The 71,826-nt window shown below is 39.8% G+C and overlaps 4 protein-coding genes and 2 long non-coding RNA genes across 6 annotated transcripts; 4 read left to right on the forward strand and 2 right to left on the reverse strand.

The window, feature by feature from the left end:
- Positions 1 to 3,264: 3,264 nt before the first annotated feature.
- Positions 3,265 to 4,959, reverse strand: srek1ip1 (SREK1-interacting protein 1). Its single transcript, XM_037250283.1, has 5 exons — positions 4,815 to 4,959; positions 4,606 to 4,653; positions 4,360 to 4,494; positions 3,935 to 4,004; positions 3,265 to 3,844 (listed from the first exon to the last, which is right to left on the reverse strand). Exons 1-5 carry the CDS (start codon positions 4,825 to 4,827, stop codon positions 3,619 to 3,621), a joined length of 492 nt encoding a protein of 163 aa, XP_037106178.1. The 5' UTR covers positions 4,828 to 4,959; the 3' UTR covers positions 3,265 to 3,618.
- Positions 4,960 to 10,675: 5,716 nt separating this feature from the next.
- On the forward strand, positions 10,676 to 21,181 carry alpi.1 (alkaline phosphatase, intestinal, tandem duplicate 1). Its single transcript, XM_037250281.1, has 11 exons — positions 10,676 to 11,002; positions 11,387 to 11,512; positions 13,716 to 13,831; positions 14,948 to 15,122; positions 16,060 to 16,232; positions 17,367 to 17,501; positions 17,606 to 17,681; positions 18,623 to 18,757; positions 18,941 to 19,132; positions 19,224 to 19,340; positions 20,221 to 21,181. The coding sequence occupies exons 1-11, from the start codon at positions 10,909 to 10,911 to the stop codon at positions 20,490 to 20,492; spliced, it is 1,611 nt and encodes a 536-aa protein (XP_037106176.1). The 5' UTR covers positions 10,676 to 10,908; the 3' UTR covers positions 20,493 to 21,181.
- A 629-nt stretch (positions 21,182 to 21,810) lies between these two features.
- LOC119122165 (alkaline phosphatase-like) lies at positions 21,811 to 27,504 on the forward strand. The gene is made up of 11 exons (XM_037250374.1): positions 21,811 to 21,891; positions 22,075 to 22,191; positions 22,933 to 23,048; positions 23,168 to 23,342; positions 24,712 to 24,884; positions 24,997 to 25,122; positions 25,267 to 25,336; positions 25,447 to 25,581; positions 25,917 to 26,108; positions 26,181 to 26,297; positions 26,776 to 27,504. Exons 1-11 carry the CDS (start codon positions 21,816 to 21,818, stop codon positions 27,045 to 27,047), a joined length of 1,569 nt encoding a protein of 522 aa, XP_037106269.1. The 5' UTR covers positions 21,811 to 21,815; the 3' UTR covers positions 27,048 to 27,504.
- A 177-nt stretch (positions 27,505 to 27,681) lies between these two features.
- Positions 27,682 to 34,383, forward strand: ankle1 (ankyrin repeat and LEM domain containing 1). Its single transcript, XM_037249093.1, has 9 exons — positions 27,682 to 28,039; positions 28,488 to 28,640; positions 29,010 to 29,115; positions 29,192 to 29,315; positions 29,719 to 32,037; positions 32,151 to 32,322; positions 32,466 to 32,628; positions 32,746 to 32,878; positions 33,080 to 34,383. Exons 1-9 carry the CDS (start codon positions 27,975 to 27,977, stop codon positions 33,244 to 33,246), a joined length of 3,402 nt encoding a protein of 1,133 aa, XP_037104988.1. The 5' UTR covers positions 27,682 to 27,974; the 3' UTR covers positions 33,247 to 34,383.
- Positions 34,384 to 34,659: 276 nt separating this feature from the next.
- Positions 34,660 to 56,921, reverse strand: LOC119121501. Its single transcript, XR_005097691.1, has 4 exons — positions 56,516 to 56,921; positions 45,823 to 45,953; positions 39,525 to 39,609; positions 34,660 to 37,649 (listed from the first exon to the last, which is right to left on the reverse strand). It is a non-coding gene; the product is annotated as an uncharacterized LOC119121501 (long non-coding RNA).
- On the forward strand, positions 39,231 to 43,472 carry LOC119121502. Its single transcript, XR_005097692.1, has 3 exons — positions 39,231 to 39,313; positions 40,315 to 40,322; positions 43,459 to 43,472. It is a non-coding gene; the product is annotated as an uncharacterized LOC119121502 (long non-coding RNA).
- Positions 56,922 to 71,826: the final 14,905 nt, after the last annotated feature.

Genomic DNA, 71,826 nt, shown 5'->3' on the forward strand with positions numbered 1-71,826 from the left:
TAAAATAGTGGTTGAAGTCCTTGAAGCTGAAGATAAAATATTTGCCTTCTGTATAAGAAACAAGGTTCTAACCAAAACTACTCTTTGTTGTTTTCCATAGACAAAAAGTGACTCGCCTAGAATTTCTTCATTAAATGACAGAACATTAACAGCATTGAAGTTCACAATTAAAAACCAAGCTTGCCGGAGTGATTGACTAATTTATCTTAAGGTGTACAACAATGCACTAAATGCACAGCGACGCATTACTCCTACTCCCTAATAGGCTTTGCTTTTTTCCCCCTGGTTCTTTATGCTTGTAAATCCATTTCATGTATAAAAATGTGTTCTCAAAAGAAAAGAGGATGCGGTGTTAAATGCTGTGTTTGCTTGTCACTGAAAAAAAAAATTGAATTAAATAGAATTCTGATGTGCTCTAATTGTGCTGTGGTTATTAAAATGTTACGACACGAGTAATATGTTCTAACAATATTATTACAGGAAGTATTGAGTACTGATGGATCTGATAATAACCAGCTTCAAACTGTCATGTGCCATTTGATGGTTTGTACAAGGACAAGAAACGTCTTATCGAACAGAATTACACAACAATACATGTATGAAGTGGAAAGCGCGTTCAAGAAAAAATAAATCACAAGAAGGGATCATGACACCATTTGTCCTCAAAGTTTTCATCATCTCCACTATACTACACTTACCATGATGCAAAACATGGGGGGGAAAAAATTAGAATAGTCAGCACAGGTTAGATTCAGTGGTCATACAGAATTTGATCCAATGCGACCCTATGTAAAGCCCCGAATGTCAGCCACCCAGTCAGGGTGTTTTTGTTTAATTGCATATTGTACAAACAATTTAAAGAAGCTGTAGTCTGAAAGAAAAACCTGCAGGAACTAGGTCAGCTCTAGCAATACTCAAACAACCCAGAAGGTTTTCAAGAGAATATCCTCACCCCGTTTGACCCCTTATTATCTTTCCTTGTGGCTTTTGGGAGTATGTTGAACACACTTCCTGTGAAGCTGTGTGGTATTTATTACAGCCTCTATTTTTGTATGACTTGAGACATATGGACTACAGTCTATTTATTCTAGAGGTTATTTGCTACGGAATAGGCAGAGAAAAATGAAATCTAAGATGTTGAAGCTAAATTGGTAGCAAATGTATTGCCTGCAACCAGCACTTGTCCTCAAGTAAGGACATCTCTGAAACAATATTTCAATAGTCTTTGTGGACATCTATGTGCACCCAACATAAGTGACTTATTTAATTTCAAGGAATATTTATATTGTGCTTTTATGTGTAGTGAATAGGCACATGAGCAAGGTTTACAATAAAACATTAATTGTTGGGACAAGGTGGACAATTTTAATAGGGAAATAACTACTAATTTTTTGAGTACTTACCAGCTTCAAATATTCATGAAATAAACTCTTTAAAGTATAGAAAACTTCATCTTGGCCCAGATGGTGGGGGAACATGAAATAAAGGCAAAGTAAAAGTGTCTATGTGCAGCCACACTGAGCAAAACACATGCTGTTTTGTGCAACAACAACAACTAGTTCCCCTCAGTCCATTGGCTTTTATCGAGCCTTTTGGGGCTGCACAGGGAAACAGAGAGCAAATGTGACCCCATAGAGCCATTTGCATGAAAATGAGATTTTCAAAGTCTCTTTGAAGAGACTTTAACAGCAGCAGTGCAGCGATTGAGCCTCTATGCAAGGATCTTTAGTGCATTCATGACAAATTGAGACTTGTTTTTGCAAATGGATGCAAATGAATAGTCAAGGTATTAACATAAGGTGCCAATTCCAAAATGATGGCATTTTATTCAAATTGCTTGGGAGCACATTAGTGGACAACATACCCATGGGAGATCCGTTGCTATATGATCTGGTACAAAATAGTGGAAGCATAACCACCAAATTTTAGTGCGCATGTTGATGTTACAGCGGCTTGGTGGCGCACTGGGTAGCACACTGGGTAGCACGTCCGCCTCACAGTTAGGAGGGTGCAGATTCGATTCCACCTCCGGACCTCCCTGTGTGGAGTTTGCATGTTCTCCCCGGGCCCGCGTGGGTTTTCTCCGGGCACTCCGGTTTCCTCCCACATCCCAAAAACATGCTTGGTAGGCCGATTGAAGACTCCAAATTGTCCCTAGGTGTGAGTGCAAATGTTTGTTTGTCTCTGTGTGCCCTGCGATTGGCTGGCAACCGGTTCAGGGTGTCCCCTGCCCGATGACGGCTGGGATAGGCTCCAGCACTCCCGCGACCCCCGTGGGGACTAAGCGGTTCAGAAGATGGATGTTGATGTTACCATTTTATTTTTAATATGTAATTTTAAGTGCCAAAGCTTTTACGTTTTTTGAAAAGCCTTTGCAGGTTATTCCGAAATGTTAAGCTTTGACAGTGTCAGGGACATGAAAATCCATCTTTTGGGATTCCTTGCCAGGAGATCACCACAGGAAATTGTCTAGTCAACATCCCTTTAATTTGATTCATAGGTGGAGAGTGTAAATGTGTTATCACTGTCATAAAGCAAAACTTTATGGCTTAGTGCATGTGTGTGTTGCTTGCGCATAGTGTACATATTGGCTTGTGCGCCGTGTGGACCTAATACACACGTGTTTAGCATCCTCCCCTTGCAACATCTACTGCATTAAGATTTATATTGGGCACGTGGGCCAATGCAGGCCTACAAGTATTACCATTCAATGTGGGTTGAAGTACGGGTGATGTATTGAATACACCTATATCCCCCCCCCCACTAAGAAAGTTGCATTCTTCTGTATGAATGCATTTTCATTGGAAAATTAAATGGAATTCCAAGTTCTGAAAACGGTCTCGTTATGTTCCAACTGTGACCACTAGGCGGACTATTGTACTTAGGTTTCCTTTCAACGGTTTCTAAGTGCCTTTTAAAAGTATAGTGATATACATTCTTGAGAAGCATATTACAGAAATCCCCATTGAAAAAATGGGAGTAGTATAGTACCAGTGCCAACACTGATAGAGAAAACCCTGTTGATTAATGTGTTGATCTGGCAAATTGTATAAGCTTGAGAAAGTATTCAAATGAGAGCTTGAAGCTGCATGTTGCTGCCATCTGCTGGAAAATAATAGTTCCACTTCACTTTAGGATACAGATTTTGAATAAGATAATGTTTGTCTATTTAATTCAGATTCCAACAATATGGTAATTATAAATATCCAAAAGACGGTCCATCTGAGTTAAAGTATTCATCAACTGGCTGTGCTGACAAAGAAGTGATAAAAATGCTTTTATTGGGTATTGAGGTATGGTATAGTCAACAATTAATTTCTAACTTTACATATGATCACTACTATCAAATAACCTTGTGTTTTTTTTTTTATTGTTTTGTTAAAAACTTACAGTTGACGTAGTTAAAGCATACAACTTTTCAGCAGATTCTCTTATGCTTTACATACCTCCCTAAATAACCCAAAACGTTCCCATGAATAAAACTGGAAAAAAAAAAAAAACAGCTACTTCTTCAGTATAGCTCTTCCACACTTATTACCATCGGTTTATTTTACCAAGTCATTTTTTGAGTGTCAAGAAAAATTGGAATGGAAAACAAAATGGACCCCTGGACACAGTTCAATCACTGTCTGATCCACTCGAACTGGTGGAGCTTTCCTGTTTCTTCTTTCTGTGTCTCTTCTTATGCTTTCCGTGATCCCGTTTGTTCTTCTTACTTTTTTTCTTGTGGCTTTTCAGTTTCTTTTTCTTTCTTCGCTCGTCATCATCTGACGCAGAGAGGGACCTGCTACGTTTCTTTTTCTTTCTGGTAGCTTCTTCATCACTTGATGTTGAAGAATATCTAAGAAGAAAAGAAGAGGACTCGATAAAATACAAAGTCCAAATGTTCACAGTAATGACCAATGTCGCGGACAACTCTTTAGAAATAACATACCTTCTTGATTTTCTCTCTTTGTTCTTTTTCAGTTTATGCTTCTCTTTTTTGTGGTCATCATCACAAGACTCTGAAACATGCAAAGTCAGTCATAAATCCAGTCGCAATACCAGCATAAATGCATATACTGTGATTTTTTTTTTTTTTACTCATTCTTTTTTCTGACATTGAAAAATCTTCTGACATTGATGCCACTTCACCAACCAGACATGTACCTTCTGGGCAGACAGAGAAGGAACCATGCCAGGTGTGTGGGGAAATACTTTAAGGTAAACGTGGATTATGTTATGAAATCATTACTTTATTCTTCAACTCTTTTAAAAATCTATTTACATCTGTGTCTCCATGCTTGCAGTAAATCACGCTGCCCCTAAGAGGCCATGATTTGTTTGCTGTTTGGATGTGCGATGAATATGATGTCTTACCTCGACGACTTTGCCCACATCGATTCAGAACTTCCTCTTCACTCTCCTCAGTGCTGGTGCTACTTACATCTAGAACAATGTCTTTCTGGGGGTCAACTCTCACAAAATTTCTGCACTCAAAGGTCAAATGGCCCGCTTTGAGAAAAACAAATAAAAACAAATTTCACAACAATTGCAAAAGCATGAGCATGGTATGCACACTAACTGAATGGCAAGAAAATAAGACAGAGGCATCTTGTGACTTACGATATCCGCATTTCTTGCATCCGGCTCTGATATTGTCCTTATTCGGGCCTGTTTAATTGAAAAGGATAGGTCGAGTTTAGTGTGTTGCAAACAAACCTGTACTGCGGGCGAGTAAAAGGTAGCAACTTCCCAGAAGGCTAATCCACTTCCGCAGTCCAAAATAACAAAATGTATACTTGGGAACATAAAGTTATTAAACCAATACGTACCAGGAAGGGCCATATTCGTTGTGTTGACGAAGTAGATGAAAGCGTTAAAGCGCGAGAACGACCATCCGAATGGTCCAGGTCCTCACCCAAAATAGAACCGGGTTGAATAAGTAGTTCCGGATGATAAATTGTTCCCACCTTCGTGTTTCACTTCCTCGCTTTCTTCTGAAAAAGCACAAAGAGTATTTTTGTTGTTGCGATGATGAATCAATTATTAATTCCTATTCACAAATATTAAGTGTACAGACATGTCCTGGATCGTACAAATAAACTCCTGAAGAAATAAGTGCATGAAAAAACTGTAAACCCAAAAAGCCAGTACTATTTTTCTACCGCTAGATAACGCACTTTCAGCGTTTTCTAATCAAGTTTGGTTTTGATTTAAAATACAATTTTGTAAATTGAGTTGCAATTAGTAGACTAAGGGAACAGATTGGCAAAGATTTTTTTCTTATAACCTGGCACCAGAAGTGTGATTCCTCCATATCATTCTGATGTTACTCATGTCAGTACGACTATTGTTTCAAGCTGGAAATATTAATCATATTAAACTAAATCAAAATAATTAGGTTCGTTAAAGGCTTCCATTCTAAAAATTATACCTTTTTATATAGCACTTACATAACATCTAGTTTACTGAAAGAGGCTATTAAAATATTCTTAAAAATGATAATAATAACTGATTCATTCATTCATCTTCCGAACTGCTTATCTTCACAAGGGTTGTGGGTTTGCATAAAAAAAATCATATTCATTAATGGAATATGGTCACATGCACCAAACACGTCCGTGGAGGTCTGTCTGCCTATCCCTCGGTGAAATCCATCAAAACTGCATTACACAACCTGTGGCACAATTTAGAGCTGCTTTTAGCTAGTCTAAAATGGAATCTACTTTTGGTCACCAAATTGGCGGAATGCCTAGCAAGGTGCAACGCGGTCTGCCGATTCTAAGACACATTAAACTAGGCTTGCTCCGGCATGAAAATTATGATGCGCATGTTTTTACGCCAAGCAAAATAGGGCCCCGAGTCTCAGGGGATGAAAACAAATCTTGACTTATGTCTCCTTGGCCCTGGATCCAGGTGGTACACTATTAAAATGGACTCTTCGACGTCATGACAGAAGACCACAAAACCATCTGGATAAACTATTTTACACAGGCTTTGTGTGAAATGGATGCTTTACTTTGAGAACTTGGAACTGTTGTGAATCAAATGCTTGACCAGAAAATAAAGTGTGTTTTGGATTTACACCTTACTGTTTATAGTCTTTTGGGGTTTCAAATAGGCTGCAGCGCCTCATAGAAGGTAACAAACTTGTTGACAACTTTGCCTTCCCCACCTCGAGCTAGAATAATACAAGCAGTATAAACATTTAATAGTCTCTATTTCGGTGTGCAGTAATTTAGTGCATCAAATGTTCATCCTTAGTTTTCAGAAATAATATTTGCCATATACCTGATTGCTTTTCCAGTTAAGTCTGTTGTGGTTTAAAAGCAAGAGTCACACTGACATATGGAAAATGTTGTCACGAGCCCCCCCCCCCCCCCCCCCCCCCCCCGCCTCACCTCACACACCACGACCCACACACACACATGATCACATCATCAAGCTAAAATATAACAGTGTTACCTACTTGCGTACGTTAGTTACATGAGGTCTAACCACAAACTCAAAATGGAGCTTAATCCACAATACCTCCGTATGTTTTTCCTAGACAATTCAGTCAGCGCTAAGGTTTAAAACCAGCATCTTACTCATTCTGACCAATTTGAGACATGGGATAAAAAACTTTGTCTCAACACTACTCTTTCTTTCATGCTCATACTTTGAAATAGCAGCCCTTTGCTAAAGAAAAGAGGCCTAAAATTGATGTTATTATAAATATGAATTAGCAGCTGCAGACAGGCTTGTTCATGTTGATGTCTCTGCCGATATAAGACATTCTATTGTGTCTTTCTGCTGCTTCTTTCCTTTAATGCTTATCTTAGCTTCATTGCTATGACTTGCCTTCTGTCATCGGTTCAAATGAAGTACAACTGACAGTGTGTGTGTTTTTTTTAAACAATGTGACAGCGTTAACCTACTTGGACAGATACACCGTATTTTCCGGACTATAAGGTGCACCCAAAATCCTAAAATTTTCTCAAAAGCCGACAGTGCGCCTTATAGTCCGGTGCGCCTTATATATGGACCAAATTCCTAAATTTAAACTGGCCAGAAGCATTGTGTCATGAAATCAATCATAAGTGGCCCGCTGAAGACTATGAATCATGAATCAAAAAGACTATGGATCATTATTTTGTGATTATAAAGTAATTTGTTGCGTCTGAAGTTGAAATAAAAAAGATAAAATGGAGAATGATTTGATTTGGATTAAAAATCTGACATGATGCATTAATGGTGCGCCTTATAGTCCGGTGCCCCTTATATAAGGACAAAGTTTTAAAATGGGCCATTCATTGAAGGTGCGCCTTAAAGTCCGGTGCACCTTATAGTCCGGAAAATACGTTAATTTAAATTTTTTTACAATAATACTGATGTGAGCCACTTCAACATTTTCTGAAACATTTTCTGAGAAACTAAAATACCGTTTAATACATGGTTCACACATCTCCCCCCCATTTTGTGTCCAATAAGCTGAGTGGCAAGAACGACTTTTTACAGATTTTTTTGTATCATCCTAATTTCCAGGCATTTCATTTTACGTACATCAACCCTCGAGGTCAATTAGAGTTTGACACATTGGTTATTTACTGTCCTTTTTTGCCTACTATGAGGAAGAACCGTTGAATGCAAGAGAATAATCATTTGCTTATGAAAGGTGACTTGCTCCTGAACAATTTCTTTCTCCACTTATGAAATTACAGATTCACCCCTGAGGCCCAGGCTGATAAATCACACTTCTTTGTAGTACTATGTATTGTATAGCCTGTTTATTTTATGCTACATTGATAGTTTCTGACCTAAATGCTAACGGAAATCAAATGTCAGATGCTCCTCATCTCACAGTGCGTCTGGTTAACACCTGGCGTACTCTATGGCCATGGTGGAGGATGTTTTTGGACCAAGGCCCAACCAGGTTTCAGCATGGCTCCACCATGTAAATAAACCTATGTCTGACCTCAAGCGCCAGAGTGAGCAGTCTCCTGACCACTTGACACAATGTTCCTCCCACAAGCTTGATCCTCAAGACTGGGTGGCCGTTGAAGGAAAGGGAAACTGGCTTTGGCATGGATTCGGAAGAATAAACACAAGCCCTGTAGAACAGGCAGTAGAATCCAAGTTTACACCCGCCAAATGATTGGACATCTTGAATTATTAACATTATTTGACTTGGCTTTCATTTATTGGTATTTGGGCTGGGACTGAGATTTAAAAAAATAAAAAATACTGTTCTGATGGCAGAGGGAAAATATAATGACCACCATCCATCTTGGTCAAAAGGCAGGCAAGCGCAGACATTTTGATGTCAACGTGCCCTTCAGCTGGAATTGCGAACATCACATGACCAAACTCAAAAAGCAGGTGAGCTGCAACACATAGAGGTCACATTAATGATGGGAACATTTTGAAATGATTTTGCGTTTGAACAATGGCTTTTTATCGACTGTACATACGTATGTATATAGGAGAGGTGCAAGTTGCTCTACATTCCCCTGATGAATTGCCACCTACCTGCTTCCCTTCGGGCTACCTCTTTCCTTTCAGAATCTTTCTGCAAATGTAGAAGTTCAGTAATGACAGGCTTTGATGTGGAGGGGATCTAGGCTAAGCACGGAGCTTAGTGATGAGGCAGGAGAGACAAAGAAAATGAGGCAGCCAGTCGGATACAGCACGGATGTGTGTTGATTAAAATTATCTTTTTTTGCCGCAGTTCAATGCCTTAATTCAAATGTTTATTTTTCTGCTTAAGCCCTCCTTTCAAGCCAACAATTAATATGTTTACACATTTGATGCAATGGTGATAGAAGGGATAATTGAGCATATTATTATTATTATTATTATTATTATTATTATTATTATTATTATTAATAGTCTGGCATCTTGAGATGTTAAGAAACCAAGAAATGTCATAGTGGGTTATATGTTTTTGTTTTTCGAATGTGCCAACACATTCAACGTTGTTTTAAAATGTTGGACTGTTCCCTAAGAAAAATCTCCTATGGAGGGTGAATGTCATCCTCCCAACTGGAAGAGGAACATCCATGATATAGAGTTCATGTCACAGAGGCCTATTTGATAAATTCCTCCACAACCTTTGTCCTAGATGAAATGTACAGCGCAGCCCCACATACTCCTCGTGGTCAGCAACCGGAGATTCACCCATTGATGGATTATTTTCAATAAGGCTTATTCTTTCATTCCAGAGGTAAAACAACCAGAACATTTTGGTTTAAGCACATGACATTATTTATGTCTGGTCAACATTTTTTATTGGACAATATTCATACAGTTTGTGTTGAGATTTAATTGATGGTGCTTAAAATAAAAGTAATAAACCAGGGCTGATTTTATTCATGTCGCAAACCTATATTTATAATTTTGCACAGGTGGTTTGATTATTATTGTTATTTTTTTGTAACAACGATCTTCGGTTTTGGATAGGTGTTATCCTGGTTTGGCCTCTGTGCTCCAAAGAATGCGTTGGGCGTTTTAACACATGGATAATTATAGAGAACATTGGTGGATGGGTGGATCTGTTTGAGATAAAAACCAAAAACTCACATTATTATGTTTTGGATGCTGGAAAACCAACAACAAAAAAATACACAGTTGACTGCCAGCGTACAAGTCCTAACAGCTGCTATAATAACTAACTGCAAGTACGTTTTCTTGCATGGATGAGCCACAGTGAAAACAGCCCGCAGCTCTATACACTTATGATTTGGACTTTCTCTCAGGAGCCAACCCGTGACAAATGGACAGAGGAATGTGCCATTACAAGTTACTGTATCATGTTCATGCATGCCGCCGGTGGTATTCCCACTTCATGCATTGTTGGCCTCTTTAATGCCTATCGCAGCTCTACAGTACAGTTTGACCACAGTTTTGATTAAGCACTTGACTAACCATAAAGCCTTGTTGGCAACGGTTGAGCGGCTGGCAGAAAGGAGAGATGCTGTAATGAGGTTCACAAGGTGAGAGTCGCTGGGCTAAAATGTGATTCCTCTGGCCGTGTTGAACAAGAGTCGGCTCAAATCACCTCATTTCACACGTTGGCTCTTGTGCATGCGCAGGAGAGAAGCATTTTCATCCTGCAGGCGGTCGCTAGTAACTCACAGCAGGAAAATGCTAAATGTGGAGAAAAAGAACTGAGTTGATTTGATGAGAGGGGAAATATTGGTCTATTTTAAATGCAAAGCTAAAGAAAGGAAGTGGCAATGGAAATGCAACCATTTTCCACTCATATGAAACAGAGCACATCAAGACTCAATCATTCTCAAGAATAGCATAAACTTTCTTCTCAAGGGGAAGGGGAAAGAAATGGAAAGAGAAATGGTTATGATTTGTCTTGTGGTGCGTGCCAAGAAAAATGGTGTAGCGGTTTTCCCGCCTGCTCGTTTTTCTCCCATATTTAAGCCGGCTGCGTGCTGCTGGTAGACATTTACCACATCAAGGGCCCATTCAAGTTTCTATCACTCGCATTTGTGTGAGGAGGGGAAGGGGAGGACTGCATTAAAGTAAACCCTTTAAAAAAAATAAAGAGAGGGTGGAAAGGGCCTGCGATGCTACAGTACTCCTGTGTGGTCTCTGCCCCCCCCCCCATTTTCTCTCTCTCTCTCTCTCTCTCTCTCTCTCTCTCTCTCTCTCTCTCTCTCTCTCTCTCTCTCTCTCTCTCAGTCTCTTGTTCTCTCTCTCTTGTTCTCTTTCTCGTTCTCTCTCTCTCTCTCTTTCACATAGGTTCCTCCCTCTCTCACATTCTGTCCAAACCTATAAGCTGGCGAGGGCCCTTACTTACTACACACCCAGCAGGGCTTTAAAAAGGCAGGTCTCACAGGTCTCATACTCCATACTTTTTGGTTTTGGCGTTTTCTTCTGAACACCAGTCGAGTCCAGCATCTTCAGCCTCCGAGTCACATCACACCAGGGATGCAGACGCCACATCGCTGGTCTCGGAATCTCCCACTCATTTTTCTGGGAACTATGTTGCTGGCAGGAGATTGGGCTGCTGTGGAAAGCCAAGGTGAGGAGTCAACACAGATACGAGTGGTCCCTGTGGTTGGGCTATTTCGAGCACTGTGTGTGCAGATGCAGGTAAACTCAACATGTTAATGTGTGTGAGGAGTCAGGACAGACTGTGCCTCAGAACAAAATACACAAACTCAGGTTTGTGAGCAGAGAGAGAAGTCTGCAATTCTGCACATGAATAAAAAGTGTGGTTGAGCACAGTTTTGTTTGTTTTTATTTAAGTTTGATTGCATTCTGCTTAATATGTAAAGCAGGTGGTTAGGTTGAGTACAGCTCGGTCGGTAGATGTGTTCTCGACAGGTAAAGCACTAACACTCCGAATTTCTTATGACATTGTGTCAACATATGTACTGATCATATTCTTGGTCATCTTCAACAGTCCTGTACGAACATGAAAGAGAGGCAGCCTACTGGGATGCCCAGGCCAAGGCGACGCTGGATGCTGCGTTGAAACTCCGCCCTCGGGATCACCAGGCCAAAAACATGATCTTGTTCCTTGGAGATGGTATATATATATTTTTTGTCATTATTCTTGGAGTATTTTTCTCTGAAAAAGCAAGCGTGACATTGGTCAAGGGTAACCTCAAAATACGGGATGACAAACTGTCGGAAAATGGAGCCTTTTGAATGCAGGACATTGTGTATGTGTGGGTAGATAAGTACTCGATCCCAGTGGAATGAGTGGTTGTGGATGGAATAAGAGGGCCATGTGTGTGTGCTCAGTAGGAAAATGATGGTGGACCAACCATCTGGAGCATATTGTGAGAAGCTCACTGAGATTCAACGTCTAAGACCTGATTAATTACCTAATTAACCAGCTCAGTGGCCTAGTGGTAGAGTGTCCGCCCTGAGACTGGAAGGTTGTGGGTTCAAACCCCGGCCGGGTCATACCAAAGACTATAAAAATGGGACCCATTGCCTCCCTGCTTGGCACTCAGCATTAAGGGTTGGAATTGGGGGGTTAGATCACCAAAATGATTCCCGAGCGCGGCACCGCTGCTGCTCACTGCTCCCCTCTCCCCCAGGGGATGGATTAAAATCACATGGGGATGGGTTAAATGCAGAGGACAAATTTCACCACACCCAGATGTGTGTGTGACAATCATTGGGACTTTAAACTTTAAACTTAAACTTTAATTGGCTCCATTCCAATAAATATTGCTTAGGTGGAATGAGGCCGAGGGGGCTCAAATTTTTCCACATTAACGTCATTCGAGCATATCTTTATGGCCGTTGCCTTGTGTACTGGGAAAGTCATACTGGAGCAGAAAAGACCCTTCTCCAAAAGGGTCAAGGTTACATTGATTAGGATTTTATTCATCAGATGGCCAGACAGTCTAAATGCACAATGGCATTGCGTGAACGATTATGTAAGTCAGGGATGAGGACTTTAGGATGTGCAGCGACAATTCAGGTGGCAATGTCGATTAGTGCAGCGATGGTTGTCGGATTAGATCAGCAAGATGTGACCTCTTTCAGCAATGGAACTGTGGTAACAGCAATCAGTGAGGGGGAAAAAATTACCATCAAAGTTAGAATGGTACCATTAAATCTATGTTATTTTAAAAAAACATATTTTAGACTGAGTTTAGCTGAGTTTTAAACCCAACCTTTCTTGGGTTATGGTTGATGTAGCTTTGTTCCACCAGTAGCACCAGGACATCTACTTTAGCTCTCTTCTTGGACTCCTATGTAAACATTAGATTGTTATACCTTCCCCCCTGCTTTAAAGAGGGTATTGCTGATGTCTCTAGCAGATGTTGGGGTCTCCCAATGTTCCTCCTTACCATTATGTACTGTTGTTTTCATTAGTCTACCCATGCAACTTCAGTGGTTTCTTCAGAAAATCTACATAATTGAAAAATATTTACTCAAGGGCTCTGATTTGATCAGATTTTTCCATCTTATCTCATCTTTTATTCTCATATTTTTCCATCCTCAGCTTTATCGATAAGGTTTTTTTGCTGCTTCCACCGTAACCTAGTAAAGATGCAGTCTTTATTTTTAGCCGAGTCTTGTTGGCAAAACTCAAATGTAAGCCTGGGAATAGACATTCTATAGGATTTAAAATTCAAATGATTAATTTAATAGTTTTGGGCAGTGAATCCAAACCTGTTTCAGTTTATAGCAAAAAGTAAGAAACATTTACTTTACAGTTCTAATACTAATGAAGGTGATAGTGTTTATGAAATCCAGTTTTGTAAATAGGCTCCAGTACACCTGCAGCCCTAGTAAGTATAAGCACTACAAAGAATGGATAGAACACTGTAATTGTTCTAAAAAAAAATAAAAGCAAACACAAGATGAGCTGTTCCATGCTGTACAGTAAGTTCCATGATGTTGCACAGTAGTAATTTTGCACATGTTGACCCATGAGGTATTCTTTAAACAGTGGTCTTAATACTTGCCAAGCGCTGCTCTTTCAGTTGATGTTAATGGCATCAACTTTGTTTACTTGGAAGATGGTCAAATCCTCTTTTCACCTCAATTTGACAGGAATAGCCCTAGTTCTTCAAACAAACATTTTTCTCTTTTCAACCAAGGGTGAAAATGTCTGCTTTGGATTTTGGATGCTCTTAAATTGAGAAAACCTTTGGAAACTTTCAAGGGTCATTGAGGTCATTAACTGACAGGAATATACAAAATGATTATATGACTATGCGAAATGACTATGCAAGTCAGTAACCGAACCCGTCATTGTCTTCCAGGAATGGGCGTGTCCACTGTGTCAGCCGCTCGAATTCTGGAAGGCCAAATGCAGGGCAATGCAGGGGAGGAGACAGTCCTGGCCATGGACACCTTTCCATATGTGGCACTTTCAAAGGTGACAACACATTTACACCACATATTTCAAAAATACAACATAAAAACAAATATTTTGCCCTTCTTATGTGCTGAATTTAATTGATTCATATCTTGCTGAGCTGAGCATTTGTGTGTTGAATTGGATCTTATTACATTTTCTAGGTGACATTTTTTTATTTTATCGCAATGTGTGAGCTCTGATCCAATATTTGTTGCAGTACGTATGCGAAACAAGCTCAGTTGATAGTTTTTTTTTTCCCACCAATTTACTTTCTTTAACGTGTTGTCTTTTCCCTTCTCACTAAGACTTTGGCCCTTAAACCTGGGTAAAGGCAACAGTTTAAGTAAAAATGCTGACACTGTGGCAAAATGAGAAAATAGATTTAAGGTGGGATCAAAGTTGAAGCCAACATCATAAGTCTTTAATTATGGTAACCATAGAGAGAAGGAAAGTTTAAAGCTCTACTCTATATGTTATGGTAAATACTGTAGTTTCTCATCTGCTAGGTCTTTCTGCAGAATATTCTGTGTACCTTTTTGAAAGGGGAACCAACCCCCCCCCCCGTTTTTTTCCAAAGTAAGAATACTTTATATGTGGCAGCACAAGTAAAATCACAGTACACATACTCACCGTTCGTCACATGCAAATTAACTTTATTTTATGCACTTACGTTACTGTTATCCAAAGTGTCTAATACAAATATTCACAACAAAGGATGTAATCCATTATTCACCATTCATTAATATTTATAGTTCATTAAGCTACACTTACCTCTTTAAAAATTATCTTTGCAATGGGTCAGTTTGACACAGAACCTAACAGGAAGGTTTAATATTCAATCTTGTGTACACCATGTCTGAGATGGAAAACAGAACGAACGAATTGCACATCAACTTCTTGATGTCAAAGAAATCTACAAAAATAAATCCATATTGGCTCACATATCTCAGTACACGTAGATGTTTATGATCATGCTGTATTTGGTAGTTTTTATACTTGACTGTAATGAAATTGAATACTTCCCACCTTTATACCTGCAAAATAACAAAAAAAAGTCTAGAGGTCTATGAGCAATTGAAGTATTCATTCATTCATTCATGCATGCATTCATTCAAACATATTTTATTTCACCAGACCTACAGTGTAGACAAGCAGGTGGCAGACAGTGCCAGCACAGCTACAGCCTACCATTGTGGAGTGAAAGCTAACGCCAAAACTGTTGGACTGAGCGGCAAGGCAGTGGCCTATGAATGTAACACCACCTTTGGCAACGAGGTCTACTCTGTGCTGCGACGTGCAAAAGCCAAAGGTAAAGGGTCAGCACGTTTAAGAGTTTCTTATCTGTATTATTGGATGAATAAACCAACCATCTGATAAACATGTTACTGGACTAACACCGGTTATAGTTCAATGTTCACAGAAGGCTAATTAGGAGATGATTTTCCAGTGCTTAGCAAATGTTTGGATGGCTATGAAACAGTTTTATAATATTGACTTAGTCCTTGAGTACGTATGATGGACATCTTTTGGTGTCCTTAAATCACAGATAATGCATTTTTTTTACGACATTGCATAGCCAGAAAAGGATAAGACAACATACTGTAAGCCAAGAATTTTTTTATTTCAGTTTATTACCTTACTGCATATCCAATTTTAATGGCTGTCTATGTTCTTCATGTTCAAAATCTCTATGTTTATCCAACACCTGAAACAACCCACAAACTGTGTGCACATAACCCTAATGCAGACTGACATTTTTCTCCATGGCCTTAAAAAATTGGTGACCTTGACATTACTCCAGTGGGTTCCATGTGCGTGTGTGTGCGTGTGTGCGTGTGTGCGTGCGTGCGTGTGTGTCAGGCAGTATCAGCAATCTGCTTGCAAGTACCGTATTTTCCGCACGAAAAGGCGCACCGGATTATAAGGCGCACCTTCAATGAATGGCCCATTTTAAAACTTTGTCCATATACAAGGCGCACCGGATTATAAAGCGCACCTTCAATGAATGGTCCATTTTAAAACTTTGTCCATATATAAAATATATACAATTGGCCCGCGGGCCGGACTTTGGGCATGCCTGCTGTAGTGGCTCAATATTGGTCCATATATAAAGCGCACCTGATTATAAGGCGCACTGTCGGCTTTTGAGAAAATTGGAGCTTTTTAGGTGCGCCTTATAGTGCAGAAAATACGGTATATGTCATTTTCTAATTTTTGAATTTTAATGTCTTGTTTTCACTGTCCAGGTAAATCAGTCGGTATCGTGACTACCACTCGGGTCCAGCATGCATCACCGGCTGCTGCCTATGCACACTCAGTCAGCCGGAGCTGGTACAGTGATGCAGATCTTCCCAGCAGCGCACGTCATCAAGGGTGTGTGGACATCGCCACGCAACTAGTCACCAACGTTGACATTGATGTGAGATTATTTTTGTATTCTTATATGTATGAGGATTGTACAGTTTAATTTTTTCCCCAACAATTCCAAGCCACTGTTTTGAATTTATGGTACTGCATAGGCTGGTGGTACAGTGGCGCATTTGACTCATAACCAAAATAATTGGCCGTCAACCTCTTCAGCAGGTGCCCGCTTCTTGGTTGAACATATTAAGACCCATACAATTTATAGATAGAGAGATGGACTTGCACACGCATTTTAACTTGTACCCATTATACTGTACATTGTACTGATTTTGTCATCACATTCACCTTATAGAAAACACTTTGCATAATGTTTATTGGTTGACGGTACAGTTAAATGTTTATTATTTTATGGCGCAATTTTCATACAGTGTATATTGGCTGTGCAAGGACTTTGGTCTGGATAAAGAGCATTGACAGGACAGTTGTGCAGAAACATACTGTATTGTCACAATTTTGAACACGGGTAGGGTTGTTATTATGCAGAGGTTTTTGGTGCTGTTCACTCAGTTGGATTTGAGCAAATAGTATCAATGATACTTGCTGCCTTGTGCAGTTTTCAGGCAGTTTTGCTCACTTGACAATTCTATCAGCTGATCTGAAGCCAAAGTTACTATTCTTTTTCCCTCAAGGCGTCCAATTGGCTCAACCGAGTCCTTCAACATAGTACTTTGACTAACGTCATCCAGGAAGCCTTGTTCATCAGTCTGCCAACTCTCGTGTCTGTCTTGATAAATTACAAGCCACTTTTGTGATACTTTCTTTGCTCTTGATTTCCCATGTTGGACCGCACAGTTGAAGGCCAATAAACCACGTTGCCAAATATCAAACATACTATTTATCGTGAGGAAAAAAAAAAGAGCTTTCTTTTTTTGACTGTCAGTTAATCCTGTTTGGCTAGAGTAGACATCCACAACTGTCATTAGCATCTTTTACACAGAGGTTGCATAAAAGTGCCATGAACATGAAACTTACATTGTGCCACCTCTTTTATTTTTACAGGTTATTCATGAACACAAGCAAAAATAGCATTCAAATTTATGAAGCATTTTGTGTGTGTTTAATTACACAATTAATACACTCAAATAATGATGCAGTGCAAAAAGACAATAGTCTTGGTGTCCCTTTTTAGGTGATCTTGGGAGGAGGGAGGATGTACATGACACCAAAAGGAACTTCCGACCCTGAGTATCCAGCCTCCAACTCTCGCAAGGGGGACCGGAAAGACCGGAGGAACCTTATAGACGTCTGGTTGAAGGCTAAACCAGTAAGGTCATCTTTTTTTTTTTTTTCCCCAAACACAAGTAGTATGTTTTTCATTACACACAAGGAGATACGTATGACAATGTAGATTTTGTCTATGTCTTTCAGAACAAGAATTCACACTATGTTTGGCACAGGAAGGAGTTTGATGAAATAAACGTTGAAACTACTGATCGACTCATGGGTGGGTAACTTGCAATGCAAATAGGACATGAAACTATATTAATGCATTGGCAACGTTCTACACACACATCCAGTACTTGCATATCTGTGTCTAGGCTACCATTTTATCTTGTGTTGTAAAACTGTTCCAGGGTTCAGAAAGAACACATCCACTTGAATCTTAACAGCTATATGAAGTCATCAAAGCGTGCAACTCTAAATTGATAGCTGTATTTTGTTATCGCCTTGCCATGGTGATAAGAACCCAAGGGCACGTTTCTTGTTCTATGCACCATGCACCATCGTGTCTGTCATCTTCTGTTTGGCCAAATAAGTAAAAGTTTATAGTTTATATTATCAAGGTTTGGAAGCATCGTTCGACCATGTTGCTTCATCGCTATTTCACTCATCACCATGTTGCTTCATCACTATTTCACTCATCACCATTACTTTGCATTTGCACGAGCACTTAGCCACAACTATTTATTGATGCATTGGTCGTCAATATTCATTTTAAGCCATTTCAGATTCTAGAGCACTTGGTGAATACCATGGGCCAAATATATTATTTTCTCTGTTTTGTTTCTATTGCTGTCATAGTGCTACAAAATTTATTTCTAAGTCTCACCTTCCTTGCATGTGAACAACTTAGCATTTGCTGCCAACCTTGCTAAAGTCACCTGTTAAGAATTAAATGTGTTAACAACATGTTTTTCCAAGCATTCACTCCACATTATTAAACTTATGTTTCCACCACTTTTACTTTTTGGGTGTTGCTACAACAAACAAACAACGCCAGATGAGTGTCTTTTTCAGTCAAATGTCCTGCTTTTCTTTTTAATGTAAAATTTCGGCATATATTTGCAATATCATTTTTCTATTGATCCAAAATGTACATGTCTCATTGAATCTTTGAAAGACTACTCGAAACAGCATCTAGCTTCTCGCTTTTCTTTGTTCCAGGTCTGTTTGAGCCAAAGGATATGAGATTTGAAGTTTTCCGAAATGCCACCAGGGACCCTTCAATTGTGGAGATGACTGAGAAAGCCATTCAGATCCTGAGCAAGAATCCAAAAGGCTATTTTCTTTTTGTGGAAGATGAGTACTTGATATTAGTAGTAGAACTGAAATACTTTTACACTATAAATAGCAGAAGTATTGAGAAATACCTAATCAATGAACTATGGTGAATTAAGTCTGAGCTCATTATCTGCTTTCAGTTCATATTTAGCCTGATTTAGAACTTATCAGTACATGAATTATATTCTCTTCTTCCATTACGAGGGAGAATTGATCATGGACACCACGATGGCATAGCCAAACTTGCACTGACAGAGGCCGTGATGTTTGATCGAGCAATCGATCGAGCTTCTCAGCTCACCAGAGAATCTGATACACTGACTGTCGTCACGGCTGACCACTCGCATGTTTTCACTTTTGGCGGCAACACACCCCGAGGAAATCCAATCTTTGGTATGACTCGTTTAAATTCATGTTCTGTTAGACCGGTATATGATTATTCTCAATCACCATGTTGTTATTTTTTTTCATGTTGGCAACTCAGGGCTAGCACCAAAAAAAGCAGATGACCAAATGCCTTTCACCAGCATCCTGTACGCCAACGGCCCCGGTTATGTGCATATAAATGGAACCAGAGGGAACATCACGATGGTGGATTACTGTAAGGACATGATAATAACTTTCAGATGCAGAACTTGTCTCTGCTTGGGTGTATTGATTTAATTATAGCTTGCATTCAATCACTGGGAAGCAAAAGTTCAGCTATAATATTTATAGGATTCACTGTGCTCTGCTCTGTTTAGTTTTAAACTCTTGGTATAAATGTACAGTTTAATATCCACCTAAAAAAACTTTGGTGTTTCTTTGTGAAAGACTGTACAAGCACTGATCCGGTTCCTCCTGTTCTGTCCCATTTGACTCAGTCATTGCATTAGATACTTGGTGTATGTGTTACACTTTCTTAGGATGAATTATTTTTATAAGACATACATTTTGTCTGCGTGAATATAACAATCGTAAAACCATCTGTTTTGACAGGTGAAACGCATCTGGTACCTCGGTTAGCTTGTGATTACAATTGAGGGAGTCATTTGTAAAATATATTTGTTTTGAAAACATGAACATTTTATTCTGATAAAAGTACATAAAAGTTTGGCTTTTTTTGTAAATATGATAGAAACCATCATCCTATGGAAAATACTAAAAAAAGAGAGGGGCCCAGATTTGCTTGATTTACTGAACATGGGTTCATTGAACATTGTTCATGGGTGTCTAAAAATACACCAAGTGCCCAGAAAGACACATGTTAGATTTAATAGTATGAACTTAGGTAGTGATTCAGTTGCACTGGAACGGATCGTATTCACACTAGTAAATGAGGCTTGCAATTATGGTTGAAAAGTTAAGTAGTTAATTATCTTACTGGCAAAAGCAAGATCTCACCCTGAGTCCTGTGGATTTATGATGTTTCTGTGTTTTCTTTGTGCTTTCATAAGCTTAGAGCTCAGTTATATTCTCCTTTCTACCAATTTTATTTGCAGATGACGAGGAGTACATGCAGCAGGCCGCCGTTCCTCTTGATGCTGAGACGCATGGTGGCGAGGATGTCGCCATTTACGCCAAAGGCCCCATGGCTCACCTCTTCCACGGGGTCAAAGAACAGAACTATGTGGCTCATGTTATGGCCTATGCTGCTTGTTTGGAACCCTATACAGACTGTCCCCCTCAAACTCATTCCCACACGTCCAGGGCGTGTGTGCACACGTTCTCAAATCTAATTTTTTTACTAATTGCCTTCTGGCTATCCGGATGACATCAACAATAGAAATGCATCAATTCACAGAGGTATAATGCAAGTAAGTGCATAGCATCTTTGCAGCAAGGAATAATTGAAGTAAATGTGTATTGAGCCATCTCACTTGAAATTCAAGCTATTCAGACATCATATATGCATATATGCAAGCAAGAAAAACAATGTTTTAGGTAAACACCAGTCAACCATTGGAATATGCAAAGCTTTATCTGGTTATTTCATATAAAGCAATATTGTCATAGTATGTTGTTACAAAAATATGCTGGTCAGGTTTCTGTCCTACTCTCATCATTCCAATTATTTACACATGAATCTGAGGTTGACACACCGAGAATAACTTGAAGTCAACAAGGATAACTGTTCACTTTGTTGATGCACATGTTGACACTGAATGAAGGGCTGGACTCTAAACCAGGAACCAGCTTGCCACGCCAAGCTCGAACACCAATAGAACTTAAGAATTTGTAATGGTACTGTATGTATTTTCCAGGTTTTTATAATTTTTTTTTAATGAAATTTTATCACATCTTCACCTCATGGGCAACACATTTAATTTTTTTGTTTGTCCGAGTTGCTGTCACTAATCTATTTTCATTGTCCGTTAATGTATTATAAATGCAAAATGTATTTTTATACAATGTCTGTGCAGAATGTCAGATTGAAAAAATAAACAAATTAAATTAAATACACTTTTTTGTAAGTTTGCATGTTCCTTATCATTGTTCACTCATAATAATCATGTACTTCCGTATCTTTTTAAGTAATTGACCTTCACCTCGTTAGTTACATATTTCTAAATTTCAGCAATTACCTTAACAAATGTACAGTATACTGTTATCTATTTAAGCACAAAGTTCTGATTTCACTTTCCAAGTTGTTTAAATAAATCTAGTATATTTTCCTCCAATAAACTGTCCATAATGTAATCTACTGGAAATTTGAAACTCTACTGTTATGATCATCATAAGGATATAATGATCATGAGTACAAATAAGATAAATAAGATAATAGACCACTACAACGCCACTAACACACCCAATGTTGCGCAAGTGATCATATTTGCACGTGGCGATTACACATATCATATATTGGAAACATTTGTTGCATGCTTTTTCCATGTTTCGGGTCATGTTTACTAGAAGCCTTGTAAAGAATAAACAATGAAAGGCCAAGAAACCTACTGATTTAGCGCCCCTACTCCAGTCCCATATGTTCTTCCTTCTTTTCTGCCTGTTGTAAAAGATACGTATGTGCCCTTTGTTCCTTAAGTGTGGTTATAAAAAGACCAAGGTGTGTTTTCCCTTGTGCATTATTTCCAAAGACATGGCTGGGTTGTATTTGTTGGTTTCGTGCGGATTACTGGTTTTCATTTCAATCCAGGGGACTGACTCTGTTTACGGTAAACATTTATCACTCATTTCATAATTGCTCATTATAGTTATTTATTTGGACTTCTGGGAATACATATGGACCTGAACAGTAAAATGTTGACAGCAAATTATTTTTCATTCTCTTTAATTATCGGAATAGTCCAAATTGACTTCTGGATGGTACTCACTCATTGTTTCTTTCGTCCATAAAGAGGAAGAGCTCCATGCTAGTTACTGGAATCACAAAGGGAAGGAAGCCCTTCACACTGCTCTCAACATTCAGCCTAATCTCCACCAAGCCAAGAACACCATCCTCTTCCTGGGGGACGGTGAGTTGAGAGACGACATTATCTCCCTAATTAAACAGCCTATTTGAATTAGTAAGGTAAGTGAGCCATGGAAGTGAAAGTTTAATCACTATGGTAGTACAGATCTCAAATGAAGTGATCAAATTATATTAGGGTATTATGGCAGAGAGAGGTGACTTATGACTTGTTCTTCAGCAAAGGTCTTCGATAACACACATTTTCTAATGGCCTTGTAGAGAACAGAAACATTGGAGTATGGATGGAGGGATGGATAGTATTATTGTGGCAATATCTATAAAATGTCTGTCCTTTTATGTCTTCATGAAGGGGCAATTAAAGGTTCATTTTCTTCTCCTAATTCCCCTTCCTGTCTAATCATATTGTACAATAACTTTTATTGCTCATCTTCATCTGTTTATTCTTTGAGCAAAGATCAGTAATCTACATTTCTTATCATTTCAAATCTGTGCATTTACAACATCAAATTCAAAAGTACATGCTGAGAACCACTATTTGGATTTTTTCGGTTTTGCTTTTTTTTTTATTTGTCGTTGCCTGTTGTGGATAACATTTGATCGTCCTATGAAAATCATATTCTTGAAAACAATATGGAGAATAAATCCAACAAGGCCAACAATACAGAACTATATCCCTTGTCCATAATAACTAACATGGGAATTTTGCGGTGTTCATAAAGTGAAACGGCAGTCTTGTAGTGTGGTTGTCGATGTTATCTAATTCAGGATTCCCACCCGTTTCCAGGTATGGGAGTAACAACAGTTACTGCTGCTCGCATTCTCAAAGGCCAAATGGCAGGACACTCTGGAGAAGAGACCAGTTTGGTCATGGATACCTTCCCTCATGTGGCATTTTCTAAGGTCAGTAGACTCATCATAACTCGGGTTACAAATACAAGATGCTGAACATTAGGACCATATATGTATAACCCTAAGCACCATGACAAAAAATGAGTTTGTTGTTGTGCTTGTCCTTGCAGACATACAACATAGACCAACAAATGCCAGATAGTGCTGGAACAGCCACTGCATACCTTTGTGGAGTAAAAGCCAATTATGGCACCCTGGGAGTCACTGCTGCCACTCCAAGGTACAACTGCAGTGCCACCTATGGGAATGAAGTCACATCTGTGCTGTATCGGGCCAAGAAAGAAGGTACTATTTGGTTTTTGCTAATTATTGTTAGTCACCTACTCCAAATCGCCTCACAGAAAGTAATATAATAATAATATAAACAAATATGTAATATTAACAGCCCAGAAGTGTCCCACATGATCATTTGGAGCAGTCTATAATAAATATGCATATAATAATACCACATAACTATGAATATGTTGAATGATGATTAACATTAAATGTATTTGTTTGTGTAAAATTTTAATCACGTTGTACAGACTTTACTTGCTTTGCTAACCGAGCAGAGGACATACATTTTTAACTTTTTTTTTTTTTCGCATCTGGGTTGAATTTTGAATCTGATTGGTTTAAGGAGTTTTGTTCTGTTTTATTGCTTTTAACCATAAGAAGTACAGTACAGTACTTTTTCTCACATTTACCGTGCTCCACATCAGCAAACTATAAAAGCAAGAGAAGACGAAGGAGACCATGTCACATTTATTGTGTGGCTGTATTTCAGTTTTTATAGGACAGCAGACGGAAAATGATTCCAAGATAATTACCCTGTATTCAGAGGACGCAAGAGAATAATTGCTGCACGGGGGGGTCACACGTCAGATCGTTTGAGTCATCTTACCACCCAAAATTGCACACACATGCACATAGTATATACAGATATACCGTAGAATTAAATTTATCACTCTCATTCAGTCATTTGCATTTTGTGAGGTCTTGCTTGCACAGGAAATACTTTTGCTGATATAGCTGTTTACAATTTTAAATGTGCAAAACGTTTTGGGGGGGTTAATTTTTTTTCTTGTGTTCAACATAAACTTGATGCCGTGATAATTTGGGTTGTACAATGGTGACTATCTATCGTCACAATACAGTAATTCCATCTCAGTTGACTGCTATCTTTAATAATATTGTAATTGTAATGCTAAATGTATCTCTTCATACCAGACAGAATGGTGTGTCCATGACAAAACTCTGCACAGAAAAATTCGGTATTTTGTATTGATATGATCATCTACTACACGAGGATCAAACTCAAGGCCCGGGGGCCAGATACGGCCCGCCACATCATTATATGTGGCCCGCGAAGACAAATTGTGCATCAAATTCGTGTGTCATTACTAGAATTGCAAATTGTCTTCACTTTTACAAATATCTTTTTTTTTTTTAATTTGACCAGTTTTTACTAGTCTGATTTGAAAACGAGACATTTGTCGGTTTGTTTTGTAGCTTATACTGTATATAATATGAGGTGCTCATACATTTATTTGGGTTGACAGTCATAATGGCCCTCCGAAAGTAACTATGACTACAATGCGGCCCGCGAAAAAAAAGAGTTTGACACCCCTGATCTACTACATTATTGATATGACTATAAATTTTTTTGCTTCAGGGAAATCAGTTGGGATCGTCACTACAACCCGAGTTCAGCATGCATCTCCAGGTGCAAACTATGCTCACACTGCCAACCGTGGTTGGTACGCTGACTCGGATCTCTCCTCTGAGGCTGTTGCAAATGGCTGTCGAGACATTGCATACCAGCTTGTTCACAATGTTGAGATAAATGTAAGTTTTAAAGCAGAGAACGTATATTATTTACCACTACGGTTCATTTACTGTCATTTAGTACTTCAATCAAACAATATTGCTGCTGAAACTGCTAACGTGCCTTATCTAGGTCATACTTGGCGGTGGTCGAGAGTACATGCTTCCAAGGACCATGCAAGACCCAGAATATCCCAAAGTCCTAGGAGATCGAAATGATGGAACAAATCTTATTGATGAGTGGATGAAGAATAAAAAGGTAAAGGGACCATTTTACAAGCGTGCGTGCTTGTGTGGAATAATCTGTGCAGCGTCAAATACAATGAAACATTTTTAGCATAACTTACCAGACAATCCTCATCTTCTATAATGGCTTTATTTGTGTTCTTTTCATGACCAACAGAAGGCTAAATATGTTTGGAACAAAAAACAGTTTGATGCTGTCGATCCTAAAAACACAGACTTCCTTATTGGTAAGTATGGCATCAGGCTTGCATTGTGCACTTTTGTTGATGATTCATTTATTAATCAGTTCAAACTTGTCATCCTCATAATAACTAGTCTTATTCTCATTGTCTTTTAGGTCTTTTTGAGCCCAAGGACTGTCGCTATGAGATAGAGCGCAATCCGTTAAGTGACCCATCCCTAACTGAGATGACAGAAAAAGCCATTAGGATTCTTAGCAAAAACCCAAAAGGATATTTTCTTTTCGTGGAAGATAAGTATCATTGTTTGATATCAGATAGAAGCACAAAATACATATAAAGATCAATATAATATATGACACGTTTGACCTTAGTGAACTTGTAGTTTGAGAAAGCGTTTGAAAAACTGACCATTTATTTTATTTTGTTGTTGTTGATGTTTTCAAGAAAGTAAATACCATCATATAACTTGACTTGAAGGCCTGTTATGCGAACCAGTCAAGCTTAAACTCAGTAAAAACAGAAAAACAATTTCAATAAGGTTTTTTTGAGATCATGTGTAACAGGGATGAGTTAATTTGAGTGACGCACATCTGTGACCTTAGAGTGTTTTGTTTTTGAAATTCAAGGGGGAGAATAGACCACGGCCATCATGCCGGGAGGGCCATAAGATCTCTCACAGAGGCTATTGAGTTTGATCGAGCCATTGGGCGAGCTGCTGAACTCACAAGCGAGCTGGACACCCTGACAATAGCCACTGCAGACCACTCACATGTCTTCACAATTGGTGGAAATTCAGCCAGAGGAAACTCTATTTTAGGTGATGCTTTTACACTGTGCAGGAGTTGAGTCAAGAATCACTTTCTGATGCTAATTTTATCATGATCTACAGGAGTTTCCAGGACCATTGCTGAGGACCACAAGCGCTTCACCTTGGCAGGATATGCAAATGGTCCAGGATACCAGTTTTTCAATGGAACTCGTCCAGATGTAAATGAAACTGTTTCAAGTAAGTGGGCTGTTTGCAGAGCCAAAGTAATATAGTAGCTCCATCTTGTGGTATAACATGTGGAGCCCTGGATGTTAGTGCAGTCTTTCCCAAACTTTATTGCGCCATGACACCCAATTTAAATGACAAAAATATCATAGCACACCAGCGAAGAAAACTCTAGAATAATTATGATGTTGTATCAATTTACATAAAATCTGACTCAGTCAACTGGGCAACCTATTCAACTGAACATTATGTGTGATATGTGGGTGCTCAAATGTGTACATACAGAATGAGAGGTACTCGATGCACCATTCCTCCTTAAACTCTCAATTAAATTCAAATCTGCAAAAGACAGATAGTCTTTCGTACTTGAATTATCAGTCGACCATGTTATGCCATCATTCCAATGTACTGTACGCATTCAAATTCAATGTTCTTCAGAAACGTCCGGAGGACACTTAATCTAATCCACTTTTCCTTTCTCAAACTTCAGCGGATAAGGAGTACCGTCAACAGGCCACAGTCCCGCTGGATTCAGAGACCCATGGTATTGAGGATGTGGCTATATATGCCAAAGGTCCAATGTCCCATCTCTTTCATGGGGTCCAAGAACAGAGCTACATTGCCCATGTAATGGCTTATGCAGCTTGTCTGCCACCTTACGACAACTGCAAACTCAACCATTCGAACCATGCTGGATTCGTCTACCCTAGCTTGCTACTTCTCCTCATTGGCCTAATTATTTCCTCTGTCACATCGTCATAATCATGTCTGACATCACTTGTTGTTCTAACGAAAGTATGGATGGGCTACTGTTGAGAGTGGAAAATATCATTACAACTTCGTTTTCAATGTGTATTTATTGACCTTGATCATTGAAATAATTGTTTGTTGTACATTCAAATTAGATGTTTTCTTGTGGCCTGAAGCCATTGTGCTCAATACAATATTTACAATATTATACAATACAATGTTATTTATTTTAAAGCAATGTTGTAATTTTTTTGTGAGAATTTGTTGACTATTGATCATATCCATCCATTCAGGCACAAAAGGGAAATAAACTAAGTGGATATCAGAAATACCTGAAAAATGAACATCGCAGGACTTCAATTATGTCTCCACAGTTTTGGGGCCTACTGAGGTGTGTCATAATTTCAAAATTAGTTGAAGGGGAACTCTACAAATTATTAATCAGTCAATTAAAATAAAAAAAACATCAGAGAGTAGAATATTTCATTTCAGTGTGTGTGTGTGTGTGTGTGTGTGTGTGTGTGTGTGTGTGAACAGTAAAAAGTTGGTTTGTTTTGTTGTTTTTGCCCTTTCAACGGTTTAATACTCCAGTCCGGGAGGTGGCGGTAATGCGCCTAAACGTTGGTAGATAGAACGGGACATCCGCGCTCGTCATCAAAAGGGAGGGTTCTTTGTCCTTGGAGGGAATTTCGTTTGTTTCGGGAAAAAAATGAAGCAATTATGTTGTCATGATATCAACTTCTAAGGTGTAAAATAATCTTGCATTTAATTATGTAATCGACGCGCATTGAATGCTTAAGCCGTCCACTGTTGTGCATTTTGCACGAATCGTGCCCGCCGGACGAAACTTTATGGTTTATGTTGCTGCAAAAATGTAAACAATCCCTCCGTGAAATGTTAATAACCGAGAATAGATTCATGCGTTAAACGAATCTGGCCATGGATCGGAAAAAGAAGAGCCTGGAAAGTCAACTGTGTGCAGCAGTGAACAATGGAGAACCAAGGTGATGTATGCATGGCTTCTTTGTTTACGCAATGCCCGTCCTTCCCACCCAGTGAACCGAGGCTGGAGTTTGCTTGCACAAATAATTTGTACGTCAGATTGCTAATTGTTACGCTTTCGTGGCCTTCGTCAAATTGCACGTTGTTTGACGTATAATACGGTTAAGAGGCATGTTGGTAAGTCACATACTGATCCCATTAAAAATGTATTGTGTTGGCAATACTGCTACAGTGTGCATGTCTAAAAAATAAATTGACTGCTATCATCCTGTCTGCAACACAAAACAAAAGAACAAATCAAGAAAAAAATAAGCCCAAGACAAGATGTGGAATATTTTTCGGTAAGAACGGAATCACAATAAGGCATCATTTAAGGTTCTTTTGATTGTTTTGTTCGGTTGAGTTGCGTCCTTTCTGATGAAGTATGACAAAGTGTCTCTTCTTCTACAGATCTGTGCAGCTACTTCTATACCAGGGTGCAATCCCTGACCTTGTGGGGAGTAAGGGGGTGGCCGCCATACATTTGGCTGTTGGAAAAGAAACTGAAAAGAACATGCGATGCTTAAAACTGCTCCTGCAACACGGTGCTGACCCAAATGTTAAGTGAGTGCCGCACAGCTTGTATGTTGGAACCAGACTTTTGTGATCTTTGAACATACTTAGTTTTATGGACAACAAGAAAATAATTTCATTGGACAGAGAAACTGTGAATTTGACAAATATTTCTAATAAGGAATGCAGATAATATATGGCAATATTTTACAGACATTTAAAAATTGCTGGATGTAACAATTGGATTTTTAATGTCTGAACACTATCAAGTTGAATAATAGTGTACACAATATATATGTTAGTAATTAAATTACAGGTTTGAGCCAAATCAGAAGGCAGCCAATAGCCACAAGACAAGAACTAATGTGAATTGCACAATACATGGACCATCAATTATTTTTTTTTTTTTTTTCCTCATAGATCATCTGACGGCCTAACTCCTCTTCACGTCGCTGCAATTTGGGGATGCTATCAAAATCTGAAGTTGCTTTTGAAGAATGGTGGGAACCCCAACGTAAAAGATAACGTAAGGTCTACTGCCTGTAGATTTGGCCACAGAATGTACAATGAGTTTATCATAAAGCACTTCTTCATTCATGCAGGAAGGAAATACACCGATGCGCCTTGCAGAACTAGAGGAAAATGGAAGATGTGCTCAGCTTTTAGAGGACTACCTGTCCAGTTCTGTGGGCACGGAAGAGGACGACCTGCCTCAATTCAAATACGGTAAGAGAATGTTTTTGGAAAAGGAGGCTTACAAAAATGCAGTTTATTCACATTGCAGAATATTACATTAGGTATCATCATCCCAATTTAGCATGTATGTTAGTGACTGGAAATTGCTAGATTATATTTTTTTAGAGGGTATTTACATTGTATTTATTTTTGCGTTGTATGACGCCATAGTACGCATGTTTCTAAATGCACAAGCTTTGAATTGAGGTCATTGCATTCTATTAGTTCACCACTAGATATCACTAAATAATACACATTGTACATTTAAAGTGGCATAACTTGCGATTAAAATGGAAATTGGTAGATATTTGCACTCATCTACCAATTTCAATTTTAATTGCAAGTCAGCGCTCTGCTTTGATATTTATCCTTTCCATCTTATATCTCTCCATAGCGGTTTATTCCGACCACACAGACACATCTGGCTATCCTGAATCTGGCTCCAGCTTCACTTCTCAATCGTCTCTAATAAGCGATCTTGGTGAAGCCCCTTTAAGCAGCACAAGACGGTCATCATTTTTTAACCGCTCAAACATAAATGGAAGGACAGTTTGTAAAGCAATCACGTATAACAAACTTTTTGATGGCGACGCTGAAATGCAACATCATCCGAACTCCAGCACATTCTCACACTGGGAATCTGAAGGTGCCTCCCTTTTATCAAGCACTCGGATATCTACAGTGGAACCCGCAATACCATTTCCAAAGGAGAAAGATTTGTTTGCTGCTACTGATGTGCTTTCGTCAGAGGGAGATGTACAAATTAGAGATGGACAAATTACTACTGCTAAACTCAACACGCCTCCCACATTTCTGTCCAGACGAGCGAACCGTAAAAGCGTCAGCTTCTGTGATGTCGATGAATATTTTCCCGTTTTCAGCCCTCAATCTCCGATAAAAATGACGGCTGTTGACGGTACACCGGGTAATGGCAGCACATCTTTCAACCTTTCTGAGTATTCTGGTTTCCTGGATTCGGAACGTTTGGCTACACTTCTTCCGCAGCAAGGCATAGATGTCACCTCACCAGACCATGTCATTGTTTTCTGTCGGGAAAGTAGTGAAAGCACAAGCGAAGAGTTGGAGAAAACAGTCATCAGTCACTGTAGTTCAGAAGATGATGATAAGAAGGGCGATGAGGGTGTAAATGGTGCTTTAGGTGCTAAAGAAGAACAGACAGCAAATCCAAGTGGGCCCAGCAGTAGCAGTGGAGGCAGCAGCAGTTATAGTAGTTGTGAGAGTGACCATTACACCAGTGCACTGGATATTGCCGTACAACCTAACCAGCTATCTCTATCTGAACAAACTACCAAATACCCCGAAGGAGATGTCCCACAAATTCAACATGAACCCCAAGTTGATAAACGTAGCTTGATTGGGGATAATCATGTAATCACGAGTGTGGTTAAGGCTTGCATCGATCCTGCTGTACTTACTTCAAGCCAGGCGAACGACCCGTTGGATGACATTCAGTCAGATGATGCATCTGGAAGCAAAGCACCATTTACACCAAGTCCATTTGTAACAGGCCGAACGCAGTCGAGGCAGAGTCGCTGCTCACTTAGAGAGAGCAGACCCCCTGAGAGCTTCTTTTCCACTTCTTGCCTATTTGAGGATATTTTTCCTAAACCTGTGCGAACTCGGCGCACAACTCCCAGATCGCAGGAAAACAACTATAGTTCACCACGTACTCCATGCTTCATATCGTCCAATTCAGAGAATAGCACAAGATCCGACTCCTTGCCCAGAGGGTACTCAGACACTCAGTCCAGCAGCAGAGCAGGTTCATGTGCGAGCTTGAGCCAGGCTGATACCCTCAGCCTTCCCAAAAACACTAATGGCACATTTGTTGAGTCACAGACTCTTTGTGACACTTTTCTCTTAGAAGAAAATCATGAATCGTCAGTGGATTGCTATGAAAGAAATCTCGCAGAGGTTGTCCAGGCCCTTCAAGAAGGAGAGGTTGGGCTTGTCGAAGGTAGGGATTTTTTGACAGATGATGTGACAAGTCCAGATGAGGCAACAAATACAGCAAATGATATTTCTGAAGTACCTTGCCGACAACAGGAGGATGTCTGGTTCACGGAGGACACTAGCTGTCATGCAGGATCTGTCTCGTCATCATCCAGCTCTAGCTATTTTTCTCCAAGGAAGTCAAGAGAAAATGCAGAACTTCCATGTACTCCAGGAACCGGATGCACTCCCAGATACAACATGAGTCTGCTCTCAATTCACCGCAGGTCACAGCACCTGGCCAACCTGTCTTACACTCCCGGGGGACGTCCACACATTGAAAGCGCAGATGAACCAGTGGAGTACCTTTACACTGATACGGAGCAGGGTCACAAACTGATTGAGGCCCACATTCCACCTACGGCTAATACCTCACGCAGCTCCAACTTGAGTACCACTAGCAGTGAAGAGACCATCCTCTATGACTGGCGCTCCATGCAGACAAATTTACAAGACTGCAAAGAAAACCAGAAGCCACCAGAAAGCCCCAATGACAAGAAGGCCAACAAGGGTTCGAGTAGATTGGTCGAAGGACTGACGGATAAGGAGCTCAGACGGAGGCTCATCGAGATGGGGGTGAGTCCGGGCCCCATAAGTCGTCGAACCAGGCCAGTCTACATTCACAGGCTTTGCCGACTGTTGCAGGAGTCGAACTCTAAACCATCACAGCAACAAGATCAAGAAGAACAGCCACAAACAGGTAACAGTTTTGTCAGACTTATAAACACTCTATATAATCACTAAATAATCACTTTATTCTATTTAACCTGGCCTAATAATCTTGTTTTTTTCCCCCCTTCTGTCTATGTGCAGCACATTTAGGTTATAGCGCAGAACTTAATTTAGCCCTGCGGACTTTCAAGATGCCTGACTGTCATGATAACGAACAAGCCTTGTGCCAACAATTTGATCAACCAGATCAGAACAGAAAGTGGAGAGAGGGCAATATCAAGTCCAGCTTTAACTACCTGCTGCTTGACCCAAGGTGATTTAGGTTTTAAAATCTCTTCTACAACTACAAATGTTTGCAAGCTGTTTTGCATGACATGAACTGTATAAAATAGATTATAAATGTACTTGTATGAACTGGTCCGTGCTTTGTGTTTTTTTTCTTCCCACCCCCATCAGAGTCACACAAAATCTTCCATTCCGGAGTCACGGCATGACCCTACAGGATTGTTTTCAAACATTTGTCAATGCCATTTTTTATGTCGGCAAAGGAAAACGCTCGCGCCCCTACAGTCATCTCTATGAGGCCTTGGACTACTACAAAGGCGATAAGACCTCAAAGGTAACAATTAATTTCATGTGTATAATTAAATATGGAATAATTTCAATCTGAAATGCATCATATGCGGAAGTCACTTCGACTCATCAAATATTGAATTGTTTCTTTCAACTGCGACAGAAACTGTGCCCCAAAGTCCAGCAAATACTTCAAATATGGAACGCCAAGCAGGGGGTCATCTCACTGCATTGTTTCCAGAACGTCATTCCAGTGGAGGCCTACACAAGAGAGGCCTGCATGGTAGAGGCCATGGGTAAGTAAAAGAAGAAACTGCTTTCTTTTTAATGCATGACATACTGTAATTGACATCTCCGTGATATTTTGCCTGCAAAATGCCCTTGCTGATGCCTAGTTCAAGTTACTGTCATGTCATATGCAAATCATACCCCATCAAGCAGTTAGTCATCAAATCTGGTGTGTCAACCCCCTTCTTTTGCTCCTATTCATGTCACAGGGTTGAAGATGCTCACAAACCTGAAGCGCGGGGATTTTTACGGTGTGGTTTCAAATTGGCAGCTGAAGAAAAAGCGTGAGCTAGGTGTCCACCTGCTTTACAGGGCCCTGCAGATATTTCTGGCAGAAGGTGAGCGACAGCTCAGGCCAGCAGATATAAGACAGTAAAAAATGAACAGAAACAATGTTTCATTGGCTTTAATCCTGGAATTACTTTCTTATTGATTATATGAGGAGACCAACCCCCGCTGTATATAGTCCATTGGTGAAGTTTCTTATAACTGGGGATGTAGCTGTGTTCCGAATTAACGAATCATGATTGAATTCATGTTAAATGAGCATCAGACCACGCAAGAGGGTTTGCATACACACTTTTGCAACGACATTGTCTCAGTTGTTTATTCTTACTCTCACTCTGAAAAATAGTGTATTTCTTTTCACTTGAGTTATACTGTATATAGACTTGGGTCCTATTAATGATGGAAAAAATTTAGCACAGTCATGTTTCGTTTTATATCACAAAAAAAACAAAAAACACAAGGGTGTGTAGGATTTAAAATCACCGTTTTGTCAAACTTGAGTCCCAATGGGATTCTGTTATTCCTAGGTAAGGTGTTAATAATAATGCTCGCTTCTTTCTTTGTTCATACTGAAGTAGTAATAGGGTTGGGACAAAATGTCTTTTTCCTCATCATGTTAAATAAATTTGTTGTAGAAGTATCAATTCTGTTAAATTTGCTGAAAATTACTAAGGTAATGCTTTTATGACATTAAGCTGTGTGTAAATATGTTTTTTTTAATAACAGTGATTTTACTTTCTTTCTTTGAAACATCATTTGGAAATTTAATTCCTAACTAGTCATTCCATGCAGAATGTATTCTCAAGTCCTCTTAAATATTTTGAAATGTTAGCCATAGCACACAATATTCAGATGATTGTTAAAAATAAATTTACATTTCTGCTTTTGAATCTGAGTTTTTAAAGAATTATTTTTTTCCCTTCACATGAAACAATTGAACACATCTGTTTCAATGAAATATTATGAAAGTAAATTGGATAGTTATAGGTTTAATGTGTTTCCCTTCTTTGCTTAAATTGATATTGTGACGTATTATTGCTATTGCTATTCCACCACGTGGAATAAAAAGCAAAAACTGAATCGTATGAGTGCTTATGTTGTGCAGTACTGGAATTTATGGTCCCTCTAGTGGTCGATGGGAGAGTCACACAGGGATGCTCCAACTCGCCTGATTTAAGTGGTTGACAAAATGGATCAATAGGTGGAGGGATTAAAAATTTGACAATTTAATAATCTGACACATTTTATTGGACATTATTTAATAAATACAAGTACCATAGATTACAACATACAATGCTGTTTTAATAAATAAGAAACAAAAAAAATCCGTCTGTTCATCTTCACCCTTAATCAAACAAATTGGATAATTGGAAAGCACACTCTTCATTTAATAAAATGGTGTTGGGTGCATAGAGGCATCTTGAGGCAACTCATTAACTTCAGTTGAAAATTTCAGCTATTTTATATCAAACGTAAATGCAATTTTTTAAGGTCATTTTTTCCCCACAAGTATCTCTGCATCTTTACCCCTCCTTTTCCCCCCATTCCTGCTTTGCCTTTGTTGCGAGATTCAAACCCCTCCAGCACAGCCAGTGTGATCGAGATGCAATCTGAACTTCCTGTCAGTCTGCGCAGTCCGTGTTTGCCTGTTATTGGTGGAAGGCTTGGAGCAGGGCAGGCACGGATATAAACAATAGCATCATCAGCATATCGTGACATTATTCGTTGTGAAGTCAGCTGAAATCTGGGACACAGTTGCATTCATCGTTCAGTGAGCTCTTCTATACAGTTAAACCCACCGACAGCAATGAATGTTGATTGTGACCTTTGTGGTTGGTTTTTGTAAACAACAACAAAATGGTGTCATCTTGCTTGTAGAAAAGGGCCGATGAGTCATTTCCAAAGCCTGTGTGCAGATTCTGCACCTTTTATTTGTTTTCTGGCTAACTGCCTACCACAGGGTACAATCAACGGTCGATGGTTCTTCTATTAACCAAACTCACCGACAGCGTTGAATGTTCACTGGGGCAAGCACAAACCTGATGGTGACCAGGGAGATCAAGAAACGTGGGTTCAATGTTTCACACAGTTTTGCCCTACTTATTGGCCTATGCCACAATCTGCAAAAGCATGAATACCATTCTAATTCTAAACACATATCACATCAATAAGCTTACTTGACATCTAAATATATTTTTCTATGCGTGTGCATATATCCTAACTTATATCTGCCACCAAAAAATAATCACTGTGAATTTTGTTTTTAAAGGAAACCGTTATGTTGATATGAATAGAAAAAAAATGTATTTTAGAGCCTCTGCATACTCCACAATCAAGGGCTTTGCACAAAGGACTGGCTTTGCCTCACTCATTGTTCAAAGTCAGCAATGTTAATGCTGGCCTGTCTAAACTGTCACCAAGTGTTGTATGCACGTAGCAACTCTAACACATTCTCATTATGACACTAAGGATAGAGTCGGTGTTTAGCAAAGGGCTTCATTTCCTTTAAAATGGCAGTGGAGAGAGGAAGATGTCATTTTGAAACAACTGAGTCATGGCAGTTTTTAGGTGTGGTCTATACCGGGGGCATTCTCATGTCATCTCTTGCAATGAGCAAAATGAAACTGTTGACTCACCCAAATTACAAATCGGGCTAACTATCATGCAAACCTTCCTTTTCGGCGCTTAAAGGCGCCCAGGGCCGTGCATGAAACATTTGACTGAACATTGAAATGTTGCTCTTCCAGGCAATGTCAGTAGTCTGCTCATTAAAAATCAAGCAACTGTCCATCAGAGGCCATCAGTCAAGAGGCCAGCAGATAAATCTGCAATTTGGGATACTTTTAAAGATTGGATGGTTGCTGAGTTGATTCGGTAATGTGAAACAAAATACCATGCTGACACAACATTTTCAACCTTAAAGTACTTTAGATATTAATTTTATTCATGGCTGTTGTTAAAGAGTGCTGCCTAATTGCCCTGCATTTTCATCTTCTGCCTCCATGCACACAAAATCCCAATTAAAAATAAAGTGTTTGCTTTTCATTGCAAACTCTGCTCACTGGCAGACAAGGATTTGAATGACAGTGTTGGAATTGACAGAAGTGGAAGAGAAGGATGTTGCTTTATAAGGTCTTCTCTGGCCGCAGGATGAGGGTGACAGGAAGAATGATCTAGGCCATGAGAGAGGCACAGAAAGAAGGAGAGAGGGAAGGGCCCTGAGCTGACATTGTTACCCTAATGTGAATGACAAGGTCTACGCACACATCAGCCCTCAAACCAGCCTGGATGTGCAGGAGATGGATGATGGTGGATGAAGGCAAAGTCAGAGTGGGAGTGAGAAAGGAATAAGAAGAGACAGGGGGAAGTGAGGGTGGGGTTTCAGGGTGTCCAGCCTTCAAAGTCGTTGGCCTTAATGGCATGGACAGCTCTGACATTTAGCTACTGAGTCATCTTTAGATAAGCGTAGGTGGTGGTTTCTTCAGGCAAATGTAAATCTTCAGGAGGAGCTTAATGACAATGTTAGTTTGAAGAGGGAGTCCGTAAATCTGTACAGGAGACGGGAATTGTTAGCACTACTTATTTAGTCCAACCTAAAGAGTTTGGTTCTGCTTGGAGACTATAGTTAAATTCTCACAACAGCTCATTTCCCGGCAGAGTTCCCACAACAGCAAACTAGCAAAGCAAGTCTTGCAAATTGATACCGTCAAAGTTTCCCCAATTGATACCAGTTACCTCGTTGGAACGTCCTCGTAATTCCAGACAGACAAATTCATGCAGGGATGATCAAATTACTCCAAAGTAACAAAAGGGAGTGCCTGTAGTCAGTATCAGAGTAGCATGTGAATGTGTGCTAATATAATTTCAATACAGAGGCTTTTCTTTCTTTTTATATTCGAGTTCATTATGTGGGTGATATTCTTTGTTCTACCTTTATAATGACCACAAATAGCAGGTCATGCTGGGTTGCCATGGCAGCCAGTCTACAACCAGTGGTTATAAAGCTTGATTATAAGGTAGAATGATAGTGTTACTTTAAAACGTTTGTTTCCCAATAATTAAAGCAATGGTTTTGTTGATAATTCTGTTTTTATCTTTCCATCGTTGTAGATTTGCTGTTCTAAATGCAAAATACATTTCTGATGACTGCTATAAATTTGAAGACCAGATCACGTAGATGTTTGAGAGGAAAGCCCAGCTACATTTATGTGTCTCACAAGTGGGAGGACATTCCTGGTGAGGGTGCTGCTGACTGCCCGCAGGTATAGACTGGCTTCCTCTGTCTGTCTGCTGATATCAAACCGATCTGTTTAGTTGCCTGACTTAATGCTCATCTGCTCACGTACCTCTGGCCTTGTGTGTGTGTGTGTGTGTGTGTGTGTGTGTGTGTGTGTGTGTGTGTGTGTGTGTGTGTGTGTGTGTGTGTGTGTGTATGCGTCTTGACTTCCTCAGTCTCACCACAGCTGGAATGTTGCCTTGTCTATTGGTGCCCTGCAATTACAGACATACAGACACATACAGGAAATTACAGATGAATCCCTGCTGTGAGGACAAAAGCCTCAAATGGACACATCCCTGTCTGCACAGGATAGACATTTGGGCACTAATTGGTCACTTGATTTAGTGACACCTGCACAATGTTAAGAAAGTCAAAATACCGTATTTTTCGGACTATAAGGCACACCTTCAATGAATGGCCCATTTTAAAACTTTGTCCTTATATGAGGCGCACTGGACTATAAGGCGCACCATTAATGCATCATGTCAGATTTTTAATCCAAATCAAATCATTCTCCATTTTATCTTTTTTATTTCAACTTCAGACGCAACAAATTACTTTATAATCACAAAATAATGATCCATAGTCTTTTTGATTCATGATTCATAGTCTTCAGCGGGCCACTTATGATTGATTTCATGACACAATGCGGGCCAGTTTAAATTTAGGAACTTGGTCCATATATAAGGCGCATCGGACTGACTATAAGGCGCACTGGGCTTTTGAGAAAATTTTAGGTTTTTAGGTGCGCCTTATAGTCCGGAAAATACGGTACACCAAACATACTTATATAGTGGTACCTCAAGTTACAAACTTAATTTGTTCTGTTACACCATTTGTAACGTGGAATGTGACTGAAATATTTTGAGTGTAGTTTGTTGTACTTTTAGGAAAAATGATTACTTTGCTCTCTTATTTAATTTAGGCCAAATAAAATAAATTGCATTCCTTGTTATTTACCACACAGCCTTTAATATAATGTAACCATTACTGGGAGTAGCCTACATTAGAAAGCATGCCGACTAGCAGTGCATAATGTCATGAGAGAGGCGTGAACCTGGGAGGAAGAGGGAGAAGTGAATAATAGCCACTAGACTGCAGGAAGAGTAAGAGTACCTTGCTCTCACGTCATCCCTCCCTTCCTCTGACATACACACACCTAAAAAGCATGAGAGACTCCTCAGGGCACCAAATAATAATGTTCCTTGTCATTATCGTCACCCAGCCGAAGCACCCTCCAGTTTCCCACACAATTCAAGTTGTGTCATTTACATTGTGTGTTAAAGTGGGTGCATCAATAGATTCATCCAAAAGCAGAGCAAGTCCTTTCCTCTCTGATTTTCGAGTGCTTTAATAACCGGCAATCAAACCCTTGAGTTGTGCCTTGTCAGGACTGGGAAGCGAAGGAGCAACACTTCGGCAAAAAACAACTGATGAAAAAGTACTATCACGGTAGCCAATGGTTGCCTTGAAAAAAGTAGTTTGAATGCGATCAAAAACAATCCTGCATTTTCTGACAGGATTTCATGGATAACCTCACATTAATTCATTTTGTCAGTGGATATACAAATCGGGGGGAGGTGTACTCGGACATTGTAATTTGGGGCTTGTGCTTTTGGAGGAAGGCTGCAGGATGCTGAGGTTTGGGAGGGGCACCGGTTGGGGAGCCTGAGGGGGTTTGTGGGACATGTGGTGCAGCTGTTAAACTTGAGGAGATTGGTTGGGGCTGCTGAAAATAGACGAGGTGAAGCACGCACACTTGAGGGGCCACACTTTAGCACGGATATTTACTTATGCAAAATGATAGTGAATTCTGCTCCGTCTGGATAATTTTTCATTGAAACTAGAAATGCAGGATCTGCTTGACTTTCGGTTTGTTTAATTAGTAGACAGAAATTTAAAAAAAATAAAGGTAAAGTAAAGGTAATTGTGTTACAATAATATGGGAGGAATAATGCAGAAGTTATATCACATTTACAGCTTTGTTTTCTTTTTACTCTATGGTCTCATACCGTAAAAGGCAATGCTGTGTGTGTGTGTGTGTGTGTATGTGTGTGTGCGTGTGCGCGCAGCATGCAACAACATACTGGTGGGGGTGGTATGCTGGCGTTAGACCGCCGACAGACCCAAGGTGCCTTTGTATGTGTGTGCGTGCCTCCATCATGTCTGGACCTGGACAGAAAACAAACAAAACAAAAACGGATCATTTTAAAGTTGAAATGATACAAGCAGTAATAAAGCACACATGACAAATTTAAGATTTTTCTTTCATATCATTTCATCACACATTTGTAGTGGTACTGTGTATATAGAATTATTGGCTAATGAGTAACAAAATGAGATCAAAAATGCCCTTTATCTACCCTTTATAAGTCACACTGTTTTTTTTTTTTATTAGTATAACAAGCCCACTTGCAACCTATAAACACCGTGGGTGGTCTTGAGAAACAAAGATGAAGAGCCTACTTGGGTGTACATTTGCACGTGATTCGTTTTTGCACTCCTTCAAGTAGTACATCAGTTAATTTTCAATGAGCTCAGCATGTTGGCCAGAATATCTAAAATTATGTTTTGGCTGTTTTATTTTACAGTTTCATCACAGCCTGTCAGTGAGTGTCTACAAAATGTTCAGAAGTTGTATTGAAATGTTTGCAAACAAAACAGTTGAGAGCAACACCGAGAGAGAATTTGAAACCCATAATGAAAGGGGTGTCTGCTGAGAAAGATCCAAACTTGTCTTCAATTGTGGCCTCTTCCAGTTGAATATAATATTTAGAAATATATTTTAAGCTACTTTGAACACAATACTTTAGGGAGTTTTTCCCATCCCTATTCTTTGCCGTAAGAATCATTTGTTTTTTGGCAAACATTCGACAGAATTTCATGTGGTGAGTGCAAGGGCTTCTTTCTAAAAACATCCCAAATTGTACAAATGCTGTGTTTAAGCGTTTTTGGTTTGCCTACACAACGGGCCCGTGATCTTAAAGTACAAATTTGCATGCAGATGCTAAGGCCAATTTCAAGGCTCTCTTTTTAGCCTTATTGCAACTCTCTTTTCTTTACAGACACTAAGTCTTTTGTTATTTAAAACAGTCTACACAATGCTCTGTTGAAACCTGTGCTGCACACAAACCCTGCTGTAATAAATTAACTTGATAATTCAAAGAAATAATCTGTAAACGCAGTTGCTAAAGAAAACAGAAATCTCTCTCAAAACTGGTTGAAAGGTGGCTTGCAACAAAGGAACATGTCAGTAAAATATATTTCTTCAGAATTTCTCCCAGCCGGATCACGGAGTAGGAACAATGGCTGACCTTGGTTGGATGAAAAATTGCCTCAATTGTTCAAATTTGGCTTTGATGTTAAAATAAAGTGAGACAGGTCAGCACAGGAAGACTGGCACAGGAGAAATTACATCTTTTGTGCTCTAATGACTGATCTCATTTCTAGTTCTTAAAACTGCAGTAAGAAAGAATTTTGTTCTTTAAGCTCCCCATACAGTTAATTTTTCTTTTGATTACCGTATTTTCCGCACTATAAGGCGCGTTGGATTATAAGGCGCACCTTCAATGAATGGCCCATTTTAAAACGTTGCCCATATATAAGGCGCACCGGATTATAAGGCACATAGAATAAATAACTCAACGTTGCTCAAACGTTAATGCAATCACAATATAGTAACACTCGAAATAGTGAAAACAATAACAATATATCAATAACTCAACGTTGCTCAAACGTTAATATCACACAACACACAAAATAAACACTTAAAGTTTACTTTAATAAATTAGTCCTCATCCAAGAATCCATATTGGTCCATATATAAGGCGCACCGGATTATAAAACGCACTGTTGGCTTTTGAGAAAATTGGAGGTTTTTAGATGCACCTTATAGTGCAAAAAATACGGTACTAAAATTGACAAAAGTTAATGTACATTTGAAGAGTGTTAGTAAGTCTTTAGTTACTGCTAGTCTACCGAAGCCAATACTGGAGAATCGCCATCCTTTGGTGGTCACATTGTTTAAGGGTATGCTATTTTGCCAGTGCTCAAGTTGCACAACAAATTCCCTGGATGCTGAAAGATTATTTTGGGCTATCCCAAAGCAATGTTTCTCTCCCATGACAGCAGGGTCAGACCGGCAATAACCCTGCTTGAAATCATCAATAAACTTTTTAATCACAGGGCTTACAAGTTATCAAGTGTGAGAATGAGCTAAGGAAAACAAACATGATGACAGTCAGGCTTGATGGATTGATGCATTCTGTGGAAAGTAACCACTTTGGGGGCTTGGAATATAATTTAACAGTTGACACGCGATTCAGACGCATGGGTAGAAATACTAAATGAGTTCTTGAGTCAAAACCAAACAAAGGTTCCGTTTTTTTTGTTTTTGTTTTTATTATAAATCCATTTAGGCCAGAGCTTCAGAGCTTGTTTACATTATTTACCCCATTATGTTAAATTAGCCCACAGACTTTAGTAGTTTATCTGCAAACTCTATCTGTGTTTTGAACCATATTGTGGTTAAGGCCTGTAGCGCAAGACCACCCAGATCTACTAACTTGCCAAATTTACAAAATCATCACAAGGCTTACATTAATTATATCCATCCTCTGGGTGTGTCTCTTTGCTTAAAATATTTGAGCCACCATCACTTTTGAAGAGAATTTGGGGGTGGACATGTTCAAATGCAACAAAGACAGTTTTACAAAGGTTGCAAATACAAACGCACTGTAAATTAAAAGTCCCAGCACTTTGTCGTAGACAACAATGAAAATGTAGGAGGCCAATTGCACACAATCTGTAATTTTGAAACATAGTGAAATCCTAATGAAGTTTGATAGAAGTTACGGCAAAAATGACCCTGCTGTATTTTTATCACATAGTGATAGTGATGGCCTTAAGAAGTTGCGCTAGTAAACTTGTAAATGGCCACTTCCTTGCCAATTTATGGCAGAAAATACCCGTCTCAAGTCAAGAAAAGCCTGCTATGGCATTTGTGTACACTGCGGGTCTCGAAGCCAACGCCCTAAGTTACATAAAGCTGGAAGGCAACATGCTGGCGTGGCACTTTGCCATCATTAATAAAATCTGTACGTAACATTAAGGTAAAACTATGGTGGGCTCATGTTTACAATAATGCCACTCAAGCTCATTGTAAATGAGGCAATAAAGACATGAAGACAGAGTAAGCGTTCACTCAGAGCTTTGATCTTGTGCCCACCCGTTCTTGGGATTGTCCTTTTTTTTTTTGTGAAAAGCATTTGGAGTCCACCTAAAAATGAGGACACCCAGAAGCAACTGATAATCAGTAGAGCAACATAGACTCACAGCATCTAACTTAAAATGGAAAAGGCTCCCAACAATAAATGTCCATTATCCCTGTCCACTCGTTTCCTCATAATGTTTCCAATGTGCTATCCGCCACAGATCAATGGCTTAATCGTGCTCCTGTTGTATTTTGGCCGCGATGCTATTGAAAGCTATTTGCAGCAAATAGGCAGGCTAATGACCCTGAGCTGATGCTCTGTGTTTGGCAGAGAGCTCCGATCAAGCGAAGGTAAGTAAACTCATACGTTCTCTAGGGGCCATGCACATGAGGGAATGAGAACACAAGCTATGGTTCATCATCTACTTAGTAACTTGGAAATTTGACCTGCTAGTACAATGATTGTTGCAGGACAGCTCTAATTAAATAAACAAACGATTCTAGTCGCAACCAAATGGTGAAACTTATGATCCTCTGTCGTAGCTTACAATAATATACGGGTATTTTAGTTTTTATTTCCCCTATTAGAGTATATTTGGAATTTTTTTTTTCGTGCTCGTAAATTGACATGTTGCTGTGTGTGGACGCTGATGTGAAGTGGCTTGAGAGGTCGTCTCATCTGCCGCTTCGATTCCGATCAAGTCTAACTACCTCTGACTACTTTGGCATGCTTGCAAATATTTAAGCCTGTGAATATAAAAAAAATAAAATGGGGAGGGGGAGTGTCTACAAGAATACGGACCCAAGAGCACTGTGCATTTGTGTGTGCATAAGCGTTTTAGTGTGTGTTGGTAATCCCAGCACCGGCAGACTAATGATAGGTCTTATCGACACCCAGCAGTCAATGTGAGCCTTTGTCTCCTCTCAGGAGGCTTGACGGAAAGCCTGGGGGGGGCCCTGGCTCTGAGTCTTTTCATTCTTTCAGTCAGTGATAAAAATGAATGCTAAAATGGCCACTGTTTTAATGCTTCATCAGCACAAAGCATCCCAGTTTCTTCTTGGAAAAAAAATGGCAGACAGGGTAGTTCATAGAATAATAATCAAAAGATTTGCTCAAAGTGTCAAGGTTTGGATGTTCAGGCAGAAGTGTATATTTACATACACCCACACACAAGGCTTGGGGAAAAAAAGCAATTTTGGTAATCAATGACTTCATTTGAGGAGCAATTTAGTTATTTTTAGAAGCTTTTTTTTGCACATTAATCCCAGGGACAAGGGTTTTATTCATCAATTAAAATACAACAATATAGCAGCCAGGTTGAATATAGAGCTGCAGCTTTGGAATATTTCACATGCAGGTATCCTACCTTTACCTTGGGACACCAAATAACTTGCTACGGTTATTTACGGTTATAACCTTGCACTGAGCAAACACGTGTGATTGCTCATGCATTGATGAACGCTAAATCTCAACAGATTGAATTCCTTTTAAATAACATCACCAAGTCAATAAAATAAAATATAACATAATATAATGTAGTGAAGTTGTTTCCTTTCATGTCCATCCAGCTAGTGTTTAATGCTTTGTAGTGAACTCGTGAATCAAATACTAATATCCACCCACCTCTTGAAGCGTTTTGAAGCGACTGCCATGATAGAATATTTTTTGGTGGTGCATCCAGGTGTAACACCACTGTTAAGACTTGTCCATCAGATTTATCATTTATAGCTGATTTGAGAGTCATGTTTGTGCCCCTTGCCGATGTAAAGCACCGCCCATCTTCCGCTCACCTCTTTGGCGTGAGCGTGAAACGGACAATGACTCGCTGTGTCTCGTTGCGCTGCATTGAATCAATCGGACTTGACTGAGTGACTCACTCGGCTGTCACTTCCCGTAAGCGTCTTTTGAAATATGACACCATGTGACAACGTGTGGCATTGAGCTCTCATGCCTGTGCGTGCAAAAAGAAAGCCGCCCTACTTCTTTTCGGCCAGCAGGTTTAGAGAGAGTTGGACACCCCTCAAAGAGAAAAATGAAAAGACACTCAAGAGGAAATGAGTCGTGGGTGGGTGGTTTGAATGCTCTACTTTTTTCCTTTTTTCTTCTTCCCTCCCTGGCTTCACGTGTCTCATTTCAGCCACTCCTAGAACAAAAAGGAGGGTATGTAATTGTAAATGTCACTACATTTGTTCTAGTTTGTTTATACGCGGTGCATCCATCAATTTGGATGAAAGGAAGAGGTGGCACAGTCCAAATTCTTCATGAGGTATGAGGATGTGTGTAAAAAAAAAAAAGGTCAGATCAAGCAGTCATGGGACCTCTGACCTCTTGTTTCCTGTTTTTGAAAAGGCTGTCTTTGGTGGCCACAGGAAATGGAAAAAAAACCTGGACCAATGCGAAGGCAACAGTCCAGGCAACAGGAACAAAAATGATGAAAACAGAAAGATGGCACGCATGTGTGTGGGCAACCAAACTGAGGGAGACCATGAAGCTGTGACTGCTGAAGAAAGAAGGAACAGAAGGGAGGTGTAACAAGGGAAAAAAAAAAGAGCAGCAAAAGACTGAAAATAACCATTGAGCAGTATTGCTTTCATACGAAAAGCATTATGATGAGATGAGCATATTTTATACGGTAGAAACGTTTACAACTGAAATGGTCGTTTTGGTGATGTCTGCTAGTTTTTAACAGTTTGTGGTCTTATCATTCTTGGCAAAATGTGATTGTACCAGAACTTGGATATTATAAAATATATAAAATATTCGAGGCGCATATGCCTATAACATAATACAAAATAGAATGAAATCTGCAGTGTTTATTTCAGTGCCCAAAACGATAAAAGCTTGGACGGTTAGGCAGTCATCAAAGTTGGTAACCAGAGAGTGCGTTGTCATGACAAAAGGTTAAAAGTAGCAGAATGTTTGCAGAAAATAAGAAAATGCAGGAGTTGACGGAAAAGATGTAGCAAGTGAATCAGGCAGGAGTTCAAGTCTTCACCTGCTTGCTTCAACTGTTACTCAACACCAGGTACATATAAATATACACAAAACAAACGCAAAGAGCAGAGATCCCAGTTCTGGGACCGAGCCGACTGAGGCAAATTGTAGGAAAGGGCTCCAGAAGACACACCAACCTGAACAATGTGTAAGCCTAGGGCAAAGTGAGTTCCCTTACCTCTCTTTCATCATGGTTGTCTTTTCCTTGTCATGTTCGTCTCTGGGTGCATCCCTTCTTCCCCCCTCCATGTTGGAGGCATTTGGAGCTTCTTTTTTTCTTCTTCCTCTTATGGCAGCCCTGTACATGACCTGAACGAAAAAAGAGCAAAGAAGCAAAACGAGGGATGAAGTCAGCTCATAATAACTTTATCACTAACTGTAGAGAAAAATCAAATATACTTCCATTTAATCAGTTATTGTCACTTGAAGTCAATCTCACTACAGTGTGTTAAAAAAAATGTATGAACAAGATAAGCGCAGATGGTGGTAGTTCATGACCTACGGCAGAATGTGCCTCCATAAAATCCAGAGTATATTTACTTTTATGTTTTGTATTATATCCCTGTTTTTAGTCACTTTTTTTAAGGTAGATGATAAAGATATAAAATCCTGTAGTCTGTTTGAGGAGAGGGATAAAGTTTGCTCACCAATGAGGTTCAAGTTAAGGTCAGCTATGGCACATTAGCAAAATAGCAGTCACGACACAATATACAGTACAGTGAGTACTTCTATTTGAAAGACGTCTGCCCCATTGCCAGTCACAATTTGTAAACCTGTGTTGACTTGCTACTCTGTGCACAGTGCTGCATACTTCATCTTCTTGCTATCATCATTAACAATTGTCCCACTGGGACGAATGTTTATCGTCGTGCCACACGCTCATAAACTGACAGGGCTTGTGTGTGCGTACAAGCATGCATAAACAGTATGTGTTCGAGCTGTATACAAGACTTCTGAATGAATTTGCTTACAGCTGTGACAGCTGCCACCACGATCACACACACACGTTCACAAGCGTGTCTTCTCATTTGTTTCATACAGCTGTACAGATAACACATAAAGGTTACGCAAATTGTGTATAATGGCCAGTAGACAATGTAGCGTTCCCATTCATTCACTCACTCACACTATCGGCAGCTTTGCCAATTTGCGTTGGGGGAAAAAAAAAAACGGAAGAAAATAAACAAGCGACTTGCACTGTTGGTCCTCTTTATTCCTGTGAACAAAACAGACAGCCTCGCTCGTCTCCTCATTTATTTTCAAGATAAAACCTCCTCAGTCACACTCGTTTGCCAGCTCCAACCGCCCCCCATAACCCGCACCGCACCAGCCGGTTGGAGACCCGCCCAAAAAGCCACAGCCAGGCAGAAACACTGATCCTTTGTTCGAAACCTCCAAACCCACCCACAACACCCCCACTCCACTTCTTTTCTGCAAGCCCTTTACCATGCTATGGATGATGCTGTTCAGCAGTGACAAAGACATGTCTCAATAGGAACACCATTATGAAGTGAGAGATGGAGTGCTGGTATGGAAGCTGGAGTTAGTTGGGCAGAAACCAACAATATTGCAGATGTCCTGTATACAGTTTATATAGATAGATAACCAAGTAATGAGAATACAACAGGTTCTTTATGTGCACTTGGGCACAGATGGTATGGCAAGTCACATCATGAACCCTAATTAATCAACACACATATTTATCAAACGTCTCTAGCTTTTTTTCAGTCGTTGGTGTCTGTGCACCCTCTCAAAATCTACACGTATGTGTCGTAGCCGCCTGGAGTAACAGACGCAGACGGAACACGACAGACAACGTGTGTGTGAAGCGCTTGTGTGCGTGTGTGTGCAAGTCCCAGTGATGCAGCTCAGCCTTGATCTAGACTCCCGCCTCCCTTGGACTCCCCCGCTGTGCACCCTTCATTAATCAATAGGACAGATGAAGACAGATTTCTGCTGGGATGCGAGGAAAAACAATAGATGGCGTGTGTGAGTGTGAATGTAAAGGAGGCTGAATCGTCCTCAGGGAGAACCTGGCAGACATGATGCAAGGCTTCAAGGCTTCCTGCCCACACAAAGATCATTCACACTGGATTTGCTTTCTTGTACCAGCCGAAAAAACAGACTGAATTTGATAGATGATTTGCATACATTATATGTCTCTAAGCGTGTGTGTAACAACCCAAACCTACTGAAACGGCTTCACTCCAAAAGATGAGGGGGGAAAAAAATGCTTTGATCAGGTGTGAATTTCACCCGTCCAACTGTGCAAGCACATAAAACAGTAATGGCTTGTTCCGACTGATGTCAGTCTACACTCTTAAATAATATTAATAGCATTAATAATAATAATTGAATAAAAAAAAGAAATGGAAATTGTGATTAATCTTAATTTACTGTTGAATTATTTGTGGGTATCTATGTCACCTACACATAGATACCCACAAATAATTCAACAGTAAATTAATATACTACATTATGCTTCTAACTAACGTTGACATTTGCTTTATATTTGCCAGTGGAAGACTATTGGTTGGACAATTACTTTTGATGTAACCTTTGATTTTAATCACATGGTCCAGTGTATTTAAAGTTTTTGTTAATGACCTCAGTAAATCAATTTCAAGGCTTTATGTGAAATTTGCGGGACACGATTGTGTAGTTTCTACAGAGTTACAGTTGAGTTCTCTTATAACTCATCTGACTGCTATTTCCTGGTCTTTTGAAGCAATCGAACCCTATCACGTAGTATACGACACTACAGTAGATGACTATATACTGGATGTAGTTGTGTTTTGACTATTGTGTCTACACTGAATTCCATGCCGGTTAGTTGGACTGGGTTAGCTAGCCCCATTGATTTAAATATGAGGGTAGCCTTAGTCTGCTGGCTGCTGTCAGCACTTATTTGTCAACAGCTATTTTCATTTCGAGGATGGAAACACTAATGAATGATGACTAATTGATGGATAATTCATGTAATTATCATAACATATTTAATCATCTGTGCTTTTGCAGAGAATGTTTGTTCTTTTGGGAAGTTTGGGCAGACAGAAATGGTGGTATTTTGCTGCCATCAGACTCGTATTGACGTGGTACAACCAATCTGTCTGTTTACACTGAAGCACTTTGGCAGATATCCAATACACATCTAATTTTTATCTACAATTGGAGGAGGCATGAAATTGTCCTGACCATTATAAAAAAAACACAGAAGAATCAATTTTTAGTATTTGTGTTCTCTTTACACTCCTATGACTCCCAAACAGTCCTAAAACTGTTGAGCAAAAATATCTGAATTGTGTCATTCTCATGTTATCTCAGAGACCAATTTAAGAACAATAAAACTGTGAATATTGAGGTTAATAGCACTAACCCAGTCTCTTGTAAATATGTATTACCGCTACCAGTTCCCTATCATTAAACCAATTTGGTGAAAATTACAAAGCAACCCAGACATGAAATCCTGTGTTCGTTCTTCACCCGAGATGCCCTTAATGTTGCAGCTCATTGTGTACTGTGACATTGTACCCATGCCTGACACCCAGACAAAGGAACCAATGCGGGCCTCGAGGGGGCAGATGACAAACACTCCTAAACCATGGCCAGACATAATCCTCCCCCCCACTCCCATCAAAGCCCACAACAAACGCACAGTGGAGGGGGGCCTATTCAGAGCATATTAGGGAGGTGAAGGAGGCTAGGCACTGGGGGACCCTCCCCACATGGCTCTCCTAATCATCTGAGACAACTCCAGAGGCAGACCGTTACCAAATTCCCGCCTCAAACCATTTGCTGCCGCAAGACCCCCCCCCCCCCCCCTTTTTTTCACCCCACCCAACATATGACCCAGACACATCCAGTGCTTACAAGGGTAGGCGGCCAGGAAGTGGAGAAGCTGATGAGCAGTCGCTTGGGAAATGTAGCATAATTGTCCGCCTTCTTTGGCCAAATTAAACAAACTCGACTGAATTCAAGTACCCATAAGTCTAATAACCCCCTTGTCATTTTAGCAAACGGGCACGTTCCATAGAGCGCACCATTGATGCAGAATGATGAGCGAGACCCTGTTGTCTCATTATATTGTCTTCAATTAGGTAGGAGATGATGAGAGACAATGAGAGAAGCACTGGTAATCATGAGGCTTCCCGATTCACGCTGGGAAACAGAACTTCATTACGCGCGATGGTCCCGCATCGACGATAAAACCCCAAATATGTATGGGTTCATTCATGGGAGGTTTTTTAGCATAAAAGGCTCAGAAAGTGGAAAAACTGAAATTCTCGCTGAGGGTTCTGAAACAAAGGCTAACTAAAGATATCTGCCAGAGTAATTACGTGGGCTCTCTTCATTTTAAATGACCTGAATTCTTATCCTTGGGCTTTATTTTAGGTATAATTTGTAGGTAAGGTGTAACAGACTAGTTTCGGCTTTGGCACACAAAAGTCAAACGAGGTATCACACACTGAAGACAGGATTGTCATCTTTCCTATTGTGTTATGACAAAAAATGAAGAGATCCCCTAATTTCATACTACAACTACAGCTCACTTCAGCCTGTTGAGGTATGAAGTGGTGTTGCATTAAAAACATGCGCTGACAAACTCTACGAATAGAAATTTTACAAGAAGGAGTCGGGGTATTTTTAGAAACAGATACTTAGAGTGGAAGAAGAGACAAGTGCTTGAGTGAACTTCTAGGGAGGAATTTGCTGACATGAAGTGAAGCGATGATGTCTTTTCATCTTCACCGCCGCATAAATGTTGTACAAGCTTAGTTTGAGAGGAAAAAGCTCAGACGATGTCGATGTCAGCTCAAGAAAAGTTGAGAGCACAGAAGAGGGTTCATCTGAAAAATGACTTTGAACCGACATCTCGCTGGCTTTGTGCAGACCTCCTCATTTAAGGACCATTTGACAGATAGACTATCATAAAACTGAAAATTTTCTCCAGTCAACCTGGTAGCTATATTGTCCAATTCCAGCCCTCCAAATTTTCACCTTTCATTACAGTACGAGATCATCTGCGATGAGCACACCAGCTCCAACGTTTTATCAAAAACTAAGGAATTTATTGTTTATTATTAAAGTGAAGTAAATGGTTAGACATTCTTTAGATAGGCCAAAATGAAGGGTTTGAGAAAGAGCTCCATTTATTTCTTCCCATTCATCCAACTGGGATTATTATGATCCCTGCTCATCCCCCTCAGGTGTTTTTCTGATAAAATGCTGCTCACTTTTGCTTTTGTACATTTGTAAACCAGTGTGCCAATAAGGGATGGTCATCCAGTCAAGTTGCCTTGGGGCTCAATCACCGTTGCCATTAGGGTTTTGCTTTCTAATCTGATTCCACCAAGCAGGGTGTGATTATCCATGCCAACCTTTGATTTGTTTTCAATTTGTCCTTGTTTTCACTCGGTTTCAGTCATCACAGGTGGTCCTCAGTGTGCTCTTGCAGTAAAAGAGTGTATCAAGAATGTTCTTTTTGTAACACAATCAACCTGAGGACAACTGAGTTATGGGTTTATATCTATCCCCTCTATATGTCCGCTATGATCACGTCACATGTATTGATTGTTTCCTAATATATATGCTGACAACAACAACTGTCAATTAGGAAGGCGGTTTTCAAATTTAGGAACTGATTTTTCTTGGGGGAAGAAGGCTGTAATGTGAACTGTGATTGTTTCTTTCTTCGTTATGGCTTTATGTGTATAGTATAAAGATGATCCAGATTAGGATTATTACAATAGCGTGGAACTGCCCATGTGGAGTAAATATATGTGAGTGGCAAATACATTTGAACGTACTTGCGAGTACATTTGAATGTATTTGCAAATATGTTCCAACATACTTGTAGTTTAAAAGCTAAAAACAAAAATGTTTTCCCATAATACCACAGTGTATTGACTTGCACTTGCGCACGTTAAAACAATGCTAATTTCTTGAGCATTCAGGACAACAGTGTACCAAAAAGATAATAAATTAGATAAACATTGTTTACTCCTAATTTTTATATATTATCTTTTTCATTTATTATTATGTCTGCAGTGCATTTGTTTCCAAAATGCCAAGAGGTATGCGCATGCGCAAATCAACACCCCTTGGCATTATGAGAAAAATACATATTAGAAATTATGCACTGCAGACATAATAACAAATGATAAATATAAAAAAAAAAGCTTTTTTTTGTATGTGCAAGCCATACCTCGTGGCATTGTGTGAATTATTTTTACCATTTAGCCTACGAGTACTAAATGGTAAACGTGTTTGCAAATTCATTTGAAACAATTTCCTCCACATTAGCAGTTTTATGCATTCGTAGTGAACAGAGAGGGACATGAATGCTTTAACCACAGGCTAAATGTTAAGTGTGTTCATCAAGCTGTATGGTGCTGCCATGTTCCTCCATGCATGGTGCAACAGTGTAGAGCAGCGAGCATCTGCCTTGTCTCCCTGCCCCAGATGGTAGCGGCAAATATGAAGATTAGTTCATTAACCTCACTGTGCTTTAACCAGTGGGCCATGCAGAGGGCTTGCTCCTTCCACGTCTTCTTGAAATTTATTAACACTTATTAATAGCGGAAGGAAACTTTCACTAATGGCCTAAGGTGATTTGCGCTGTTGTTATCAAACACTGAGGTAATTATACGTGACATGCTTCTGATTAGCACTCTTGTGATTATTGGACCATTTAAAGTCATCATTTTTTTTGCTCCGTTTTGGAAAGGTGTAGAATGGAATCAATTTTCCAGAACAGAAGACATTATAGAAGAGGAAAAGTATTATGGAAAACGAGGGGCAAATTAACAAAAAATAAATTACATTTAAAAAGAGTGAAAAGGATCTGTTTTTATCGTCTCGTGCTCACAGTGTGAGGGTTGAACTTGTAATGTTTGTGTGTGGGCGCTGAAGGCATTGAGGGTTTGCACCTGGAGGAAGGAGGAGCTTGTGAGAGTCAAAGGTCATCTTGCGGGCTAAACAGGAATGAGGTGCTCCCTCTCGGTGCAAGGAGCAAGCGACTCTCGTGGTGGGTTCACACAACGCGAGCCTTTCACACCCCTGCCTTGCATTTCCGCCTTTACCATTTTTATTTTCTGAAGGGTTGCAGTAATCCGTAGCCGGCCCAATTATCCCCCCCTCCATTCCCGTTCCTTTCGTCCGTTTTCTCCCCTTGGATGGAGATTCAAAAACAATTAACCTTTTCACTGCTGGGGACTTTTCCCAGGAAAGAGCACGGTGGTAATTGAATGACTCTGCACTGACCATGACTTCACCCCTTCACGCATAAATCTGGTTATTGAAAATCCTAATCTGTGTCTTTGTGATTGTCCAAAGTCATTAACATGGAGGTTGTACCATCACACTAGGAAGGCGCTATTTGACTGCAAGGAGGATTTAACCGGACTGTTTGCATTTGACCTACTTAAACTGAGTGTTTGCATAATTTGTGTTGTTCTGTGCAATTCTGTTACATTTTTCGTACCAAGTGAAGGACCTTTTTTCTCCTCCACCATAGCTGGTTCGCGTTGGACTATTTCACACCAAGTGTCTATAAGTTGTAAGAGCATCCCCCACATCCTTAGCCTTCAATAAAATGTTCTCTTTTCCCCCTTAGTTATGGAGGGGCCTCCTATTCATCTCCAGGTAGAAAGCCTCAAAGTGTAGGAGGGAAGAACAGCTTGTTGCACCCATTGAACTTTTTATTACTTCCCCCTTCAAAGGGTGGTGGCGGAAGAAGAGATATCCTCAACCTCCTTGACGCCATGACACACGTCAGTTCTCAGCAAACACATATAAACAAGTGTCAGCATTGAGACTGGACCCCTGTGCATATTTTTCTACACTTGTCACAAGAGACAAGATTACGCTGTTTTGGAAGCTGAGGCTAGAAATAATCCTCGAACAAACATGTTTACCAAAACTGTCGATGTTTGGCTTAATAGCGTCAATGTTTTTTTGACAGCTGAACGAGAGACCTGAATAACATGCTTTTTTTTTCCTGGGTTGTGGATCTTGTTATACATAGATCTAGCAGCCAATGTAAAACTAGTTTTCTATGAAATATCCAGTCTCATTATCAGACAGATGCGGCAGGGTGATGTAATCCCGAACCAACACTTCAAGATGTCTGGCCTTCTCTAAAGGAAGATGTTCTTGAAGAAGAATAAGTCAAAACGAAAGTGGTCTCATGCATTTTTATCAATGACCTGCTGTAATTAGTGTTTCCTTCTGTCGGACTTCAGAAACATCTTTCAGCCCCCAGCTGACAGCCCCCAAGCCCCCTGAGTAAAGTGGAAGTGCGCCAGTCACCAACTGAGTCTTATTATAAAATAATTAAAATATAGACAATTAATCAATTTAAAAAAACCTTCTCTTCAAAGTCTAAATTTTCATCTTGAGTCCAGTATCTACAAACATAGAAGGCAATAGAATGCATTATATTTTAACCTATTGAGCAAAAAAAATAAATACAGCACAATAACTCCAGGTTTCATGTCGAAACGTGTTTGATAAAACATGCATACACACACATGCACTCACATGCGGAAGGAACTCTTTGATGTTTCCTTGTGAATGTCTGCTGAAGCTGTGTTAGTCACCCATCCTCCAATCTCAAATTTTTGTACAGTGGACCCCGGCATATTTACGGTTCGGCAATCCACAATACCTATTCACATATTTCTTTTATTAGTGACCTATCTTCCATTATACACACAAAAATTAATTTGCGATTTGGTATATTGTGGCAATAATAGTCAAAAAATTATTAATTTCTTAATGTGGCAAAATATTGTCATGGCATGGTATAGTAGTCTCTCTTTAGTTACTCTCAGCTGTAAGCTAGCAAAAGAAAACATCAAGCAAACTTCTGTGGTGGAAGGTGGAAGTCCACCTACACACGCTCACTTGCTCCACTTCCAGCCCCCATCTTGCTCATCCAATCACAAATCGAAGAGTGGCAGTGTTCGATGACAAGTCGGAGAGAATAGATAAGATGGCGTCCACCGTGTTTGCAGTGGCTGCTTTTGCTCATGACATCGCCATGCTAGAAATCCGTAGTAAAATTAAACGGTTTTAATTATACGCAACTTCGGCCTATGGACTTCCCAACAGCTCAGTAGTACTTGCAGTATCGATGTAACACTTTGTTGTCAAATTTTTATTGTTTTACGCCACATTGCACTGCTACCGTAATTCATAATTTGAATTGTTGACATATACTACGTACGTACAGGCACTGAACATTGTCCATATGCGAGCTTAGCTGTAAACTAAGTTTCCTGGACAGTATTTTTATGCGTACAGATGTTTGAATATATTTGTGTTTGGAATGTTGTTAAACGTTTTGGAATCATAGGTTGTGATCTGTTTTATGATTTCAACTGTTAGTGTATAAAGAATTTTAGGGGAGCATCAATTATTTACAAAAATTTGCTCTTCGGGCTGTTCCCAATGAAGAGCAGGAGTTCTCTGTTGCGGTAGTGTATAAACTGCATACCGCTGCCACTTGAGCAACTCTTAACATATGGGCCTGGAACTGTCAGCAGACATGAATAATAGAACCCCCACTCCCAAAAAAAAAAAAAAATCGCCTTTTTTTCTGGTGAAGTGAAACATCTCTTGATCATTGTCTCGCTTCCAGGTGTCTGCTGGTTGGAGCGACTGTAGGTGGTAGTTAGATTGAGGCTGGTGGTGGCGGTAGAGGGTGGGGGGTTGCGCGCCAACAAAGCGGGAATAAAAGCGTCGCCTACATACCACCAACATCAAGGAAGGGAGGGGGCGAGAAGGGTGCGGGGAAAGAAAAAAGTAGGTTCATAAAAATTTGATAAGAAGATCTTCAGCTAAGTGACATTCTGTGTTTCTTTCCTCTTTTTCAAACATCAGTTCCCCTTCTTTGTAGCTCTTCAGTGCCGCCTGGAGAATAGGGTAGACGGATTTTATAGGTCCTAATTAAAGCCATATGACGCCTTTTCCAACATCAAATGGCGCTAGTCCTGCATGCCATTCCCTGTTATTGTGCAGAACAAATGCACAATCACAAGGACCCCATTTTTAGTCTAGACTTTAAAATGTACACCGTTTCTACATCCCCCACCGCACAGAGCCGTGACCCCACCAATTTCAAATCGATAAAGAGGTTCTGGGAGTGACATGACCTCTTAAGGGTGCGGCGGTTGTGGGGATGAAAGGGGGGGGGCAATGTTGCGCGGTTGAAAAATGGACTGAAGTCTGTTCTTACTGAAAATGTATCTCACATTTTTTAGCTCCATTGGAAAAGTATATTATTTTATTTATTTATAGCGCTATTTACTGAAGTAGCCAAGTGCTTTGGACCTGACAAATGAGGCTCTGGACTGTCCACCCCTGAGGGTTGAAGTGAAGTGCAGCCCTGTTTATAGAGTCCTTTAAGACTTCTTTTTTTTTTTTTCCCTCTGGCCTGGGCACCCCAGCCCCCCTCCCTAATTGTCCTCATTGAGCCTTGTGGAGCGGGTGCACAGGCAGCCAGCCAGACGGCCAGGCTTGGGTCATCGGGTTTACCGCGTGCTTTTTTATCTATATTTCATGCTATGGCGCTGTGCAGACCCCCACCCACCCCCGTGCATGTATCACAAAGGGGAGAAAAAACTCATGTGGGTGCACAAAGAGAGGTGACATGACAAGCACATGTGCAAATCCTATAACACGTTGCAAATTTTGAACTGCATTTCGTTATGTTTAATTTCTCTTTGTGCTCACGCGTCCGCGCAAAAAGTACCACATTTGCAATAAAAACGCTTGAGCAAGCCTTTAAATTGCCGACACTGTTTTGTTAAATTAATTTCTCGATAGCAGAAATCAGAAATGAAAGTAGATCAACATGTTCTACTTACGATTCATTTCAGCAACTTATGGGCGTTTATGTCTCGCCCCCGTGCGTCTCCGGCCGTCTGCTTGCGGAAAAAAGTCTTTCCTTCTTCGGCAGTGAGAGTCATGTGCACATCTTCATAAGATGTTTTTTTTTTCTATTCTTTTCTCTTTTTTTTTTTCAAGCACAAATTGTCACTGCACATACCGTAGATGCTTGTCGTCCGATTTGGCCGGTGTCAAGTCTGCAATGATGCCTGGGCTGGTCGCTATTGAGCGCTGCGAGGAGAAGCAACATATAGAAAGGCGTCATGTGAGCAGGAGGGGGCGTGCGCCATTGGCCAAGCGCGCACATTGCGACCAAGCTGGGCCGTGTTCCATTGGACCAGGACTCTAACCGAGGCACCTCCTCACTTGGCTGTGCACCACAATAGGAGTGCGCCTCTTCCGTTCGTCGTTTTCGTCAGCTGCGGCGGGGGGGAAGGGGGGGGGGGGGGTGTACTGGTGCGCGCTCTCAAATTCAAAGAGAGTTAAAATGTTTTTGGAGGACGCATATCTTAACTGTTCTCGCCACCGCATCCCTAGCTGCCAACCTGATTAGTTAGGTTGGACATTAGTGGTGATGAAAGGAATTATTGCAACTTTTTATAAAGCACACAAAGCCTAAACCATTAATAAGGGAGTACACAAGAACACATTTTATTAATAGTCTTCATGAATTGGCCATTTTGTATTTTTATTAGTTTGCGGTCAACATTTTTGTATTTTAAAAGAACCCTCAGGACATTTTTAACATTGGAGTTATTCTATATAAACTACTGCAACAATAAAATATTGTCAAATAGTATTTTTTATTTTTCAACATAAGATGCCAAGCAATCACAACAGTGGCTTTTGAGTTCAATAAAACTAATTGACACTATAAAATCACGCATAGGTTGGATAGACTTAAACCAAGCGTCCTAATTTATGTTTGATGCTAATGAAGTCTGAAGCCATTTATTATTTAAAAGGAACGGAGCTAATTGAAAGGCACAAGCAATCGCCAAGGAGATGCCTTGATGTTCTCCAGATAAACAAAGAGATCATTATTTTACATGCACTGTATATTTTGTTTTCATCCTTCATGGTTTCGACACAGTTGGACTACACAAAAGCCAATGGTAGAACATCTTCTCATGAGGTCCATCTGGTTCTCTACAGTGTGGAGGCTGAGGAACTCAAGGTTCTGTATGAGTGGGAAATAGAGCGCAAGTAATCTGGAGTGCACATCTTGCCGCCCTCCCCTGCTCCGGCTGCGGCATTAAATCAATATTCCGCAAAGCTTTCTCTTGTTTTCACATTCACTTGACTGCTGCCAAGATGCGCTGCAAGGGTCGGCCGCCGCTCCCTGATTTTTGTGGCACTTGCAACCCCCCCACCATAATGACCTCTCCTACCTCTTTTTTTGACTTTGTGGCACGGTTACTGCGATAGCTTCAAGGCAAGGCGCCTGTTCCGTTTGTCTCAAATCCTTAACGGGAAGTGACAGGAATAAGGAAATACGCTATGGTGACACAGAATATAACGTCAGCGACACCCTTCCACTGTTGTGAGAGAACGCTTAATAAACGCTTGAGGAACATGTTCACGTCAGTTTGTTAAATACAACGTAACAATTTAGCAAAATTATTATGACACTTATGTGAATATTCTCAGCTTTGAATTTTTTTTGACTTGATGGCATGTTTTTGAGTGGACGTTTTTCTTTTTAACCAAACAGGCACTTTTCAAGATTTAAAAAGCCTAGCGTGGTACATCACCCTGTTGCAAGCTACTGGATATGCATTCATACACACATGCGCTCCTTCGCACTCCATCGTTATGAAAGCAAAAGCCTGCCTCTGCAAAATGGGTCAAACATACCGCAGTCGCTCCATCTCAGCAAATGCATTGTGTCTGTGTAATTGTGCGAGTGGTGGGCATGCGCATGTGTGATTGCACATCAAAGGCAAGAATTCAATATTAAACACGCCGAGTCTTCGCCGAACGAACCGGGGTTTGAGAACGTCAAAACGTTTACTGTTTTGAAAGGGGGGGGGGGTGTCTTTGTAAATCTGCACGACATGGTTCTCCCCCAAGGATAAAATGGCAGTCGATAATACCTTTAAACAGCCAAGAAGATGTTCACCCCGGGAAAAAAACTCCAGTAGCGTCATATTTCTTGTACCGCATTGCGTCGCGCGCCCTAGACATCCACCAGACATTTGAAGGCACTGGATTTGCCCCAAACCCTGAACTGTTATTCACCCTTGGTTCTTACGAGAAGATACACTCTAAGGCTCCTAGGTAGACACGTACACACCCACAGATATTTACTCACTGAATTCAATCCGTGGGGTTCAAAGCTGTGCCACTCAAAGTGGGAAGAAAGCTGCATGCCGCCCGTCGTCTTCCAGAGCCATCACTGTGTGGCGTTAATCTGTTTCATGTTCCATCCCTATATTTAGAATCGTGTTTTGTGAACACTTGGCTTAGAATTCTCTGAGACGAAAGAAACCTTCCCAAGCCGTTAACTAGCTGCAAGAGTCATCTGGAGATTTTCAGTTGCGCATTCCAACAAACACCTGTTCTGGCCTTTGTTAGGGCTAAGAAAAGAAAATGGCTTATTGTGAATGAAGATGATGCAATGTGTCCATGAGAGATGATGTGATGATCTGGTTGATTGTTCATAAACTGCTTCCCTTCTCTTTCTAATTATGCTTTGATCAAAAAGAGCTTTGTCCAGGTTATCCAAGGCTTAAATAAAGGTGCGAGAGAAGTAATTGGCCTTAATATGTCCTTTTTGAGCCCTGATCTGATCCGTGTGGAAATGGGGATTTGATCCTTCTAAAAGCTGCTCCCTTCATCCTCTGCACATATACACATGGACACAAAGATATCCTATGAGGTTCAAAAACGTGTCCCTTCGGCAGTAAACGCTACAAGCTTTGTGAGCAGTAACAGACCACATTGGGAGCCCGCATGGCATCTGCCTCCCAGCTTCTGGAGCCAAGGCATGGGGCCAAGCGAGGGGGGCCTGGACCCCAGATAAGCTCTTCCTCCCCTGGTCACCACTACGCCACAGGGACCGGACAAGCCTGGAGCCTCAGCTGAGCACAACCGATAATATCCACATGAGTATGAGTATGGGTGGTCGGCCGGGTGCATGGGCGTGAGAAGCTCGTTTCAAGTGGTGTGTGTCTGCCTTGGGTAGGAGCATGCGCGGATGCACAAGCTTGCATGCTGCTCTCATATTTAACGGCTAAAGCAAAATGGCCCTTCCCGATCATAATAAGTCATGCAGCTTGTGTTCTCACGGATTTCCTCACAGGAAACCAGATTAGTGCGGCACCAAGCCAATAAAGACAAAATGTATACCTCTGCATGTGTAATCAAGAACTTAACTCTGTTATTTTATATGGCCTGTGCCTAATATTTGCATCATAAATGTATACATGTTTTTTATAGAAGGAATTACTAGCAGTTGTTCAGCACATTCACTACTTTATTTTTTTCCACCTTATGATTAATTGCAACACCGCTTGCACCCTTTTATGTTTCTCTAATTCATTGTTTAATGTCGTACTTTGTCAGATGACAAAAAAGTAGCCAGCGTTTTTGCGCAGCAGCTCTGACCTTATTATCTTAACTTGTCATGTTGCAACACTCATTTACTTGTCATGCTGAGAGTCACCACATAATGAGGCAGTGAGGCCAATTATTATTTTTTCGAACGTTTCAAATAATCGTACATTGAAAGGAAGATGAACAAATCACTTTTTAGTCAAATGTGCGCTTGGTGTCTTCATTTAATTGGAAAATTGTGAATCTCTTTCAGATGATTGCCAGTTGTTAATACGTTTAAAAAGACCAGAGTAAGATAGAAAAATGTGACACAGGAGCTTTTGAAAAGATGACTGGCGGTAAATTCAACAAGAAGAGTTCAATTAGCGCTAACTGCACTAATTATAAAATTCACAAACACCGATGACTACACATAGACAATCTAATGAGATTGAATTAAAAAAAAAAAAAAACATCTGAAGATAATTATATTCGTGAAGAATCAACACTCTTAGAGTGATATCAAGCTGTGCAGTATGTGTGAACATTTGTTTGGTTCAATTGTGCTGATTAGAGCAATACAATTTGCTAATAATAAAAGCAGGTGAGAGTCAACACATTTAGGTGTAAAAATGTCATTTATCTTATGTGTATCTTCAGTGTCAACCCAAATTGAGAATTTTTGCTATTGTTGTGAGGGGCAAAAAAAAAAAGCTCGAAAGATCTGTTGCTGCGACTAAAGTTACAGAAAAGATTTTAAAAGCCCACATCAAGTACAATTCCAGCATATTTTCTGATTCTCAGACATCATATCGACCAGGTAGCTTTATTTGCTCAGACTTCTGAAAAGCCCTACGTGATGAATAAGTCAGTGGCATGTCATTTTTTTCTATGAAAGTAAGCATGTGAGGTTTTCTGTTATGGATTTTGTTTTGAGATCTATGATGGGAAATAATCCTGCATGTTTGTGGTGTTCTATGTTGGGATAATTGCTGCAGACCACACACAGTATGACCAAAACGTTTACCAAACGTAACATCTGTAACAGATTTTTTTTTTTTTTTTTAAAGAAAAAAATCTTAATATGTGCACCAAGCCTTAGGTGCATTCTGTTGCACTTCACTATATTGTGTGAATGACAAAACAAAGCCTTAACATTTCAAAATGTTTCAAAAGCGGCAAGTTTAATTGCAACCTGCGTATTCAAAATGCCTTATTAAATCAGATGGCGAACATGAGAGGGAGCCATCCAAATATCCAGGTCAGCTTTGAGGCCTCAGCTGGAGTGGAGGCCTACACCTGTCAGCACCCGGGGGCCTCTCGCTCTCTGTCGTCTTTCTGTCCAGCTGGACGTGTAGAAGCCCCTCAAACCCCCACCCAGGCTTCACCTCCTCGATCCAGGCCAATTCAGTTCAGCCATGCATGACCATCTCAGGGAATTCATTCTGGATGCTTCTTGTTCATTGCATCCATTTCTCGCTCTTGCTCGCTTGTCACTCTATCCCCCAGCACTGTTGTCTTTCATTTTGCTGGCTGTCCCATAGATTTAATCTTATTTCTATCTCATATTCGGACACATGGCAGAACATTTCATTGTTACCACTACCTTGTAGATATTATTTCAGTTGACTTAGGTATCTATTTGTGTGCGACAGTGTTAGTTTGATGTCACGCTATTCACATAGTTTTTAGCTATTGCCATCTCCTCCATGCTTCATGTGGTGGAAATTCAAGCGAGAGCAGGGTTAATCATTTCTAATGGAAGTAAAATGTTGGTGGAAACGTTGGTCACTTCAGGTTAAATCGCTTTTTAATGTTGCTTGCTGTGAGCCAGCTGGAAATACAAGGATGGGAATTTAAGCTACCGTAAATGCATTATTTCTATAATTATTATCTTTATTCCGTCCATCCATCCATCCATCCATCCATCCATCCATCCATCCATCCATCCATCCATCCATCCATCCATCCATCCATCCATCCATCCATCCATCCATCCATCCACATATCTGTATCTATTATGCCATCAGCATAAATACATAAAATGTGTATCTCTCTTGTCATACTGTGTACTTTGTACTCACTTAAGTTAAGAGACTGGTGAAAATTGGTTCCCTGAAAGATGTACAAATATTGTAAATGCAACTTCAGTAATGCCATTGAATCCTCATTTTGTCCTGAAGCAAGACAAATAAGAGAGTTGAATACGAGCGAGTCTATTCTTTCTAGCTGTATTCACGCTGCATCCTATCCGACATATTCCTGCTGAATTATTTAACTGTTTGTACCTGTGAGGCAAGCAGGCAGTGTTCGGGGGCTGCCCCAGTATGATCTATAATTAAATATAATGCAACATGAAAGTGCATAAGTCATGAGAGTACGCTTTGGACAAGTCACTCAGACTTCCTTCTTGTTATCCATTTGGTTCGTATGCTGACTCCAGCTGTTTCCCTTTTGAGTCTTCATTTTATAGACTTTTCCACCACTGTTTTTCCTTCTGTTTGGTTACTTGCTGAATTAGAGGTCTTCAATGTTTGCTGTCAACAGTTGACGCTCAAGAGACAAACAATATCACACCATGTTTGATTATGTTATTATTGCCTCGTTGCTCTCTGAGTACACACCATTACATCCAAATAGGGCCCTTGTGTCTTGGAAAATGTTTGTCTTGTTCCTCCTGGCAGCTCACTTCTAAAATCTTTCAAGGTTTGCTCATGTAAATAATCCTGGCGTACGTTTTAAAATATGGCCAGCTCAAAAACGTTTAGTGTCAATTTTAATTTCCCATTTTATAATAGTCAGCATCCAAGCATAGGTTTCTGGGTTACATTGTGGGCTGTGATTCTGACCAAAGCAATGCATGTCCTGTAAGCAAGCCCGCCGTTGTCTGCAGCTGCTCAGTTGGTAGCACGACTTTTCCGTAAAGGAGTGTTACTATAATAATATTACCAAACTAATGGTTTATTTTGGAATGTTTAAAACAATCAAAACTGAAATCATGTTCTTTTTTTTAAACCATTGCATTACTGTCAGGTCAAACTGAGAGTTTAAATAAAAATGGGAGGAGGGGGAGTGGATAAAATACTTCCCGTATAAATTGGCGGAATAATTTCACTCAGCACACCCATTTGCAGCTCCAAGCACCTGTGCTTTGTCCCTCCTCCTCAAGCCAAAAATGTCACTGTGGAGTAGACATGTCGACAAGTCGACCACTTAGTCTGTACAGCCCCTGCAACAGAGACTTCTGGTTATTTTGGTCTGTTTAACAAAATCACAAAGAATTCTGACCTTAACCAAATTACCGTAATTTTCGGACTATAAGTCGCGTTTTTTTTTCATAGTTTGGGTGGGGGGGCGACTTATACTCAGGAGCGACTTATATATGTTTTTTTTTTACAAATTTTTACTCGATCATTAACACATCACTTACAAGTATAGTTGACCACTTCACATGTTATTTTTAGTATAGTTGATCACTTCACATGCTTTGATATCTTTATCTTGAACATATTCAAAACATGAAAAATAGAGAGAAAAAATCAAATAAAGTAATTAACACTTTAAAGCGCCATATCCTCTGGACATGTCCTCTGTCACCAGGATGACATAAAGGACGAGAAATGTGATCGATGGATTTAATGATTTGGAGTGACACAAATGGTTTGATAATATTGTTGTTTATGTGATAGTTATTTAAAATATAGTTTATATATCGTTGTATGGGCCTGTGGAATAATTTGAACTGCAGCGCGGCACACGGCATTGTTGACAAAGGACGATCGATGGATTTAATGAATTGGAGTGACACAGATGGTTTTATAAACGTGTTATTTATGTAATAGTTTTTTTTAAATAACTGAATGTTACGTCAGGCCCGTTCTCAGCTCCTCGTTTGTGTTTGTCACGTTAGCATACCGTATCGTTTAGCCTGTTGTTGCTCGCTCATGTTTGTTCTTGGTGTTGGATTTTGTCGAATAAATTGCCCCCCATAAGGCGACTTATACTCCGGAGCGACTTATATATGTTTTTTTTCACAAATTGTTGGGCATTTTATGGCTGGTGCGACTTATACTCCGGAGCGACTTATAGTCCGAAAATTACGGTACTACAAAGTGAAAGTTCTTTCTTGATAGACAATTGCAAAAATAGATAAAAACCTTAAACATGAACAAGGCATGCACACAGTGTTGTGTCCGTCCAAATGTGAACGGTAACGGTATCTCCGCTTTGCAGGCGGCTGCGGGGAGGAAAGGCTTAGCGGCTTGCTCACTTTCTTCCTTGACTGGCTGTGAAGTGGAGTCTGAGGTGTCAGTAGTCCCCCCCACCTCCCCTCCAACCATCCCCAAACAATCTCCCCGCATGTGTGTGCCTCTCTGTGTCGTTTTACTGTAAAATATGTCATCAAGTCTGTGCTTTACAGAGAACGCTGTGACGGCCTGATAAGAAGCTGAAAACATGTAGGTACATCAGAAGACAGTCAGGAATGTTGCATGTAGAAGCTGGCTAACTATCTAAAATAAAATCTACTTGACAGTTCCGAGCATTTATCTCTAAAGAATTACAACAATGTTTCTAATTGTGGTTTCATTGACACTCACGCTACTGTTGTACCGAAAAAAAAATCAATACTTATTCTGCTCAAATGACAATATGAGCGTTCTTCCATTCTGAAGTCACGTTGTGTTGAGAGATCTTAATGTATACACCAACACAAAAAAAGTGTTTAACGCTTTCCTTTAATAGAGCCAAGTAATTACTTCTAGTTTGCTGACACCATGAATGCCAATACAACAATGCCTCTACTCTGTCTTTTTGACTCCTCCACAAGCTCACAGTCCCCAGCTAAATACCCCCTGCTTCCCCCCCCGGTTCCTCTTCCCATGTCCAATCCAAAGTTGGCTACGGTTGTCATGGCAACGGGAGTTGATAATTCCAACTCTTCATCCCTTGAAAATTATCGGGAGGATTTATTTTCAAGAAGAGAAATAGAGTACGAAGGAGTGGTAGAGGGAATAAGACGGTGAAGCAAGGAGAAATAATTTGCTTGAGGGAGGAAGACGGCTGACGTAGGTAGGAGGCCCGCACCCCTCTTCCACTGCATGTCCCACCGAAGCAGATGGCGTGACTTGATGGTCTGTGCCTTCTGAGCGCTGCAACCATAAGGAGGCAGGGTAGGAAGAGATTTGGAGTGGCAGACTTTGGCAAAGGCTACAAAGTACAAAATGCAAGGTGGGGGATGTCGCTTTGTGCCTTAGGCTGGCACAAAGGTGAGCTGCTGTGATTTAGGGCCTTATGGTGCAAGTAGTCGAAAGCATTTGGTTTTAAGGCTTCAACATGGTCATGTTGGAATGCGTAACAGAATTTCACAGTAACCGAGATAAACGAACGGAATCAATGGGAGGCCTTGATGCTCAAATCACATCATACAGTATTGAATTTGAGCGAAAAATGTACATAAGATACAGGAATTTTTCTTTATTTTACCATCCCTCACTTTTTTTTTTTAAAAGCAGCGTCAAAATCATTTAATGTTAAAATTATTCTCGAAAAGTAAAATGTTAGGCCTATTCCCAGGGGACTTTTTCCCTGACTGAGACGTTTTCACAATACTGTCCACACATCTTCTGCACATCCTCAACAGGGTTATGGTTGAGTAGGAGTTTATCCAAACTGATTTTGACTGAGAGGCAAAGTACATCCTGAACTGCTCCGAATTCTGAGAGCTGTTTACTTAAGACCACCGTCTCACTATGGAGCTGAGGTCACAGCCAGTTGTGGTCGATTGACTGCCAACTTGGGCCACAAGAATGTTGCGCCCCACCTTAGTCCTATACTATTTTTATTTTAAACAAGAGTCAAAGGGGAAGATTTGTACACCCCTGAGAGGAAGTGCATCACGACATCATCCAAAACAGATTTGCGAAAATCTTTACTAATCATTAACTGTGTAAGATGATCCTTTTCATGTAAAAATCGATTTACATATATTTATGTGGGGGGGAATATAATTTTCATTATTTAATTTTTGTTCTGTACAGGTAATGTTTTAACTAACATTTAGCATCGCTAATTGCCATGGAAGTTGTCACTAAGTAAGCAATCAAACTGAATGAAACCTTACTTTTTAATGAGTACCACTTTCAACAATACGTTTCTGTTTTATTTGTCATCACTACCATTCTCTGGTCTTACTTGTTATTGCTACCGAGACAAAAATGTTAACAAAACTCGCTGTCGGTTTTTAGGGTTGTTCAGATACCCTACAAACTTATTTTATGGGACGTGGCAAGGATGTTATTTTGGGTTGAGGAAAGGGTGCATGGGGTCATCTGCCTGAACACTCTTGCACACATCCTGACATATTGTCTCTGTAGGTCTCCGCCTATCTCTCTCTGTCACGTGCACCAAATGCATGCACAACCCCTAAATCCATAGAACGCAGCTGGGTCCTCAGACTTTTGCACACACACACACACAACACACACACGCGCACGCACGCACACACACCACACAAACTGCAATGTACTAAAATACATAAAGCATACTCAGCTGCAGTCTTTGCACAAGTTTACACACGACTACATTCATTCCAACTTTCCAGCTGAACTTGTGCACTGTCTGCACCAATACACTCTTTAACATAGGCTTAAAAAGCCCCCCCCCCAAGCTTGCAATTCATGGCCTGGAAGAATGGAGCCTGTGTGAGTGAGTGAGAGAGCCAGCAGGCAACGACTGGGCCTTTTTTTTTTTCTTTTTTTCAATAGGCCACATGTGTCAAGATGCAGAAGGTTTGAAAATATGGTCGTGTTTTGTTTTGGGAACCACCCTTGACTATATATGTAAGAAAACGGGGAGAAAAAAAGTGACAAAACACTGCAAGTCATACAATAGCAACCTAGGGGATCTGTCATCACTTTTCCAAAGCACTCCATTTGAAGTTACAGTTGATTTTAAGGGCTAGTTTAATAAAATATTAAAATAATGGGCGTTTCCTTGCTAATTTTAGAAAGCCGCCAGAAAGCAGCTCTCAAAAGATTAGCACATAAAAGCACTTTTAAAGAAATATTGAGTGCATGATGAAAATATTATGGTCTGCTCGCCATTTGTCAGTCAAACCTGCACCCAACATTAAAGAAGAACCAGTGGTAGTCAAGTTATGCATATATGATACTGACAGCAACAAAGAATAAACATGATTGTCGGGGGGGTCTGCAAATTCCATGTATTAAATGAACTATGATTTAACCCCCACCTTTTTTTTCAACACCTATGAAAAAGCTTCTAAGTTAGATAAATGCCCTAAATTCCGCAATAACGTATCTTATTTATTTATTATTTAGAATATGCAACTAAATCTTAATTATTTTTTTTAGCTCCTTTTTCTTTGAAACTTTTTGACGCTCAGCTGACATTTGAATCAGAAAAGATTCCAAGTAAGTGAGCAGGTAAAACGATTACTGGTTATGCTTCTTGTGTTTCTTGTGTAGACTGGACGATGAAATCTGCGACAAATACCTAGAGGGTGACATCATACTAGTACTATAACTGTAACGCTCCAATTATATAGTATAAATATTTATAAACAAAGTAGATAAAATGCAAATGTGGATGACAGCCAGAGAACTGGAAGCGCACATGCTCCATTTATCCAGAGCGCCCAATGTTCTCATCATTCGCAAAGATTTCCAGGGACTTAAGACACACATGCCTGGTAAACGGCTGCTGTTACCTCAAAGGGAAACGGCAAGGACTGTCTCGATGACAACTCCATTTTGGAATTGTGTGTATCATCACTGCTGTTGGGAATCATACAGCCAGAGCTCTTTGTGTGTTTTCCCTTAGAACAAAAGTATGAAAAAATAGTTATGTGCTCTGCTGTTTTTCTGGCTGTATATAGGATATGATTCAAGTGAGTCCTTTTTTTTGTAGGCGCCTGTACATCTTATAACTGTAAATACAATAAAAAAACAAATCAAATGCTATTTATTTATTTATTTATTTATTCATTTACTCATACCGTTTATTATATCTTATGACTGAGCAATCTATATGTTGAAAACGTTTTCTCTCTCTGACGTTGTAATGTAAATGGTGCAACAAACATGTTTTTTTTTTTGCTTACTGAATTGTGATCATTTTTTAAAGAACCAAGAATGCTGATAGATGCCAGTGATAGGCATTGTAAGGTTCAGAAGTCTACATGGGACAAAGACAGATAACTAAATAAATATGATAGATAGAAGAGCATCACAAATGCGTTTAATAAAATGTTTAATTGCAGATTATTCTGTGTGCTTAATTTTATTTAGGTTCACATTTCACTTCACAGAAGTGTTGCAGGGAAAAATTTAAAGGGAGGACACAAAGATAGAACATTGGAAGTGTGAACCATGATTACTTGCAGCGTAATAGATAAGATGACTGGTAAACTAGATAGTGAACAGATAAGCATCTAATGCCTTGGGACTAATGACTAAAACGTGGTGAGAAGTGAGGAAGGTCTATCTTTCAAGAAAGGGGTCAAATAAAAATCCATAAAAAGGGCCATATCTTGAATAATGTGAATACTTTTAAAGGGTTCAGCATATTTGCCTTTGAGCCATTAGATGGAAAACATCAGATGTAAATAATGGCCTTTCCACTTTTACCGCATGAGTTATTAATATCATTCAATTGTTCTCATTTTGTTAAACATCTGCTTCATCCACTGTGAAAAAAAGACGACATGTAGATAGACAAGCACACTCTATATGAGTAAGAAGGTGGAAGTGGTAACAAACCGTTGAAGACGTGGTTTTGTGGTTTGGCCTATGTGGCTGAAGGAAATATTCGTTACAGAAAGGTGGGGATCCTGTTGGCACAATGGAAACCAGTGATGTATACGTATCAAATACAGTGTAGGCCTACTGTAAGAAAAGTGTGGGCTGAGTGAGCAAAACCAGGGAGAACCTGATGTGTTTCCGTCAGCAGAACTCAGTTGAGATCTTAGGTGCGTGTGTATGTATATTATACGGACAATTGGTTCAGCGTGCTTTCAGGCAAAAATTTACCAATTTGACCTTTTCTAAACATGTCCAATTAACTATTCACAGATTTTGGTATTTTTTTTACAAGATTTGCTGTTCAATAACAAAAAGCTAAGCAGCAAAATTCACCAAAGGTGTTTCATCTATGAATCGACCAATATACTTTTTTTGTTCAATTATTAAAACAGTCCTCTTTGCCAGGCTTCTGAAATTGCTCCGCTTCTGGATGAACGTATCAGTGAATGTTATAAATCTTTTTTTTTTATTGAAAGGGCTACAAACTAACCAAATTGAGACTCTAAATACAGTATAACCTATTTTCATCATTTTCAAGCAGCCCGCCACTGTGTCAGCGCTTGTCATTATAATCCCGCGGTGGATATCTTTCGGTCAAAGTGTTTCCTTTCTTCTGTGATATAACCCCAATAGATATCTTCCAATCCTCCTTCTGTATAACACTCAATGTTCTCATTTGGTTGGATTCACATTAGTTTCACTTTCACATTGACTGAAATGGCTCAAATATAGACGTGATGATGATGATGAACCTGATGATGAAGGTAGTTTGCGCTTTGTTGAGATAAGAGCTAATTGCATTAAGAAACCATGGCTGCGGAGCGAGGTGTAAATGTTGCTAGCGGCGTATGCAGGATAGGGGCATGAAGGATACTAACTTAAGTGTTGCACGTATGTGTGTGGACCTTGAAAGTTTAGATCAAATAGGAGTCAGATCCCTGTTGTGCCTGTTGTGTAAGATCTTATCTGAACACACATAATCCCAAAATGTGGATTGATCTTTTGACTCCTCCCTTCTCACTCAATTATTCCTTCCTTCCTCCTCCTATCATGGTAGAGAGAATCAGATTCCGCAAAATTTCTGACAGTGTAATAAGGAGCTATAATTAGCCCACATATATCTATTCGTATTTAAATTTCCATCTAATCTCACCATGGATTTAAAATGAGAGAATGGAATAGCTTGCCCAGTCACGTCAAAGAATATGATCTGTTGTATCACACTACTTTTATTACCCCTTTTTTTTCTTGATGTAGGCTCATTTAAAAAAAGGTATTTCATTCCTCTAAGATGTTTACACATTGCCTAATTTCGTCCATTTTACTTGTTATGGATGTTTACACATTTCCTAATTTTGTCCATTTTACTTGTCCATAATATTTATAATGTTTTTATTTTCTTTATTCACACATTTTACATGTAAATATTTTTATCTACTACATATATTTTTGTGTTCATGATGCAAATGCATTCTAAGAAAAAGTATTGGCATTTAAAATATTGGCCCCATACCGACTTGGTATCAGATCAAAACCAAATCTTGCAGTTTTGCACACCACTATGACCATAGGATGTGATCCTGGAAACAGGTGAGAAACTCAACATCATTTAAATTTTTGTCGCTATGGGAGGCCACCAAATTCACCAACTTGATCTCAAGGGAGTGTCACCTGAGAGAGTATGCATGAGAGAGAGTAGGGATAAAGATTAGAAAATATCCCTGTGTATTTCTTAACTATGACATGATTGCAGCGTAGGAATAAGTAAAACCTCACCACTTCAATTTTTGTCACAGTAGGAATTCACTTCAGGATAAATACGAAAGATAGTTTGACTTTGAGGATTGAACCCCATGAAATATATCCAGTGACTATAAAAGATTTAAACTGGGGCAAGTATTAGACTTGTCATCAAATCCTCAGGAATAGAGGTCAATCGAGATTGTGCCTCAAAAAATTTTATATTTTTGGAATATCTGGAAAATACAGTGAAAGAAAATGATTGGTTATGGTTATTAATTATGGTGAGATGAATTTAAAAGCATAAAACATGAAAAGTATTCGTAAGACTAAGAAAGACTCTGGCTAGTTTGAAAATGAGTGGTTGATCCTTGTCAGGATAATCGTTTGTGTGCTGAGTTCAGATTTGAGCTATAAAGTGGAACATTGCACCTGCAGTAAATTAGCAAAATAGTAAAAACAGCATTTAAACAGCATCGGTGTTTCATTATCGCTATAATAATGTTCCATGTAGATAATCCATTTTTATTCAGCATATAAATGACTCAACTCTTTGGTAGCGGTTGTGTCACAAGAATCCAGCGAAGCTTGCTTGATGTGTGTGTTAAAAAAAAAAAAAAAAACTTACTACCTCAGGGTGCATGGCGCATCCAATGGCGAATGGCCTACATGCTCTCTCAAGCATAAGCTGATATTGCCTCGGCCTCCCTGGTGATGCAACTCAAGTAATTTTCATCTACTTTGCAAATGGATTCTCTTGATTGTGGTGTAAAACATCTATCTATCTATCTATCTATCTATCTATCTATCTATCTATCTATCTATCTATCTATCTATCTATCTATCTATCTATCTATCTATCTATCTATCTATCGAATTTATGATTATTATTATTGCCTACCCAGTCTTGTGAGGAAAATGTCGGACACAATCATATTCAGGCTGTCATGTTATCACAAATATCATAAATTTGATCCATCATCTGTCACAGTGATCCACGTTTTCTCTTGTTTGGAAAGCACAATGACAAAATCTCAAAGAATGAAGTCACCTATGACTTGGTCAGTGCCACCTTAGATTTTGTTCATCCAGTGAGTGACAGCAATAACATTCCATGGCTGTGAGGCATTTTATCTGAATCAAGCTTGACCTGCTGCGTCCTTCCCCGTCAGTATTTCTGTCTTGATAGT

Source organism: Syngnathus acus, chromosome 4 (genome assembly GCF_901709675.1).
Source record: "Syngnathus acus chromosome 4, fSynAcu1.2, whole genome shotgun sequence".
Classification (NCBI taxonomy): Eukaryota; Metazoa; Chordata; class Actinopteri; order Syngnathiformes; family Syngnathidae; genus Syngnathus; species Syngnathus acus.

Coding starts and splice junctions, on each gene's coding strand:
- srek1ip1 (XM_037250283.1), bottom strand. Junction 4,495..4,605: donor ATGCAAGAAATGCGGATATC/GTAAGTCACAAG, acceptor TTTTTCTCAAAG/CGGGCCATTTGACCTTTGAG. Junction 4,005..4,359: donor ATGTGGGCAAAGTCGTCGAG/GTAAGACATCAT, acceptor TGCATGTTTCAG/AGTCTTGTGATGATGACCAC.
- alpi.1 (XM_037250281.1), top strand. CDS start 10,909: ATGCAGACGCCACATCGCTGGTCTCGGAATCTCCCACTCATTTTTCTG. Junction 15,123..16,059: donor GCGACGTGCAAAAGCCAAAG/GTAAAGGGTCAG, acceptor TTCACTGTCCAG/GTAAATCAGTCGGTATCGTG. Junction 16,233..17,366: donor TCACCAACGTTGACATTGAT/GTGAGATTATTT, acceptor GTCCCTTTTTAG/GTGATCTTGGGAGGAGGGAG.
- LOC119122165 (XM_037250374.1), top strand. CDS start 21,816: ATGGCTGGGTTGTATTTGTTGGTTTCGTGCGGATTACTGGTTTTCATT. Junction 21,892..22,074: donor GGGGACTGACTCTGTTTACG/GTAAACATTTAT, acceptor TCGTCCATAAAG/AGGAAGAGCTCCATGCTAGT. Junction 25,337..25,446: donor AAACACAGACTTCCTTATTG/GTAAGTATGGCA, acceptor ATTGTCTTTTAG/GTCTTTTTGAGCCCAAGGAC.
- ankle1 (XM_037249093.1), top strand. CDS start 27,975: ATGGATCGGAAAAAGAAGAGCCTGGAAAGTCAACTGTGTGCAGCAGTG. Junction 29,316..29,718: donor CCTGCCTCAATTCAAATACG/GTAAGAGAATGT, acceptor ATCTCTCCATAG/CGGTTTATTCCGACCACACA. Junction 32,323..32,465: donor TACCTGCTGCTTGACCCAAG/GTGATTTAGGTT, acceptor CACCCCCATCAG/AGTCACACAAAATCTTCCAT.